Here is a 53,100-nt window from a genome sequence, read left to right on the forward strand (position 1 = left end):
TTGTAATGTAAAACAAGTCATCGACAAAGATAAAAAGGATTTTCTTTTGTAGAAGTCAAAGTAGAAGTCATAGAGTTGTAAATAACACTAGCTAGAGGAGGCATTGGTATCGGAAACATCGATCAGTCAAAAAGGGACTGCGATAATGGAGGGCAAATTTTAAGCCAAGCCAAACGTTAGCAACAACTAAAATTTGTATTTAAAAGAAGGAAAAAGTGTTTTTTGATTGATTTTACTACCTTAGACATCCTGAAATGATATTTTAGGGGGAAAACATTTAGAAATAGAAAAAACTCGTTTGAAACGACATATTTTGGCCTCGGATATCGTGAATGAGGGAACATCCTTGACTTCGATTTGGCCCCCATTAGCGCGCTCCCAGTCTCTCCTCGATGACCCCTCTAGTGTTATTTCTAATCTCTATCTTAGAAGTCAAGTCCGTTTAGAGCATCGGTTTTACTCATAACAATGTGACGTGCTGAGATCAAATGTTTGCCCAAATTTCGCATGTTTCAAAAACACTAGTTCATATTCATTCAAATTAGCGAATATAAATGTTGTTATTTGTTCAGACAGCACATCGTATTTCGACAGCACATCGTTTAGAAGTTCAAATGTAAACAATTAGTTTGTTTACATACGGACGTGACTTCCACCCTAAACATTTTGAGAACATGCATCTAATAGGCTACTTATTTTAATTTTATAGGTTTCATATTAAATTTAGGGTTGCTATTGTTTATTTTTTGTCTTATGACTACATGTAAAATTAATGACTTTTGCCGGTAACATATAATTTAATTAATAAATTGTTATAAAAAGTAAAAAGAAAACGTAAAATGATATATCGTGCATGACAAGCCTAATACTGCAAGTGTGACTAAATCGCTGATAACATGGGAGACTAAAGTAAAGATAAACGAAAATGAAATATGCCATTCAGAAATGCATTTTAAAACTAAAACGAGTGAATCTTGCACGGTTAAGTTATCATTTGGTAACTTTTAATGATGAAAATGATAAGTTATCTCAGTGTACCATCTTAATTGATTTGACTCAATTAAGCGTTCAGGATTTAAGAAAGAGCACTAAAAGCAAGCAGCTGTAAAACCCGCCATCAAGATGGGAACGAACGAAACGGATGATTTTAAATACAAAATTTATGCAAAATAAATTAGCCGACTGCGGGCTTTAAACCACATTTGCTTTATGTTTGCGGATTTTTGCGCCAAAATAATGTTGTAAGTTGTAAGTCATTAGATATAATTTAGATTTGTTTTGCTTGTTATGTAAATTACTGAAGAGTCTTGCAGAAGAAAAGTGCATAAAGTATAATAAACACAATAGTTTCGTTGTTCCCAAATATACATCTCTGAAAAGTAGAATTGCATTGCAAGTTGCAAGAAAAATTGTACCATGTAACAGGGACGCTGGCATTATTATGGAACACCATTCGTAATTTGATATTAGAAACTGAAAGAAAACACTTTTAAAAAATACAGCCTTTTTTATGGTAACTTTATGGAAATTTAAAAATGTTGGTGGAATTTTTGTTCAATTTATGGAAATTTAAGCCTTGAAACTGGAAGCACTGATCATAACATCATTTGAGATTATGATTTATGAGTTTGACCCTCAGTAGTTTGACCGAATTTAGTTGAATATTGTGCTGGGATTCCAGTAGCAATTCATTTCAATCAAGACAATCAAGATGTCCTTTTGTCTTTTTTTTTCGTTATGTATAAGTTCGTGACGATTCACGTACAACATATCATTAGATATAAAACAATGGAGTAGCCGAAGAAAATAGCGATCAAAGATAAAACGAATATCCACATGTGTATGTGGCCACGTGTGTAATGGACCCTGTGGAAGCCGTTCAAAAATGCAGTTTTTTGATGTGGTAAATATATGTGATGTGGCGTGAATATATGTTGATAATTTACAACTTTAAACGACTAATCTTAACAAATAAGTGTACCTATATTTACCTAACCCAAAATATTTGCATTGAATCATTGAAGTTTATATGTAGCTCGGTTTTTTGGGCATTGTTATACTATTAAAAGGGGTAAAGTGTTATATAGGGCGGTAATTGCGCAGGTATTTTGGGTTTCCACCTACAAAGTAAAGTGATTTAGAGTATAAAAGTGGTCTAGGACTAAGTAGATGCGCATCTGGGTTCACTGACAGCATTTTTGAAAAAGTCCTGAAATACATACATGTATGTGTGATGTGTAGCAATTAAAATGTTGAACTTGAACATATAAACAGTAAAGTTTGGAACTCTCTTCCGGATCAACTAGGTTGAAAAAGATGTCACTTGACTTTGCCGTATTTTGATCTGTTTGTGCACAAAATCTAGTTCATATTCATATTGAAGCATATAACAACCAATCTGTAGATATGCAGACATGTTGCCATCATATTTGAGAAAATAGCAGTTCAAAGTTTAAAAAGTTAAATATAGCCTTTGTTCGAACTGTGATTTTTGGAATCTAATCATGTTAATGAATATTCCAAAGCAAACAAATGTATATTCACCACTCTTAGTTGAAATCTATAATGTTTGCAAAATTTGCTTGTTCATACTTTACAAACTGAGGTCCAAATAGTACTTTATTCAGCTTATTCATGTTTTTATATCACTTACCAGTTACCACTATATATACTGTAAGGATCACCAACCTGACTGTGGCAAATATTAATTATAACGAACTTTTCACTTTGCTACAACCTGAAGACATGGGTTGCCCTCAGGTGCTATGATAATAAATCTGTTGCTCTGTTAGAGCTAAGAGCTTGATAGAATGATTAAAACAACAACAAAATACTCTCTTTGGTATTTATTTCATGCTTGGGTATACATAGTGAACTTGTGTAGTATGAATCAAAGCAGAACAAGTGTTGAAAAGTGTATAAAATTTTAGCTATTTTCAATTTTTGCATTCGAGTATCTAGAAGTGTTTGAATTATGTCAAATATCCCACGCAATTTACATCATTTTGCATAACTCATACTCTACTGTATTACTCTCTACTCTCCATGAGCGTATACATATTTATGGTATTTAAATTTTTGCCATGGAGTATCTAGGGTATAAGTGTTTGAATGCTCGTGTACCATCCCATGCACTTCTCATAGTGCAAGGTCTGCACCAATATCACTAAAAGTTCATGCATATGCAGTAAAATTAGGACTTGTCGCCTTGTGTACCTGGGGTGTATGAAAGCTAGATAGCTCTATGCACTGGATTGTGATGATGCTTAAAAAGCAATAAAATTTCAGCTTTGGAACCACCAATTATTAAAGAGGATCCTCCATTTAGAAATATTGATTGATACATACGGTAATTAAAGTGATACCAATTTTTAAAGGTATTTTAAAAACCACTATCCGGCTTTCATACAACTGGCCCCTGGTAGCTACAGTTGAGGCTAGCATTAATAGGCAGCAGATTGAGTTCTGGCTGACCCAGTGATACTTTGGTCAACACCAAGTGCCCATTTATCTCCCTTTCAAGCAAATTCTGTGGCCTAAACCTTTTTAATATGAAAATCATAGTTGGCTTGTGAAGTTCAGTTTATGGCTCTTTCCCTCTCTTTCTCTCTTATGAACCATTAAGCACTTAGTTACTAATAGTCTCTTGACCTTTACTGTACATGATATTAATTTTCCTTTGCATAGAGCTGACTCCTTTGTAACTTTCTTTCAGAACCAGAATATATTTCTCATGAAACTGCGAGAAAGCCTTACGTGAACTACAGTTGACGCGACTGTCTTATGAAGAATGAGGATGAAGGGTTATCGTAGATAGTTTCAAGCTGATTGAAAAATTTGGATTTCTCTATCGAGGTTTGGGTGAAAGTGAGGTAACAGATTCCTGCTTCTCTTAACTTGTATATAGTTCACATGGCAGTTTTCAAGCAATCGTGTGTGATCGCAAAGATCATGCTTACTGTACGTTATCATTTTTACGCTATCTTTATATCTTTACTGTCGTTATATTTCTTTGGAATCTTTTCTCGCTCTTTAATGTAATATGTGATCTTGGAAAGTTAATGTATGTCCTTGATTTGAATCTCATGGTATTTTATCCTGTAGGCTTTGTAATACATATCCAATATGCAGTCTTGTCATGTGATATGTAGTTCGGTCCATGTAGTGCTGTGTACCGTGTTTTTTTGTACTGTATTGTCGATATTTTCTTCTATATTAATTCTAGAGTATAGTGCGCCTTTTTGCTCTAACATTGCTTATTTCAAATGAATTAAAAAACGTGGCTTTTAACAGCTCATGGTTATCTTCAGTTTTACAGAAAATCATAAAAAATGCATTTCTGGAACCTCATGTTTTCTCCGTTATATGTGATTGAAGAATTAAAGCAACAACAGTGCTTTCAATATCTGGAAAAAACATAAGTACATGATTATCGACTAGAAAGGACGAAAACAAACTATTCCAATCGGTATATGTTAAATTACATTAGACGCTGGATTTTTGACTGCATACATGTGCTAACGCTGGTCTAAATAAAGGATATTTATTCTCAGCACTAGGTACCAAATATTTTCACACTCTTGCTTGAGATTCCGTCTGCCGACTCCAAGACTTTACTTTCAATTCTACTGTAGTTATCAGCCATGTTGATGAGTGCTTTTTGATCTGAAAAAATTCTACCAAACTCTGCCTTTGCCTGCAATGAATAATCAAAAACAAGATTATAACAATTTAAAAACTTAAGATGGCCTGCCTTCAACTATAGCACTGTGGATTGATGCATCTCCATCACTCCCACGCATAGCTTTGCACTTCAAATATCTTGTGGTTTGTGAGTTGTTAAAAATCCCTACTGTTACCATCAAATTTTAATATGAATTTTGTACTCGTTCGTTTGGGTCCGCTATCTTCTTGTAGTCCTCACGACGATACCTACAGTATGCAGGGTGTTACAGAACGCACTGTTTGACTCCTTACCAGCCAACGGTGTACTCCATCGGTCATTTTACGCCGTTTTTCTCGTTTCTCTTTTGCCGACTTTCGTTGATATTCTTTTCTTAGCGCCGTCCCGTCGTCGAGTCTTAAAAAAAAATGTTCCCGACCAGTCGTGGTACTTTTCTCCCCTCGTCATAGTCGTCCTCAATGAATCTGAATCTTTTTCTGGATCATGTTATCTTAACGACTTTTTCCCGCCGTCTTCCTCCCCCCTTGGTCACAAAAATATTTAATTTGGAGTAAAGTTGTTGTATAAGCTTCAAAAATATCGAGAATTATTTTATATGCTTCGTGGTTCTTGAAAGAACCATTTTAATAATTTTTTATTCTACATACATTTCATACTCCCGTTTATTTTCACCAGCCCTTTATCGCCACATGAACTCGTGCAGATATCGTGGCAACATGTCGCGTCTTTCATTCTTTTAACTTCATCTTGCTCCTTGTTCCAGTATGACTCGTTGTTTTGAGTGTGAACACCCATGAAGCCATCTCACTAAACAAAATCTATTATTTAGCTCATGGACACTACTGTATGAACCTCTGCTATCTTTCATCAGCGCCTTCTCAGATTTTAGAAGTGCCTTTTGTAAGCGGTTTGCTGAAATTGTACCAGTACACTGGAAACCATATTTCTTCATTTCAGCTACCATAGCAAAGTTGGTGAAAAAGTTGTCTGCAAAAATCTTAAATGGTTTTAAAATAACAGCATATGACTTTTGATTAAAATTTCTGTAATTCTTTTAAAATTTCTCTAAAAACTTTTCTAAAAAAATTCGCTAAAAACTATGAAATAGACATTTAAATACAAGTCATACATAATTGTAAAAAATGTATGACAAAACTTTTAAAAAAAATGTACAATTACTGAAATATTATGTGAATGCGAAGATCTCTGTATCTGTTCATTCACAAAGAAAGCAAATGTCATATGTAATCTGTGCTGCATTTTTCGTGAACCCAGACATCACAAACTGTATATTTTACCCAATAAGTTTCAGATACGACATTTTGGTATATTGAAGGCTTTTGCTGCCTGTCTTAGGCGTATTTCGTTTTTGGCAACACTTTCTATTGCTCCTTTCATACATATTCTCTTCCCCCCAGGATGCTTGTTTGGTTTTTCTGATATAATTTCTTACCATTTCTGAGGCAAATGATGTAGCTACATTTAGCTTTATATGCAATATCCTAAAATTTATTGGCAATACATCAGATGACTTTAATTTAAATAATATTAATATACATGTATACATAATATTGTATACAACAATTTACCATTAAAAATCAGGGTAAAATAGATGAAGGCAAGAATTATGAGGAGAGGTGTAGCAAGAAATTAACATTGCCCAAGACAGAAAATGAGCTGTCTCACTTTCCCCATTTGTATGCTTGCAGAATAAGCATTGTTCAGACTGGAAAGTTTGGCAACTGCACACCGGAGATATTTTCGTCAAGATGGTCTTGCACAAAAATTCGAGGCCAAATTTAGAATTGTTTATTTTAATTTCACTCAAAGGAGTTTTTAAAGTTTCATAGTTTTCAGACCCTTTCATAACAGCAAACGTATGATTGCCACTTGCAGACATTACATCTTTTCTGCTTTGAAGTAATGAAAAGGAAAGCAATATGAAACTTGAGTTCCTTGTCATTTTGGTTCCTTCTCCTGAAATCTAATTTCAATTTTTTCTTTGCTCCAGTCTACCTCATTACGTATTGTGACAAACTCTCGAATCCTGGTTTTTAGCATATCTGTAAATGAAATTTGAGAACAATCTGCCTTACCAGTGGTTGGGATCACATTACTAATATCATTAAGTTGGCTTCTCCTTTACTTGACCAAGTATGACTTTAAGAGACCATCAGTGATCATAGTTAACTCATGGTGAAAAGAATCTCCTACACAAAATTTGTCAAGAAGGAATAGAACTTGCTCAATTTCTTCATTGTCCTCATTGGATAAACTATCAAATTTCTTGCAGTCATCAACCTGAAGAGTATGTGTTTTTCCTGTCTTCTGTTTAATGGCTTTTAGCTCCATTAACTCCAGACTAAAAGACTTCATAAACCACAGTGCAATTTTGGGAGACATCTTTGCATTCTTTATTTGTCTTACACAGATTATTAATCTCCTCATCTTTCTCTTTCATAGTAATTAACATTTCACTATAGTGATTTTCTTTTTCGTCCTTGAGGTTATTGTATTCTTTTTTCCGATCCAGTATATCGAGTATGTCGGGGAGAAATTTTTTTATATACCCTGGCAACTCGAATGTGTGAGAATTTAAAACGTGTGAGAATTTAAAACGTGTGAGAATTTAAAACGTGTGAGAATTCAAAACGTGTGAGAATTTAAAGCGTGTGATCACTATTATTGCTTTTATCACTGCTCTTTTCATCACTATCTAAGTAGTCAGATTCACAACTTTTAATCTAATCTGGTTCACTTATACCCTCAAATAGTTCATCGAAAATATCAATATCTTTATGTTCAGCAGTTTCATCGTTATCTTCTTCGGTTTCACTCAATTCAGGTCCAGGGATGTAAACATCTATTCTAATGCATTCTGATGTATTCTAAGGCTGTTTTTATAAATGCGAGTACACACCTATCGTTTATCGTAAACTTGAACTTTGTTTCACTGTTCGTGTGTAAGGTTTTAAAACTAGAAGAGAATGTACAAGTATCAGACTATCAGTCCTCATTCACTTCTATAACCCCATCGCTCTCATCACTTTCACACTCATAGCATTTCATGAGCGGATCAGCCATCTGAATTGTGATGGACTTAATGAACACCAGTTTCATCACCTTCTCAGGGGACAAGCGGTTGCGCAGTTTCGAGTGGATAAATCCGAATGTGGAGAAGTTCCGCTCTGATGCCGCAGACGAGGCTGCCATGGAGAATATACCTACTGCAAGATTTTGCAGCAATGGCTAGTCCGTGCCATCTGCCATCCACCACTGCAACACGGATTGAGACTCTCCAATCATCTTAAAGCGAAATCCTTTCTTCTCTCTCTCTTCCAAGGCATCGATGCGGAAGGCAGTATATTCTTGCGCAAGTTTCCCCTTTTTCTCGTCAGATGTGGCACCGTCTGGTGTGGGAAATTGGAAAATAAACACTTCTATCTCTTTGCGGAGTTTTCTGGTCACGCTATCTCCCAGGTAGCGAGGATCCAAGAGGTGCGCCACGCCATGTGCATCTCCGTACATGAAGTCGAAGCGTTGCCGCACCAACTTTACAAGATAGTTTTTCTTCTTTGTGCTAATACCAACGAGCTCACTCGTCTTACTCTCCAAGTCAAGAAACGCTTTATAAACGTCAGAGCAAGGTACCGCATCGCTCTGGAACACCTTTATCAAGGTATCAATTCCAGTGACGCCGTTATTCCACCAGTCGGGGCGGTCACGAACTGCCTTGTCCCTCATAATTTTTTTAAAAGGCCTGCACTTTCGCAAGAGGGTTTCCACCGACAGAGTTTTGTGATGATGCCGTACTGACGTTTTGCAATGTTTCCAAACAGCGTTGTTTGGACTTCGAATGCAGTGGACGTCCGGTTAATAAAACGCATCGCTCCAGATAGGATGGACTGGTTTTCCCTTTCTGCGTTTACCAGTTTGACCAACTTCCTCAGGCTCACTTGCTTTTGGCTCTTCTTCCATGCTTTCATTTTCTTTTCCCGCTGAACAAGTCGCTTATAGCTATACACTGTCTGTATTGCTAATGGCAACACAGCTGAAAGTTGTAGGGAGAAAAGTCCGAGTAGTCATTGCTGCGAGTGAAGCGAGCAGCCCTATATTCTTGACGTGCATCTCGATTTCAGCGATTTTGGTTTGTCAGGATGATTTTTTGAGCACACGTACCATAGAACAGCGGTTTCATCTTATGCAAATGCGTGATACTTCATATTCGCACTTACGTAACTTATGTGCGATCTCAACTCGGGAGAGAATTCTCTTCAGCATACCCGCGATAAAATATTGTATACGTTTATCATAATATAAACAAGTTTTGACACGCAATATTGCCATTACTATCCTGAAGACTACCCAAGAAATGGTTGGGGGAAGATAAAGGTACTACGTATTCACTTGCAGCATTTCACTTACAATTTGTAATTCTAGTTACTCAAGTAGTATTACAACAATTTTGTTTTAGTTCTCTACAAGATAAGTTAATTTAAATTATTGTAAAGGTGTTCCTGTTACTCCAGTTTAGTTTGTTGGTTCCACTATTTTACCCCGAATCTGAACATTGGGAGCATCAAAAGCCTTTTTTCGCCAGATATATTTAGTTTTGGTCTTTCCCTGTGTGCTGCTGGACAATCTTCTGATGAGTGGTACATCATCACTATCATTACTTGTTTCACTATTCTTCTCTGATAAATTATCATCGTCACTTTCAGAGTCGTCGTAGTCTAAATCATCCCTATTACCAGGCACATAAACCTCATCACTATCTGACTCATCGCTTGCTCCATCTAAGTCGACATCACTATCATCACCATTAATTGAATCTAGCACTTGCTCAAACGTTTTATAGTCTTTCTTTCTATTGCAATCCATGAAAAAATAAATCAGAGAAAAAAGGAAATAATGACTATTAGTAACAATGTATTTCCCTTAAAATTATACAACAAAATCTGCCAAGCAATAATGATACAAAACACCCAAGCCCAGTTGATGTTTAGTTTTAAATCTGATATGATATATAGACATATAACACAAATACATCATTATACATTATCACCTTTTGAAAATCTGACCCTGAATAAAAACAACAAACTACTACAGATACCCAGTGGATCATATATGTCCCATCGATTTTACAATTTATTACACATATTCGCAAAAACGTTACAAAAATGCATTTTAAATGTTAAGTAATAACCCATCTTTCTGTTCCAGTCAAAAAAATACATGTAACTCATGTAACTTAAAATACATGTTTGTCTCAAAATTTCAGTGACGTAATTCTACGTAATTCTATACACTTAAAAAGCGTAACTCTACACCATGCTAGCGTTTCTGTAACACTTTCTGGGTGTAAAAACAAACAAACCTAGGTTAACCTAAAAATGGCATACATTTACCCACTGCTCAGGTTATATTACACTGAACGGTTGCGTTAGTATACACCTATTTAGTGTAAGATATGCTTACACTCGATAAGTGTATATCTACACTTTGGTTTTTGTATTAATACACCAAAAAAACGTGAATGTACCGTGATCTGGTGTAAGTAAAAACAAGGTTATTAAACACCCAGAGCGTTGTAAATTTACCGTCTACGGTGTATATTTACCCGATATAGTTTTCAAAATTGCACTTGAAGAGCGTAAACTTACATCTAAATTGTGTACAAAATTCAATGCCGTATTAATTAAGACAACGTGTTTTCGTCAAATGTTCCTAAGCAGGCATGCACATGCAGTTTTTTCGTTTAAATGTTTCCAGGCAGGCACAGTATCATGGGTCAGACAATTCATTTATTTACTGAATTTCTTTAATATGTTTAATAATTTCCTTAACATATGTATACTATTGTTCAGCATCGGATAGGTCGTACTTCATTCTTTCAAAGTGTTTTGATTCTCTATTTACAATGATGGTATAAAGATGTAGAGGATGATGATCTAGCATCCCAGAAAATAATAAGGGCACAAATTCGTCCAAAACGTCAACCTCATAGCAATGAATGTGCCTGCTAAAAGCAACTGTACTTACTTTCTTGCAAGAAAACATAACATCCATGTTTGGCATAAAAAAAACATGAATAAAAAGAAACACATAGTTTTCAGTCCAGTTTTACAATAATAATATATTTTACCATATATAAGAACAAACTTACAGTGTCACAGTTAAATTCTGATCCAAATTGTTGCCCAACTGGCACAGTGAGGTGCATTCTTTCTCTTCCAGATCTTTCACATAAAAAACTTTACCTAGGCAGAATATTAATAAATACATGAAGTGGAAATAAAGGATACTTATAACAACATTTAACGTCCTCCAAAAGCTTAAAATAATGATTAGCTTCAAAGCGCATGCAACCAGTTGCGCTTATATATATATATATATATATATAATATATATATTTATATATATATATATATATATATATATATATATATATATATATATATATGTCGAGAAAATTGCTAATAAAGTTAGCGAAGAATGTCACTGATATTTTCTTATGAATAGATACAATATACCTGGCCAAAGTCAACATAAAACAATGTAGGAATGAAAGAGTCACTTTCCTGGTCTTTCACTGACCAGTTGAGCTAATGGTGCATCATCACTGTCATCAGAATCTCTGTTACCAACAAGCCAAGCTAAACGATAGTCGTCTTCATCATCATCATCAGATGATGAAGCATCGAAGTCAAGTGGGTCCACTTCATTAAACTTTCCACTAGCATAGGATAATTCCCTCTGGTTTGCTGCAATCTTGGCTTGTTTTCTTTTCCTCCTTTCTTTTTCTTTTATCTCTGCATTTCTCACTGAGTGTGACATCCTCTTATTGTCTTTTGCTAAACACCCCTCAAAAGTAAACTTGCCACCTGGAATGTTAGCTGCTTTCATGACATCGATCCTGTCTTGAGGCAGAACCAGAATTGAAATACAGGACAGCAGACATTACAGCAATCTCCACAACATTGCGGTGCTTTGGAGCACGGTTCAAGATAAGGCTGTTGAGGCTTTCATTCACGTTCTGCGAATACCCAGGAAGACAGTGTAACAACAAGGAATACTCACTGAGGAGTTGGAACTCGGGCAGAAGGACCAAAGGCAGGTATCCAAATGGTGATCTTTCCTTTGGAGGGTACCATCTCTTCTGTATGAGCACCAGCTATCTGGCGGACAGTATTTTTTTCTCTTATAATCTGAAAGCTCACAACTATATTAAAGGACTGCCAGTATAGCCTTTTGCATAACCGTTATTTGTTTTTTCTGTTCCTTTGGAGTTAATTTCCCAGGCTTGATCCCCTGATGGCATTTCCATAGTAAGTTTGGAGTTTATCTAATCTTTTGTCTGCAAGTCGGTGTTTGCTGCCTTTGACCGATTTCCCATCCTTCAGCTTAGGTTGTTTCTTTCTAAGTTCCCATAAGTGTGTTCCCATTCTTTTTTGTACTTGGCCAATACAATCCAATTTTGAAACTTTCGCTCAATTTGCCTTTCCGCTTTCATGTTTTTTTTCCACACCTCATAATTCTTGGACTCACGCAGTTTCCTGTACTCTGCTGTTTACTTGGCTCGTCAAGAACAGCATTCTTCATTACATTTAACAAAGACTTTACAGTTTTGTTTGTACTGCTTTCTGCCAATTGAAGGATATTCTTTTCGACGACTTCAAAATGTTCAACCATTTTCTAGACAATTCTTGGGTCTTTTACAATTCTCCCAAATTCTGTCCTTACCTACATAAAAAATAAATCATTATTATACTGCAGGACACTTTTTATGCCGAGTAAAATTTCTGACATCAATTAGATTGGAGATAAAAGGATAACCGTTTTACAGATGCTTTCCAAATGTGACTCAATGGGTAACTAAGTAAACTATACAGGGTTATATATCTATAATACAGTGCTATAATTAACATGGGCAGTAAGTTAAGCAAAATATCATCGAGCATTATAGACTGGGTGAAATCATTAATGGAAAATATTGGACAGTTCTTGTCTGGGCTTTTTAACGACAAGGCTGGAGACATCACTACTTGATGGGTAAAACAACCACAATACAATTTTTTATACTAACCTCTGACACAGGTTAAATCGCAGGATACTCCTGTAGCACATCTGTAACAACTCCGCTAATTATCTGCTGGCGCCTGTATGGTGGGTAGGTCAGCTGCATCAACTCTTTGATAACGCTTGCATTCCTTTTTCATTTCGCCATCTCTGCTTTCATACACTGTTAATTTTATGTTGTTGATTTAGCACCAAAAAAGGTGCTAAACAAAAAGGTACAAAATAACACGATTTTGAGTGTCATTTTGACACCACCCTTTGAGGAGTCAAATCAGCACTTCGGTAGGTGCTAAAATAGCACCACTTTTGGCGTCATAATAACACGAATACAAAGAAATAAGTGCTAAAATAGCATTACATTTAGGGTCAAATTGGGTGAATTTTGTAGTTGTTTTAACACTTTTATTTGGTGCTAGAAAGCTCTTTGGGCGCTAGTTTTGCTTATAAAGCACCCTTATTCTAAAATTATACAGGTTTTCTTCTTAATTCTGCATCACAAATCAGTATCACATCATAAATATTTATTTCGTTTTAGCTTATTTACACCTATTTCTCTCATTTAAATACAAATGTTAATATCGTTCATTATTCTCTGTACTGAAATTCGCTTCTTCGCCTCCTGCATTTTCTTCAGCAAGATGACCTCAAACAGAGCGTACACATTCGAGACGCTAGCTGGATACTCCATGTTGAAAACGTAAAAGCTACCGAACAGGAGCGCCAATGCCATGGTTATCCGGTCGCGGTTTCCAACTGATAAATCTAGCCATCTTTCATCTAGAACAAAGTCATCTAGAACATGACTTTTTGCAGCATTGAAACATAGCTTATAGCCAATGTGCTGTAACATATTAAAAATACATATATATTTTAGAAAATACTTACAGTACAAACTTTGAAAAATAACACATCTGCTGCCTTCTCCTTTAACATATCTTGCAACATCAAAGCTGCCAGTGTGCTTTTTATTTCTGCCAAATGAAATAAAAATACTGATAAACTCTCTGCCCTTTAACAACACTAATACAGTGAACAATCACTTGCAAACCATACAAGTCAAGATTACTAAAGAATGTTTTTCAGTGCAAGTTGAGAATAAGCTAAAGGAAGATTTGAGGAAATGGAAATTACCAACTACATGTAAACCAGGAATTTAGGGTTAATTGACCAACATACATACCCGATTCTTTATCTGGGTCATCCACCAGTGCCCTCTCCATTCATTCTCTCCTTAAGGGTTTTTATACTTCTCTTGGTGGAACACTTTGAAGCATATTCTCAATTACTTTTCCTTCCAACAACTTTAAGTGGCTTGTCATTTTCCGCAGTAATTTTTGGTCGGACAAAACCCTTCCAAACTCTGCCTTTAAAAGAGTGATCAATAATTAATAAACATGATAATGTTTAAAGATCAAGTATCTTCACACAGAAGAATGAAAGTAACTTCAATCTTTCATTGCAACTTGTCAACATGAAATGACTGCCAAGTTTAGCATTGTGAGCACAAAACAGTGTAGCCAGCTAACTAAAAAAAATGATTTACTAAGTTAACAACATTACCTCAGAAATTAACTGAAGAGCAGGGTATTCTTCCAGAATTTCTTCAACCCTCTTTGCCCGGTTCAACAATTGCTGGCGCCGGTGGGCAAATGTTATTCCCATTAATTCGTTTATCATGTGAGGGTTTTTCTTCGTTTTTGTCATTTCTTTAATTAGAACTCTCCTGTGCTCTTCGCATGTCTCAAGGGTTTCCCCTCCAGGTAATTGCGATACCTCACTGACCTTTAGTAAAGTAAAAAACAAATTCTGAATAAACAAGACATCTTGAGATTCAAATCAAACAATACACAGGTTGAGACTGTCAATTCATCTTCAGACAGAATGACCTTACGTTACAACGAACATCAACCTGATGTTGCCCACATTCACAACATTTTCGGTTGCTAAAGAACCCCTCTGTCTCAATTCGGCCGTTTAACATCTCTTCTCGACTATTCTCTCAGCTACTGTACTCCTTAAATCTCCGCTTATGGTGTTGAGACGTTACAGGGCTCTCCCGATCCGTTACAGGGATCTCCTGAGCCTATAATTGGTTCAACTGTTGTGGAGATATCTTTTCTCAAATGCAGAAAATGCAAAGTTTTGGAAAATTGGCTTTAAAGTTTTGGTGTATAAAAACAGTTGGGTACAACATGTAAATATGCCAGACATTTGTACCTTCTTTTAATTCAAGTTTCTGGTACTTGTCACTGACTAAAATATAGCTATCTAATATCCTCCTGCCTCATAGGTCACTCCTTCTACCTCTCGTAATGCCTCCTCCCTCTGCACTTATACTCCATATAATACCCACCCTGGAATATCCGTGTCCAATGACAGGTAAATTTAAAAACTTGGGCAAAAAATACTTGGGGCATAAAAATTCTACAACTGTATAGAAAATATCATAATCTTTCTTTTGTGTTGATTTCGTAAAATTTCATCGCGTTTTAGGCGAGTTATCGCAACATTTCAACAAACAAATGTCTCACTCAATCTCAAAAATGCATTGTGGAAAGTATGAAGCAATGCCTTATCTTTGTAGCGTTGTATCTTCGTTTCTTTTCAGCCAAAAGTGACGGTTCGCCCACCATTTTGTTTATCAAATTCTGCTCTATTTGTGTACTAAATATCATACGCTACCAGTACATATTTTGCCTTATGTGGGCATTTGCGCAAAGACTCGATCGTGCAATTTATCAACTTATGTTATGAATTACGAACATTCAATTTAACACAAATATCATTTGGAAGGTTTATTCCATAAATTGACCTAAGAGGTTCAGGTTAGGAAGAAACGACGCTGTGTTGATTATTTATTGATAGATCTCTTACACGAATATATATTATGTCGATAGCAAGTCGATACCTGGTATTCTGCATACAGTACATAAATGATACTATACAAAACGGACATTTTGTGCAGTAATCAAATCATTTTGGCGGTATACAGTATCGATTATAAGTATATTGTTTTGTATCGATTTACGCGTCGAAGTATCCACATCATAGACTTAATATGCACCGCGGTTTATTTACATTATTTACAACGAAACTATTTTGGCTATTCTTGTGAAATGACGGATAAATTGTTGCCATCATATAAATGTAGTAAATGTAGTCACAGTTGTTTGACGAAGAAAAGAGACTAAACTGAGAAAATCACACCCGGTTTACATGAGCAACTTAAATTATAATTTATTAGTGACAGTATCCGCGACTAACGTAGCTTGAGTACTTTGAGTAATTTCCCTTTGATTAATATTTAACCTAGTTCGTTATATTTTTACTGGCATAAGTCAAAATGTTTATGTTGGGAAAACGTCTGGTTGCTTAGGTATTACAGGGCATGAAAACTTTGCACTATCCTTGGATAGTGCAAAGTCCTTGGCCTGCCTTCTATGTGCATAGGTTAGCTCCATCAAATTCATTATCAAAGCCATTTTTCTATTTGTTTACTTTTTCATCTCTTTCTTCATCAGGGAGATGTGTTCTTTGCAGGTTTCCTCTGTCTCACCTTCTGCTATCTCTGGTAATTTTCCACTGCCCATTTTCATTTTCTTCAGCTTGACTTTGTCGGGGCAGCTGGTTGCGGTGTGCTTCGTTTTATGCCACTAGGTTTTGCTTTCCTCTTGTTTTTTAGATGATTTTTATTGCTTGTTTCCATGAACCCTACAAATATAATATAAAAAAGAAACTTTACAAAATGTTAATCTGGACCAGTTTTAGATCTATTTATACTTTCTATATATATATAGTAAATTGCTATATATTCATTGTATTGACAAATTCAGTAGTGCACAATATATTAAAACTTACATCACATGCATTCAGTACACCACTTGCTCTTTTGCTGCACAGTCCACGCACATAAAGAATAAAGTCCCTACTTACCTAAACTACAACACACTGATATCACACGATAAACACACGACAGACAGGGTCTGATTGAAACAAATTTATAGTAAAAATTGCAACTAAATGTATCCACATCAGTTCATCAGATCTAATATATTTAGATCAGATCTAATATATTCAGAGACCCAGGCCACAATATAAATACGTTTGAATTGTGTTTTGTGTATTTTAAAAACATGTATGGCGAAGAAGGCGAACTGTTTTTATAAATAAAGTTTTTTTAAAATATTATTGAATGTTTCCGTGGGTTTCGCCAATTAGAAGCTTAGAAAGTTGTCCTATACTGAAATTATCAAGATCTGATATGTGAATCAGTGCAGCCATATGCATCAAATACTGATAAGTGAGCACGAATCTTCTGCATTATAAAATAACATTTATTTATTTATAAGATCATACGGCAGCCCAAAAAAGGCGTGTTGATGACAATAAATAAACCGAGTAAATACTGTACACGCAAGTGTTGCAACACGATTTTTTAGCTGCTAATGCTCACTGATAGATATACAGTAACAATAGTCCTTATGCATTAGGACATCAAATGCTTCACAAATACCAGAATTTCCTGCAAGAATTATCATAACATGCATATATTGCAATTATCTCAGGGAATTCTGCTCTTAGTGGTCACACAGAAATAATTGACATCGTAATTACAAGCCCATATCCACTGAGCGAAAGGCAAAGTATTTAAATATGAGCTGTGGCAACTAATTGTTTTAGTATAAATTTGGTATCGAAATTTGGTATACAAATGTTTCTCACAAATATGATTACGTACTTCATAAAAGTTCTAATAGAGAGGTTCTCATAATTATAAGAAATATTGGGGTGCAGTATAGTTCTTTTTCCCTCTAATTTTTAGGCTCTTTTTGGTGATCCTTGTACCATTTTTTTAATAAATTTTCTAGTGTTTTCCATGCAGCAAATGATTTTTATCGTCAAGTTCGAAAGCACATATAATAATAGCTGCTTTGGGAATGGTATCCACCCATGGTGTTGGCCCATCTTTACCATTCACAATGTGTGGTTCCCAAGCAGTACTATAACTCCCCTTCCAGAAATGCAAACAAAATTGATCATTTCCAACCTGTATTACTTTTCCAATGACTGGTCTTTTTTATAGTTGCATATATTTACTGCCACGAACACAATCAGGTTTCAAAGCAGCCAAGTAGTTGTCATCCATATTTATACCCCGGGATGTTGGAGCTTGATATTTAATTTATTTTTACCAAAGGCAGCGTTTGGTAGTAGCTATTTTAACTGTGTATAGCCAGCCAACAACGTCGACGAAAAAATTCGAAATCCAAACTCATTCGTTTCACTTATCATGATACTACAATTTATAGTGATAATCATCCAGTCCATATTTTAAAATAAAGAAGTTGATGAAAGTTGGCTGATAAATCTTTAAAAAAACAAACAAATATGCTCTCGCTCGGTCATAAAATATAGGATTCCGAACCGTCGTCAGATGTCGTAAAATTACAAACGACTTTAAAACGTCGAGATGCTTTACGTTTCGCTATAATACGGTTGAAGAAAGGCGTGACTTTCATACCATGACTTATAAGATGTGTTCAATTTTAAAGATGAATTTTTTTCTAAATATACTTTGATTTTTCGCTTAATCAATTTCACTTTTTCCGAGGACAATTCGCTCAATATCTTCGTGTTGAAAATTTCGCTATATTTAGCTATTAACCAATTTTTTCGATTGGCACCTTTTTTTCCTTAAATTGGTTGTATATCGAAGTTCCTAAACTATATTGTTTAGCTAATTCTGTCAATGTAAGTGATTTTAGCGCAACGCAGAGCGTTGAAAGAAGCAATGTTGCAGCAGTAATTAGACAACAGTAACGATAAAAACGACTTGATATTATCAAAACATCTTTATAAATGTTACTGTTATTGTTGTTGTAAATGTTTTGTGTTATTCTATTTTGAACATGGGTATCAAAATTTCACCATGTTTTCAGTGGATAACTATTATGTTTTATGTGTTTTTCTTTTTTTTGATATTTTTCGATGCGTGATAATATTTCTATATCCATTTATTGTTTTGTTATTTAAATTAAACGTCAGGCTTCCTATTTGTTATGTCTTATGTGTCTTTCAATCCTCTTTTATCTTAAATTTTTGTTCTTTGCCTGTGTGCCGTCCATCTACTTGATCAGTTTATTTTTCTTTCCTTCGCACTGCCATGTGACTATATTTAGTTGAGGAGTAATTTCTGTTCCATAAAAAGCTTCACCAAAAATATATTTGGACAAATGGTGGACTTGTGTGAACCAATCGGGAAATCCTAATTATTCCGTTATTGTGTGGTACGTCTCGAGTCGCAACTTGTTCCAGAAAAAACTGCCATACTGCGAGAACTAGGAACAAACAAGTACATTGAATGTGTTCTCATGATGGATAATCTTTACAAGAACATTTGGACGAACTTCACCGAAACACACATACACCAGCATAATGCATGCATGGTGCGTAAATTATTAATAGAGTATAATATATAAACTGCAAACCTTCATATTAACAAGAGATGATAATTTTAAAGCAGATTTAGTTTGTAAAATCCATTTATTCGATATTTATTTGTAAATGAACTTTTGTTATTTTAAAGGATGAATTACATTTTAGTTTTGCTATATCGTATTTTATCGTATTTCATCGTTAAGACGTCATCATTGTTAAGACGGTCAATGCTGTATAATGACTTCTGAAATTTATGTTATGAATTCCAAGAGTATGTGGTTACCATTGCGTCTTTGCGCATAAATTTGCCTGTAGATGTAAAAAAAGAGCTGAACGAAGACTACTCGAGTTTGTCCTTAATTTGACTGTAACAGTGAAGTACATTTAGGATGGCTCCCCACATGAAGTTTCCTTAATGTTAAATGCACATTTTCAACAGTGATATATATTTAGCGTCTTAATGTTTGGCTAGAAGACTAAATCTTCCCTTTTACCTGTCAAAAGACACTTCAAAATCGTTGATTTTTTACCATCGGTTTAACTGCCTAAGTGTGTCTAAAGCAACCATTTACATTCCAGTTCGATCAATTTTACGAGTCTGTCAATTTTCTGTATATTTAATTTTCAAGATAATAATTCAAGATTAGAAATATATTTTCAAAGTTTTAAAATGGCAGTTTTACCGACAGGAACCAAAATTTTAATTTAGTTAATTGCACTTTTGCAACGTTTGGTAGTTACTGGTTTAAACTCGTCTTAAACGGCGTGTATGTCATCATAGTCAAGTCTTTGAAACCTTTTTTAATGACAACTGACATGACTTCAATTAAGTTTAATAACAAAAATTTCAAAATTAGCCTTAAAATTACACAAACTAGGTGCTATGATATATCATGATATTATTTCATTTATTTATGATATGTTTGTATTCTATACATATTACTTCAGATATTGTTCACACAACAACAGCAGTGTGGAACGACCTTGCTTCAGACATTCTTAGAAGTTCTTCCCAAGAATATCTTTCAAAATTGAAACTTTCAACTGAATTCAGCTTTCCTTGCTCACCCCATCGTCCCAGGACTACAATATTGTTTTCAATAACCACGGCAGTATATCCAATTCTCTTACATCTCATTGATGGCAGCATGTGACTTTGTTCCATCTTGACATTGTAAATGATGACTGTATCTAATGGCTTACCATGTTTATCAGCACCACCATGCAAGAACAATGATGCTGTCTCCCCATCTTACGGTTGCCATATCCCTCACTTCATATGGCAGTGGTGACAACTGTTTCAGTTCATTCTTCTTTATGTTATACAGTACAACACTGCTGAGGTTGTTAAGGTATAGTATAGTTGTACCTCCACCAACTATCAACAAATTATCATCAACTTTTTCCATTCTGTGGCTTTGTCTCTGTTCTGGCATTCTTGACAAGGTCTTCACAGTATAGGGAGGAACGAGCTGGACTGATTTTATCAGGTCAGTTGTACCATTTTCTTTTACACCCCCTGTAACTATCAATTGATCATTATATACAACACGCTGCTGTGGTCAGCCAACTTATCAGGTAGTTTAACTGGGGAGTTGCTCCAGTGATTTGAGAGATCAGGGTTTGGGTCAATGTTCATTCTAATCATATCATCAACAATGCCATTCACACGATGGGCATAGCGGCCCCCAGTGATAGTCATATGATTGTTATAAACAAATGAGGTTGCTCTCCAACATTTCCTTGGCATTGATTGTAATGGCAACCATGTTCTTTGATGCCAGTTAAACATCTCAACAGAGTTAGTTCCTGTCCCTCCAGCAACAATTATATTTTTCTTATCACCACTTGGTCTATTTATTACTTTTCTTGTGTTTTTCATTATCTTTCCCTCCATTGTGATAAGAACGTCCTTCATTTCATTAAAGGCTTCGACCAAAGCAATTCTCAATCCCTTGACTTCATTGTTAACCACTTCCCGTTTTACTTCCATCTCCGCTTTTAGATCTGCGATATTTCTTTCAACATTCCTGGATTTCTCTCTAAATCTACGTTTTTAGTTTCAACTGTTATGTTATTCTTCTCTATTTTCGCTATTCTTTCCTCCACACCTGCCAAAGTTTTCGTTATTTCCTCGCACGAATGACACTTCAACTTTCGGAATTTACAGACTTCACTTTCGTGGTGAATTTGATCACGCTTGTTTACAATTAAACCACAGCCTTGGTTTGTACAAACGGCTGGTGTATATCCGCACGTTTCCTCGTGGCGGTCAAGATGCTGCAGTTGTACAACTTCTAGACAACCTCTGTCGATGTAAACGCAACGAATTTTCAATTCATTTATAAGATTCTTTACCATTCGTGGTGGTTCGGCCAAAGTCTCTACAGTCAGTTCATCAGCGCAAGTTGGACATGTTTTGAAATTTTCGAGATGTTTCGTAATACAAGAACGGCAAAAACAATGTTGGTTTATCAGACAAACGACCGGTTCTTTTAAGTCGTTGAAGCAAATCTGACAGAGGAAGTTTTGATTGACTTTGTTCTCGAACCTTTCTTCGTCGTAGCCTTGTATAAATGAAGCCATATTTCACGTCGTTTTTGTGTCGTAATAATAAAGCAATTTCTGTGCTTATATTTATCGCTCTGGAGTATATACCTCGTTCTATAGACTCAATATCGATGCAGTGTTCGTTCTTGGTGAAACCTGTGGCTTTATTTACTTGCAAAATCTTCACAAAAATGGTCGGTTTATGAGGGCAAATCGTACATATGACAAAATCGCTTCCGCAAACCGAAAAATTTTTCGGAAACAAAGACAGTCGTGAAGGTGAACAGAAATCACCTGTTTGCCTGCTGCATTACGTTGCAGTGTTAAACTTTTCAAAACAGCACAAATAATTATAATAACCATACAAGCACTAAACGTCGAATGTGGTTTTTCGATTATTAATTTATTTTATTCAAAGATTTTAGCGACTATATAAGCTGCAAAGTGATATCTGTTTTATCAAAACTCTTTTTAAAGTTTAAGCGATGATGTAAAGCCATAAACGGTCGGTTAGCTCCTTGTAAAACGACATACCAAGCACCTAGCACGTTTCTAACCCGCTAGCAGGTTTTGGAACGACGTGCTCGCATGTGTGATTTGTGGTAATGAACGGAAATTGTGTGACGCGAATTCGTGGTGAGATCGGTGATGATGATGAAGTCCAAATATGCATGAGCATGCTGTTTATCCGTATGTAGTGGGCTGTTGGTTTGCTATTGGGAGCTAATCCCTGAATCGATTGTTTCCTACTCTCTGAATTGATTGGTTCCATAAAACATCCCCAATGTGTGGTGATTTTGTAAGAAAGGGTGGTATTCAATCCAACGTGTATTACCGTTAGTGAAATTATAAAGCGCGGCATGGGAGCATGCCGGGGAAAATGATCATCATTGCCACATTGCCAATCATCTCATCTTCAAAAGGCACCCTCCAACACCCCTGCAATGAGGGCATAGCCATCTCCACAGAATCTGAATACCTGCAGCCACATATAAAATAAAAATATTCAGTAAAAACCGTGTTTTTACGTGGACTCCGTGTTTTTACGTGGTCTCCGTGTTTTTACCACTCCGTGTTTTAAAGTTTTGGACACAATTATAAAATCGTAAAATACATGCCAGCTTCTTCATTTTATCTTTTACTAGTTTTTTACCCACGGGTCATAACCATTGGTAGATATTTTCTCCGCCGGACTTCCGCGATTCTGGGACCGGTTGTTTGAAAAATAGATAAAGTTATCTCCTGGATAGTGTTTTTGAAATGTAGAAAAATTCTGAACCTTTTAGCATGACCAACTGATTGAACTTTACAAATTTATAGTGAAAATAGTTTCGGTGGTAACGAAGGTAACTCTGGGATGTTCTGATGAATCGAAACAGAGCGACACCTATAATCGATATAATTATAACCCTTAGGAAGTTCTTCGAGCGTGAATAAGGTGAGTGCTCCTCCGCAGTAAGAACGCATATCAGTAATATTTATAGATCAGTGGCTAGTGAAATGTTGCATCCTGTGCGCCATTTCGACAAGACTATTTTAATTTAATTACTTGCATGTTTGCATAACACCAAAGAGATTGGGGACGAGACAGGAAAACAGTTACAATTTTGCTGTGGTTTTTCCAATTTGATAACTGATAAAAAATTGATTCACCATCTGTAGCCTTTCTACTTCTGTCACATGAATCCTGTGCCCCGCAGTATACTTTTGTTTGGATTTCAGCCACTATTGAGGCGAGCCGATCCACAAATTCAGCCAACGAGCGAACAGTCCCGTTGTTCATCATTAATTAAGTTCAATTCTAAGGTTTTTAATGCTTTCTGCACTGTCAGATTCAGTGGCGTAGCCAGCCTGACGATATTTTCCCGCTATGTAAACTTCAAGTTATTATAACTATTCGTGCCTTTAGAAATCTATTGTTTTCACAGTCACTGAACACCAAAATATTAGCATAGCGGGACAAATTGACAGGCTGGCTACGCTACTGGTCAGATTGAACTCTTGACTGCGTTTGCTTCGCCACTGAATATAGAACCCTCATGCAGCATAACCTCGCCGGTTTATAGATCGATTGTCATAAACAGAATTCTCAGTGATAGTAGCCCTGTCTACGCTAGCATTCACGCTTGCCATGTCACCGCAAGAACACTTACATTTAATCAGCCGAGTACGAATTTCTTTCGCATTCTTTCCATCAACTACCTTCCGCCTCAAAAAGTATATTTTCATTTGCTGGCGATGACCACTTTCCTTGTCGGATAAGACCATCCCTTACGAATTCTTTCAAGCTGTCATAATCCCCAATGCACTCATAACATTGCACATAGAATAGACATGTTATGCCATAACGTTATTGGTGTCATTAATGTTATTAATGTTATTGGTGTTATTGGTGTTATAGGCGTTATAGGTGTCATTGGTGTTATAGGCGTCATTGGTGTTATTGGTGCCATTAGTGTTACTGGTGTTATTGGTGTCATTGGTGTCACAGGCGTTATGGGTGTTATGGGTGTTATGGGTGTCATAGTCGTTGTTGGTGTTATGAGCGTTATAGGCGTTATTAGTGTCATTGGAGTTATAGGCGTTATTGGTGTCATTAGTGTTATGGGCGGGTTGTTCAAAAGCCGGCTAACGCTATCCCAGGGCTAAAATGGCCTAACCCAGGGATAAATTTTATCCCTAGGTTAATTTGCGTTGTTCAAAAGTGGGCTAGCGCTAACCCAGGGACAAACGATGGGCTAAATTTAACCCAACTCAAACAGTGGGTTAACTTTAGCCCAACACTTTTAAAATAAAAAAAAACAAAAATAAACAACATGGATGGCCTTCCGTTCAATTTATTCCGTGTTGTTTATCCACGTCAAGAACGAACATATCGTCCACGCAATCTAAACGTGATTGGCTTTAATGACAGCCAGTTAAGAGCAAGATATAGGTTCGGCCGAAATGCCATAAACTACATAACAAATCTGCTTTACGATGACCTTGTCAGGGATACACAACGCGGCCATGCTCTTTCTCCGGATTCACAAGTACTCATCGCACTGAGGTTTTACGCAACAGGCAGCTTCTTACAAGTTGTTGGAGATACGTTTGGTGTTGATAAGGGTACAGTGTCCCGTGTCGTAAGAGATGTGTCCTTGGCACTTAACAGGAGACAGCAAGAGTTTATTAAATGGCCAACAAACGTAGAAATCGCAGACATCAAAAATAATTTTTTTGCACTAGCTGGCTTTCCGTGCGTAATTGGGTGTATCGATTGTACCCACATCCGAATTCAGGCTCCGTACGTGCACGAGAACAATTATGTAAACAGGAAGCGGTATCACTCGATCAATGTACAAGGAATTTGCGATCATGAAGGTAACATTATATTCATATTTTCCTGTACACACTGATGGAAATGCTGTTAACTTCAGATTTTGTTCATGACCAATTTTGGGGATGTGGTACTTTACTGAGGTCTCCCCACCCTAATACAGATTTTGTTTTGTAAATTGCATTACTAGCATGGATATGTATTTGAACTGTTCTCTTGGCTTAGTGTTTCTACAGGGAGTGGTTATGGGTTGGTGGATTTTCTAAATATTTTAAAAACGTTTTAGGAAAATTCATCAATATTGTGGCACGATGGCCAGGAAGTACACACGATAGCCATATACTGCATACATCAAACATATGCACTCACCTGGAGAACCACCACCATGATCTAGATGATGGTGTTCTGCTTGGTGACAGTGGTTACCCTTTAAAGGCATTTTTAATGACCCCATACAGCACCCCAAACACACCAAATGAGAGGGCATTCAACCGAGCACACAAGAAAACAAGGGTGACGATTGAAAGAACATTTGGAATGCTAAAACGGAGATTCCATCTACTGCATGGGGAGGTGAGAATGCAACCGGAAAAGGTGTGCCAGCTCATTGGTGCATGTGCAATATTACACAATATTGCACTTGCATTCAATGAGCCCAGGTTAGATATTGAGGATGAGGACGACCAACCAGAGGTGGAGGAATATGTTGGACCCCAAAATGGTCATCTAATCAGGGAACATATAACTAACACCTTTTTTTAACTTTTTATAAAGTAGAATTAACTGAGCCTATAATGCAAGAATTGTTACCAAAATAAGCAAGTTTGTAAAATAATAATATAATTCAATTATCACAAAAATGTATAATTATTAATTACTAATTCATTAAATTATTTGTATATACAGTACAATAGAAAATTGTTCATTGAAATTTACACTACAGGGTGAGCAAAAAAAACCTGACACCTTTGAAATTCAAATTAGCTGCAATGTATCTGCAATCGGCTGTAATATATTACAGAAGTTGCCTAAGATATCTCATGGGTATACGAAACATATCAAATAAGTGAACCCATTTATTAACCTTGAACATAAAGTTTGTTCCCTTTGGTAGTTAAATTTATTTTAAGCTCTGTAATAAAAAAGAGTGTTGAATTATAGTTCAATTGGTTTAAACACTTTAAACAATGGGAATTGTCAAATTCCAGCCATAAGTTTGCAGCTAATTTGAATTTCAAAAGTGTCATTTTTTTTTTACTCACCCTGTATGGTATCCAAAATGTTGTGTGCTTATAATACATGCACTGAAGATCAGATTATAATAAGTTCAAACATTAAAACAAAATAAATTGACAATAAATATTTTGAATAAAGAACTACATATTGGGAAGTGATTTCTATGATTCCTATATTTTTCATTGTTTAATAAAGTTGATAATTTATAATATATGGCCAGTTACTGCTGGGCAAAGTGAAAACCATTGACATATTATATGTGAATGTGGCAGGCTGGTAGCTGATGCATTAAAACTAATATTCAAACAAATATCTGAAGTAGAAAAGAAAAGAAATAGGGGGAACTGTGACTGAGCCTGAGGGATTATTGTGCAAAATTTAACCTTTCATGTTCTGGATTTGGATTTGAAGTTTTTGCTTTTTCAAAGCCAATACCTCTTTTTGCAGAGTAAGTACCTCTACTTGCAACTGCAATACATCTTGGTTTGTTGTCCTCTTTCGGTTATCACTCTTTTTCGGGCCAGGTAGGGCTGGCAACATACGAGATGGTACCGGCAACGAGGGAGGGATGTTCATATTTGTCGGCTCTTCATCCTTTTCATCTTCAGCCAACAATACCGAAGGAGGTATCGGGGAAGGATCTTCGATCAGTTCGATGTCATTGATGCTAGAGTGTGACGATGGCGATGCGAAAGCGGAATTGCTCAGAGCGGTCACCGTTTCATATGCATTATCTGCAGCTAAAAACAAAAATATATATAAATGTAAACGACTGCATGGAGATGTAAAATACTGAATGTCATTTTACTCTTGTACAGCTCAAAATACTTATCTTTGTCCTTGTTGCTCATCAACTTTTGTATGTCAACGGTAGTCAACAAAATGAACAAACGAAAGACGATTTAATCAACAAAATAAACATTTTCATTGCAATATAAGACTCTTATATATTTTACAGTAAACGTTTTGACTTTTGATTTAAAAATATTTATATAAACGACTGGGAACTAATAACGTCGTGCCCAAACCTGCCCGAAACACATTACGCAATTTATTTCATATTATTTCATACCTGTCTCAAACCCATCTAGTCCCGTGAACAGAGGCGTGTTTTCAAACAATTTGATTACTCTCTCTTCTACCGGAGATGCTTCTTTTGGCGGAGGGCCACCACCTGTACCCTGTTGTTGTTTCTTTATGAGGGCAAAAGATTTTTTAGCGCCGCTCGTCAGCTTTTTCCACTTCTCTTTTACCTCGTTTACCGTCCTATTTGCCACTCCCGCCGCATTTATATCGCGTGTGATCGCGTCCCAAACCGCATTTTTGCGTTTATTTGTAATTGCATTGGTTAATTTGGACTGTATAACTTCTAGGTTATCCTCTACTTTGTTCAACAATATATTTACTTCAGAAAGTGTAAAGTTTAACTTTCTTTTTTTTCTTTGTTTGTCCTGTAAAACGTCAGCCATTTTGAAAAAAAATTTTCGCGCGCTTTTTTAACCCAGGGCTAAGTCTGTTAACCCTGGGTTAACTAACCCTTGCGCTGTCCTTGCTTTGAACAACGCAGTTTTAACCCTAGGTTAGTTAACCTAGGGTTAAGCATTTTAACCCAGAGTTAGCACTAACCCAGGGTTAAATTTCGCCCGCTTTTGAACAACCGGCCCATGGACGTTACTGGTGTCATTGGTGTTAAGCCGGTTTTCACCTAGCGATATTTTTCGCGCGAATCGACATTTTACTTTTGTTCCAAAGCTCTCAACTGCACCTTTCTGGAACAAATTGCTCAAATACTAAGTAATAAAGTCGCTTCGCGCGAATAATATGGCTAGTGGAAAACCGGCTTTATAGGCGTTATAGGCGTTATAGGTGTTATTGGTGTTATAGGCGTTATAGGTATTATTGGTGTTATTGGTGTCATTTGTGTTATTGGTGTTATGGGTGTTGTTGTCGGTAAATATGACTGCGAACAGTGTTGATGAAAGCTTAAAAGCGATCAACCTACATATGTTTACGGTGATTGACCGGTCAACCCAGTGCCAATTGTTTCTGGACGCTTTTCTTTTGTCGTTGATCGATCGAAGTTCGTCGTTCATGCACCCTACCTCCACCACTATTTCAGAGCAAGCTAACACAACCATGTAGCTATCACTGGCAGAGAGCTTTGAACCACCAAAATGTCCTGGCAAAGATGATCAGCAGACCATTTTGAAGTCTGTAGGCCATTATAACAAGTAGCATGACTACAGAGATATGTGGAAAAGAATCGCCAGTCAAGAATTGCCAGTCAGTCGGGACAGTTCAGCTATCCCGTTTCCCAAGTTCATGTGTTATATAGTTTGAGCCGAAAAGGTATAAACGAGTGCATGTAATCATGAATAGCATTGTGAATGTTTCAAATTGTAAAATATGATTATAGAATTGTAAATAGTTTTACATTATGAATAAATTTCAACAAGTTTTCTTTTGAAATGTGAATTTATTCATAATAATAGTTCTGCCAGACCATCAGTACTTCTTTAACGCCGAAGAACTACGCTAGTATTTCGATTGCGACCCTTTTCTGTTCGCGAAAATTCCCCCGAAGAGGGTTAGCGTTTACAGGAATTAAGAAGTAAACCTGCCCCGAAAAACAACATCTTGTAAACACAAGAGATGAGTTAATATTATATTAAAAAGATAACATTTTTCGGCGATCGTTTCTCGCCATATTCAGTGGCGTAGCCAGCCTGACGAGCCGGAAATCTATTGTTTTCACAGTCAGTGAACACCAAAATATTGGCATAGCGGGACAAATCGTCAGGCTGGCTATACGCTACTGACCATATTGTTATCCCCATGTTGAATTTTGGTTTTGATTTTGTTACCGCTGCCCCCTATTCCGTTGTCTCGGTGTAGTTTTAACTTTGTTTGGCTCCATGCAACCTTTATATATAGTCATTAGTTATACATTAGTCAATGGTTCAGTTCCATGTATAAGTTCAGAGCTCGTCCTGAGGAAATTATGTGCAAACAATAAATATGGCGAATTTGTAAAAAATACACCTTCAGAAAAGATTATGTAATAATTTCTGAAGTTTTGCACTTGCATTTTTATTTTCCACACCTCTCCGGAAAAACATTTTACTATAAATTGATCAGATTTCGGTAAATGTTTGTGCATATTTTAATTCATAACACAACAATCTAATCGCGGGTTCTTCAGCATAATTAGGTTCATTACTTCATTCTCGAAAAAACATTCCCATTACCACGCGCTCTTTTTGTTAACATTGCAGAACGCTGACTCAGGATCTCGCTTGCTCACCAAAACTTGTGCGCGTAAAAGTATTAATTATCTACGTCAACAAAGGACCGCTCACTTGTCGAAATTTTTCGAGAGGTTCACATTTCGCGAAGTTCGTTCGTTGCAAATTGTTTTGAAAAGCGTTGTTATATTGTTGTTCAATATTCTATATTGAAATTATCGAGAAAATATGTAAGTATGTTTTAGGCTTCATTGTTTAGTGCACAAATAAGTGTGTTTTGCGTATTATTATGTGGCTTAATTTAAAAAATATAAAAAGAGAATCGTGTTCCTACAGTTCTGCTCGTATTTTGGGAAAAGGAGAATTTAGTTCGCTATCGAAAGCGACGAAGTAAATTGGTTTTGAGATTTGATTTATGAAATAGAAATCAAAACTATACTAAAAATACGGCGGCTTAGCGCAACGAACGTAAGTGCTCGCGCAAAAAAAACGCACGCGTAAATCCAAACGCACGCTCCACGACAATTCACGGCTTTGCAATGAGAATTTTTGTGTAACATCTTCACATTTAGGTGAATGAATGGCCTAGAGTTGATTTTTGTTTGTTTTTGTGGCCTCACACAAAAAACAGGTGTGTAGAATTACACACCAAGGTGTGTTTGACTACACACCAAGGTGTGCTCAATTGCACGCCATGGTGCAGTGGCGTAACAGCACAACTAGGGGCCCGTGGTAAAAATTTAAAAGGGGCCCCCTTACATAACCATACTAACATCTAAAACATTATTCTAAAACCTAAAATAATGAGTTTAAATATTAATTACTGTAATTATAATATCAGTTGTTAAAAAGAACGCATCAGTCGCGACATTAAAACGTTTCTTTAATTAAATAGAAATTACAGAAATAGAATTTCCAAATTAGCAGTTTTAGGTTGTCGCTATGTAACCAAAATGCAAAAAATTTGTTCAACAGTTTCTTAACGTAACAGTTAATTTATAAATAGGAAAAGGAACCTGAGCCCTGAAGACGAAAAGTGCATGTAATTAAACTACAAACTTTCCAATCCTTGCTTTTTTGTCTGCAAACGTGTCAATAAGCTTTTCAATGTCTAACAACCACGCTTCATTGTTCTCAATTGAAAGAATTGCCAGTGAGTCCAGGCGATCTTGTGCAATGCTTGAGCGAAGGTAATTCTTTATAAGTTTCAACTTTGAAAATGAGCGCTCTGCACTCGCAACTGTCACCGGAAGAGTGATGAATATGACAACCGCTAATAATAGCTTTGAGTAAGTACTGAGCCCCACATCTTTCAACAGGCATAGCACTTCTGAAACAGTCGACATGCCCTTCAGTACATCCCCGTAACACCAGCGAAAAGACTCGATTTCATTCACAAGATCAGATATGTAATCTGCCACTTCAACCCCATCTGTAAATATGTCTCCCTTGTATTCATTAACAAACAATTCGGCAGACTTGCGAACTTCTGTAATGTCAAGAGTTGCAAGGCTTCCAGGGAGTACAAATTTGAAGGTATCAGCAAGAAATTTCTGCTCCTGAAGCGTTCTTCTAATTGATTGGTAGCGGTGTCAATCACTTGGTAGAACATCTCTACAGTAAATCTTTCTTCAGGATCCTGTGGTCTACTCCTTAAGCCAGGGGGCCCGCGGGTTCGCACACCCTGAGCCCATAGTAGTTATGCCACTGCCATGGTGTGTAATTTCTGCACACCTTTCTACGCGCTTTTAGAAAGCACACCTTGGTGTGTAAGGAAACACACCTTTGTGTGTACGCAAACACACATTCGTGTGTTCGAAAACACACCTTTGTGTGTTAGCGAAAACACCTCCTTTTGCACACCTTTTCTTTTACTCATTAAGGTGTGTAAAGTAACACACCTTTTCACTGAAAACACACCTTTGTGTGTTTGACAGCACACCTTGACCCATCCAAGAAACACATCTTTTGATGTGTTATAAAACACACCTTTAAATTATTAACAATATGCTTGATTGGCCTTATTTATTACCTATAGTATTTTAGTGCGTCGATAAAAGCGTCAGCCTTACGAGGAATTACACAAGTCACAGGAAATTTGCTTTCTAAATGTTGTAAATATTAGATAGTTGATTTGACTTAAGTGTTCCAGAATGGTTTATGATTTTTAATACTATAGACTTGACTACTTATCCTGAAAGATAGCTATATATACATATTTAAATAAAACTTTCCCATTTTAAAGAAACTATAGGAAATGTGCCCAGACCCCAATTTTTCAAATTTTAACAGAAGGTTATAATTCATGTAATTATACCTGCCTATACCTGACAATACATCCTAAATTCTTTTACCAAAAATAAATCTTAACTCATAAATTGGGTATCATTTAGCATGTTCTATTAATTAACAGATGCTTGTGCACATCTTAAATTGGAAAATTCTAAATACCAGATCCTCTTATGCATTTATTTTATATTTTCAGGTGACCTTTGTTGATTATGAAGATCATGAATTAAGGCGATGATGTTATTGCAACAGTTGAGCAGGCACCATACACTCCAACAAACACGAACAAAGGTGACCAACAAGACAAGAAAACACCACCAAGTGTCAAGTCGAGACGACATCAAGTCAATAAACTGTTTATAGAGTAAGACATTATTTTAAACTAAACTGCATGCTTCAAGATATTTATATAATTCATTACTGTGACTTCATGTTAATTCTTAATAGTATTGGAACTTAAAATATATTTATAAATTAATATTGTGTTTGTGTGTTTTCTAGCCCTGTTTATATGTTACTTTTAGGAAAGGTGTGCAACTTTTTACTTAAACAATTTGTGTGTTCTCCAGCACAGCTTTAGCTGTGTAATGAAACACACCATGGTGTGTATGAAAACACACCTTCTTTGAAAACACACCTTAGAGCGTGTTAAAATTTGGACAAGCCAAAAACACATCTTTTGGTGTGTTTTTTGACACACCTTTTAGTGTGTTCTACACACCTTTTGTGTGCACAAAAACACACCTTGCAATGTGTTAACACACCTTTGAAGATGCTTTTTGCACACCTTATGGTGTGTTAAACACACCTTTAGGTGTGTTTCAAAACCCACCTTTAGGTGTGTTAAAATTTGGACAAAAAAGGTGTGTAAATTTAACACACCTTTTTTTAGTGCCTCACTCTCTTAACGATTAAGACTGCGCTTTGATTTTCAGTTTAACGTTTTAACATTACTCATGCAGTTTTTCTTTCCCGTCTGTCCAGGAATATTAATTTAAATGATTCTCGGATCTCCTATAAGGTGTGAATTAGATTTTTTTGTGGAATTTTCTGTGATTTAAAGAATTAATTGGAAATGGGAAATCAAAACAGTACTTTAATAAGCTTGTAAATGTTCTAATTTGCACAGGTGGAATCAGTATTTTGGTTTGAAGAAGAAACGTCGGAGAGATCTCTGAGGTATGATTTTTATTTACTTGGCGTATAGCTATAATATAAGGATGTTTTATTATATCAACACGTGTTTGTCTTCGTTTTCGGGGAAATAATATTCATGTTTGATGAGAAAAAATAATGATGATGATAAGATATATTAAATAACAAGTAATATTTTATTAAAGTATAAAAAATAATAAAAAGGTATTGCTTGCATCACGACAAACCATACAAGCGTTTCTTACCCATTTCGCTACACTAATCTGTCAACGCAAATAGTTTCATTTAGTTTTAATTTGTTCTAGTGTCAGTAAGAAAAAAAATATAGCAAACTTTCTGATGCCTCTGAGAAGTGGCCTTCCGCAGAAATCGAAGTTTATGCTTTATGATGCCGGTTCAATGTTTTTTCTTTTGAGCTACACGACTAGCTCATAGGAGTGGTAATGTCGGCATCGATCGCAAAGGCATAGATTTGAATTCTAACAGTGCAACGATAGACGACAACGTTTTTCTGAAATATTCCTTGCTTAAATTTGGGATGCCTGAGTAAAACCTAACATATTACGTAATATAAAATGTATATAAACGTAATTGATTTACCTTCTAGATATATAAACTTTTTTTATTTGGTGAGGTTACAGACTTTTACCATTTCAAGTCCCCTACATCAATACACAATATTATTTTTAGTGCTGGTTTATTTGATCATGCAAACGCGTCTCAAATCTCGGAGTATTCTGAGGTAAAGAATATTTATTATCAATTGAAAAATAAGTTCGCTTTTTTATCATGCACGTATTGATTTTTTAAACAGTTGGGCAATTTTAGGTTGTATTCTAAATTGTAAAATCCGTGAATGAATATCCTAGCTTGTAGTATTGTTATGAGATCTTAATATGACACATGTTATTATTTGTGACCTTCCACGGGAAAACGTACGTTAACGATATTTCGTTGAAACGGCAAAACGAACGGATAACGAACGGGTAGTGAACGATCTGTAATAACGTTTCAACGAACCCAGAAAACGTTTTGACGAATTCAGCTAAAAATGTGAACGTTTAAAGTCGAGAATACGAACGGATAAATAAACGTTCAATCAGAAGCCGTTTGAACGATTTATGTTTATGAACGGTTTTAACGAATTAGTCTGAACGCCTGTTGCGCGTATGATTGACGCAAGATATTATTGACTAATTAAAAGAATAGGAAATATTTTCAAACACGTAACATGTGTTGGCGCAAATATGCGCGTGTACATAAATAGCTATACCTTCATTTCAATGCTTAACTAAGATTATTTATAGCTATACTACCTAAATCACAATATTATATACTTTATATACATATATACATTTGCATTTGCATCAAAATTCGGGTTAATCGTTAGAAAGCCTTCAGTTATTAGTACAAATTATCATCCTTATGTCAAATTAATCAATGCATCATCTGCAACTATACCCATTAAGATATTCAGCGCGTGTTCATTTGCAACAACGTTACAGATTTTGTAAATCTCTCCACAGACAAACTATATGTATGAGTGGTTAAAGACATATAAACACATACAGCATGCATCCGTTTTATTAACACGGCTCTAAACCGAGAGTAAACGAAGATTGCCATAAATGGCCTGGCTTCGATAATAATATCATAGGCAATGTCATCGGTCATGCACCGTCTCAGTTTGGTTGAGTTTGAGCTACTGGATACATATTTTATGTTAAACTAAACACAAGAGATTCCACTGTACACTTTTGCTTATACTCTTTGACGCGCAAACGATTAAATTAATTAGCGCAAGGATCAAGTTGTTTACAGATGATAACCAGACATTAATACAGAATATCACATAGGCAAAGTTCGTTTGTATGCGAACCAGCGTAGTAACGTGTGCTTGCATGCTGTCAAAACTTATTTGGTATAAATACTACATTAAATATCCAAACCATTTATACACGTGAAAATCCACATTTCAATTTCAGCAATGCATTGCGCGGTACTAAAATATTTAAAATATAAGCTTGGATATTTACCTAGTGCACACCGAATATGTCCCGTGCAGCAACACCAGTAGCCTCTACCTGCAGTCAAGCTTGTCGCGGAATGTCGCCTATACACAGTAATGTCAGTAACGACTATAAGGGCATCATTATACGTTAAGAATATTTTAAAGTTTGATAATAATCTATTTTATTGACTGCGTGCACCATCGCCATATTTTCTTCGCAAAGCTAAAGCTGCAATGTTGCTATTTCTGCCGCCATATTTTTTCATATAAGTGATATGTTTTGTGACCATACGATCACATATGCATGTGTTATGACTTATGAGCCAGTATATCGCTAATTAATACTTGTGATATTAAATTAGCTAACTAAATTCTTGGTGGTCAATATATTCATCAGGAAATATTTTATTTCCCCCCATATATTCGACCATCTACATAGTTAACTGTGTAAAAATACCTAAGCTACCTGCATGAGCCTAACAATAGTGACCTAAAGAAATAGAACGCGTAAATTAATGGGATAATTTTCGAAATCTTCATTTCAAACGATCGCCGGCAATCCGCAATCCCGAAGGTCCGAATATCCGCCCTGCAAAGCAACTTAATACTCAACCCCGGCAGCAAGAAAAGAGTGCACAGTATTTTCACTAAAGCATATAGCAATAGCAGACGGCCCATATAGAAACCGGGTTTTTAAATCACAAAGAGTGCAAATAATTTTCTGCAAAGCATATAGCAATGCTGCCGCCCATATAGAAACGACGATGCCAAATGCATGCACAGGGGAGTTTATACTCACCATTTTAAGAAACATCGATCCTCAACATCTTCGAGACATCTACTTGTGACACAATTTGTGCCTCCTGCTTACAGTAAAATTAACTAATCAAGATTTCCCCGGACAGATTATTAAAATAAGACATGCATGAAAGCATCATGATCAATCCATTTTGTCTGGCGAAATCTTTAGTTATATCATATAATTATATATATTTCGAGGTAGCATCTACCCACATATTTTTTGAAAAATGTCAGCAAAGTTTGTAAACAATTGTTGTTTTAATGTGAGTAAATGCATCCTATTAAATTGTAACCACCAAGCTTAACAACTACTCTAACCTCAGCCAAGCCATTTTGAAGGTCTGGCAACCTTTCATGTCATGTTTATTCGGAATGATTGGATGATCGTGGCCAAACTCGATTCCCCCGGCCAAGACAAGTAATCTAAAGGGTTATATTGCAGTGTGCATTTATATCCGACTCCATTTTACTCGCGTTAGCATATATACATAAAATGCAATTGAGAACGCCTTGTTATATACAATTGCATGATCATCTATATGAAATCTTACTTCGAATGCGTGTCATATTTCGATATATGCATGGATCAATAGAGAGCTACAGTTTAGCCAAGCAAACACACTCAAGGAAAAAAAACTTTAAATCGAGCCAACCGTAATACGAATTCTGTTGATGATTTCATCGATAAGCCGGATTTCAATGCTGGGAGGAAATAATTGCAAGCGCGCCTAATAAAGTATGCCCAGTCATGAATAGCCTTATATTATAGCTAATGTTTCGTATAGTGTTCATACTTCATACCTTTATATGCACGTGTTAAAACGCCTTGACTTCCCGATAGATGTTAATATCCAGCAAATATTTGATTTAGTCTTCGCGAAATTACTGTTCAAGATCTTTACCCGCGCGCTCATATACGCATAAACAGTTCATAGGCGCCATTTCAAATTTGTTCATTTTGCCGCTCTAGCTGGCAGGCTTCAGCCTTCAAGGTGCAATGACCATGCATGATTGCAATTTAATATCCGGGATGTACTTTCCTAATAAAAGAGCCCAAATCAGAATTAGTGAATATTTTCCTGTTCCCAAGCAGCTGATATGTTGTCCAAGCAAGATAAATTCTAATGTTCGTTTTCTGATGAAATATAGCGAAATATATATAAGCGAAATGTCCGAGAGGTCAAACTTAAATGTTTGTACGCGTTAACTTGGCAACTTGCCCTTGGGTTTGCACGCACTTGGTTAAAACATAGCGCTAAACTCAATCTCACAAAACACGGAATTTGTAGACGGCGTCTTTGATGGTTTATGCTAGTTTAATATCAAAAAACTTAAATGGTATAATATAGATTACAATTTCTGGTTTGTTTATATTTGTCACACGGGCCACGGCTCTAATTATGTTGACCAGATGATATTTTGTGCATTAACAAAGCCTATATGCTAAATTTCCCTGAGCAATATTATGATGTTCATTGTGCGACACTGGTGTTTTTTTATTATAATAAACAATGTCAAACAATGAACATCATTCATAAAGGTTCATTACTTTCATAAAGTCTCTATCATTTGTACGATTTGAGCTTTTTCCGCGTTCCACGTTTCCGATTCGAGGAGCTAATCAAGAGAAATCAAATTACAACCAAAATATACATGTGAAGTGAATTGTGCTGAAATGTCCATATATATCAATATATATAAAGCAATTTTTTGTGAATTAAGAATCTAAATAAATATTTACAATGCATATATGAGTTATATTTATGCCAGATCAAGTCTCTTTTTATAAAACTTATTTGCCCGGCATTTATTGTTTATGGCTGTCTTCACCGCTTTCCAAACAAGTTCCTCGTCGTATTTACTCTTCATGATAAAGCGCATGAATAACAATACTGTAAAAGAAAAACAAGATTTTTATCGATATGAGAACGTGTAATTCAAATTATTAACAGTAGGTATAGTATCGATATATAGAGTCCTGCCGTTGCTGGATTTTGAATGGTTCGCAAGAGGGTTTTAATATTTGTCATTTGAGTATACATTAGTCATTTACATTTAATTCGACAACACACCTTTCAATGAATTCAATTTAACTGGATCGAGTGGTGGTTTACCATGCGTCCCATCAGTGTTGGATTCACTTAGCTCACGGTCGGAGAAAAAAAAAGGTAGCAATTTCAATGCACACTTTCGTGGCTCTGGGATCTTTTCTAACGCCTCGCTAATTTTTTTGATATTCTTGCTCGGTGTGACAAATTTTCGTATAATATCATCAGACAATACTTGACTTGTGCTTGGTGCATCTGACTTTGGTGAAAGTTGCGAACTGTTTGTGGCTTTATCTTGATCGCCCTCGACCGGATGAACATCGGCGTCATCGATCAAGCGCTTCAAAACATCTATGTCTATCGTTGATAGCTGAAATTGCTCATGATCGCCTGATGAATTCACGGTCGATGACGTGTCTTCGAGAAACGATGTCGAGGAATTATTAAATGGGCTACTGAATTCCTATATAAATATATAGATATTTGTGTGAGGTCTAAATATCTCGTTCAAATTTCATTGCGGTAGGCCATCATTGCAATGTAGCATACCAGTTTAATAGTTATCTAGATTTACTTCATTGTTTACCCAACTATATAAGAGTTTTAATTATTGCATACTAAATATAAAGTATACAGTAAAAGATATTTGGCACGAGTTCTCGAGTAAAATCTTGCCGCGTATACTACGCGCGATATTTGGTACGGCACGGATAAAACTGGCACCCATACCATTTTATCCGTGCTTGGACTATACCTATAGTGTATAGTCCATGCAAGAACTTGTAAACGTGGCACGGCCGGAACTTTTATCCGTGCCATATCGCGCGTAGTGTAAACGGGGCTTTAATTTCCTGCCGAACACTGATCATGATGCAACTAACCTTTTCAGTTGAATGAGCAGAAGGTTCCAAAAGCTCAGGCCTCTCAAAACGCTGATTTGTCCCGGGCAGAAAACTTTGCAACGAAATGCGCATTTCTTCTATTGTCTAAAACAAAGTTAAGATTAAGATTTGATCCATATCGTCTAATTGAGCTATATATATTGCTCTGAGTTATAAAAAATGGCACTTACATTCTCCGAAGATTTGGCGAGTTTTTCCAATGACTCCAGACGTTTATCTATCCTCAGAAAATTTTCTTTTAAAATGCATTTTATTTCCTCAATCTCAATCATCTGAAAAGATAGAAATGATTGATAATGATTTTGGTAACATTAATCGTCTATATAATACTTTCATTTTATGTCTGCTATGTCTTTTATCCTAATCTGCATAAAATTTTGTTAAATTAATACACGCTTGTTTAATACGCATGCATTCATGTAAATTATATTCGAATGCATGCATGAGACTTGAATATGAAAGAACAATCTATACGTTTGTGGATAAACAGAATTTTGGTAATGTTCTGTTTTGGGCATGCGTGCATTAATATACTTAACATATAATGCATATACCTTTGTCTGGTCAACAGCAACGACTGCCGCATTGTTATGAAACTCGTCAACATGCGTTGTTAAAGCCTCAGATTCCTTTGCCAGTTTTTTTGTAATTTTGCCCTCCTTTCCTCACGCGTTACTTCCCATCCTCTTTCTCTCTTTCTTTGTTCAGCCACAAACTGTTCGTAGTGATCATTATTTTCACCACCATGACTATGAACATCTATCGCATCAACAACTGACACAAAAATAGAAAAAGGGCATATGATATCACATATAAATACAACTCTTGAAATTTATTGAATGAGATCAAGCAAGTATCATATCCCGCCTTCATTACTAATGCCGATATTTCCTATTTGGATAATTTCTGCGTTATACCAACGTGCGCCATATTTGACCTTTACCGAATCTCCTGGTTTTAACAGCGCACATGCCTTCGCGTCCTTTCCACATATCGGTCGTACATCCTTTCTTTTAACAACATAATCAGTATCTCTCCACTTGCAGTTTGTTTTCCAAATTATCGTTATATCTTCGCTTTGCGCCATCGTCATAAGAATGCAATGATACGGTATAATACAATATATTATATTATGTAACAAGTCAAATCGTTTTATCTTCACTGAACAGCGACTATATATATATATGATGTGTGAAGAAAGGAAACAAGCAATGACATTCATTTGTCATTGCATGTAATAAAAACTGTCACAATATATTGTGGAGAATATGTACAAATTTAAGTGCAAGTCTGATGTTCTATTACACTTTGCAGATATATTTTGTCGACTGAAACCCAGGTGCAATAGAATTTATAGTACTGGTGATTAAAAATGTGTGGGCATATATGAATTGTATTAATTGCTAGCATAAAATTCAACGAACATTCGATTAGTTATGAATCGATCAATCATTTAAATTGTGAAAAAGGGAAACAATTACATTTATTTGTCATTACATGTAATATAAACTATCACAATATAGTGTGCAGAAAATGTACAAATTTAACTGCAAGTCTGATGTTCTATTACAAGTTGCAGATATGCTTCGTCAACTGTGTGCGCATATATGAATTATATTAATTGCTAGCATAAAATTCAACTAACATATTCGATTGTCATGCATCGATCAATCATTTAAGTTGTGAAAAAGGGAAACAATTAAGGTTATTTGTCATTGCATGTACTATAAACTGTCACAATATATTGTGCAGAAAATGTACAAATTTAACTGCAAGTCTGATGTTCTATTACAAGTTGCAGATATGCTTCGTCAACTGAAACCCAGGTGCAACAGAATTTATGGTACTAATGATTAAAAATGTGTGCGCATATATGAATTATATTAATTGCTAGCATAAAATTCAACTAACATTCGATTAGTTGTGAATCGATCAATCATTTAAATGTGAAAAAGGGAAACAATGACATTTATTTGTCATTGCATGTACTATAAACTGTCACAATATATTGTGCAGAAAATGTACAAATTTAACTGCAAGTCTGATGTTCTATTACAAGTTGCAGATATGCTTCGTCAACTGAAACCCAGGTGCAACAGAATTTATGGTACTAATGTTTAAAAATGTGTGCGCATATATGAATTATATTAATTGCTAGCATAAAATTCAACTAACATATTCGATTAGTCATGCATCGATCAATCATTTAAGTTGTGAAAAAGGGAAACAATTAAGGTTATTTGTCATTGCATGTAATAAAAATTAAAACTGTCACAATATATTGTGCAGAAAATGTAGGTCTATACTAAAACTACAAGTTTGATGTTCCGTTTATAGGTCTTCTTCATCTAAAATTTTCCTATGTGTAGCGCAATTGCGCGAGAAATTGTCAATTGTCATAGTGGTTCACTACGCAAGTTACTCCAATTTACATCTTGATCAAAGTTACATCAGTCTTGATCAAAGTTACATCTTGATCAAAGGTCATCCTCTCCATGGGAGGCTCTTAGTTTATAAGTCAATTTTTTTATCACTAGTTTCAAATAGCTATGAGCGAGGGACAAGAAACTGAAAACCAGGAGAGTTTAGAAGAAAGCGTACAATCATTTCTCGAAGTTGGCTGCGGTTGCACCGGTGGTCAAACTGGAAATCCTTGTTCCAAATCTTTTTCAAAAGAAACATTGCTTTCCAACCTTAATAATTGCTTGGAATTGAGTAGAGAAGAACTTGACTTAGTAATTTTGGCAAACATACAAGCCTCGACACACGAGTATACTGAAAAAGTTGGTGAAAAACGAATTAGAAGCCCCGATGCTGTTTTACGTATAAATCGATACCGATATGCAAGAAAATGTTCCTGCGGTTCTATGGCATAAGCGATACTCGTTTTCGTTCACTCAAAGAACACTATGATACCTTCGGCATTTACCCTAGAACCCATGGAAACAAGAAGAGATTGCCAAGTAACACAATATCCTATTCGACTATATCAGATATAAAGACATTTATTTCGAATTATGCCGAGGAAAATGGGGTATTGTTGCCCGGTAGAATACCTGGCTACAAAAATGACGACATCAAACTGCTACCATCCTGTGAAAGCAAAATTAGCGTATGGAGATGTTATAAGGAAAGCTGCGAAATTACAGGGAAGGCTTCGGTATCTTATTCGAAATTTGCCGACCTTTGGAAAGAGACCCTGCCTGACATCATTGTGGCCAAACCCATGACAGATTTGTGCGCAGTTTGTCAAGAGAACACTACAAAGCTCAGAGATCAATTAATTTATCTGAAGAGGAAAAATCAGCTTGTGTCAAACTGCACCAAGAACATCTGGATAGAGCTAAAGCAGAGCGAGAATGTTATCGAAAATCCTGCAACGAAGCAGAAGAAAGTTTGACGTCGTTTGATCAAAACTTTGACTTTACCGAGTCTCGATATCCATGCTCTCTTAGAACGAAAATGCACTATTCGTTTGACTATGCTCAGCAAGTCCACATACCGAGTAATCCGATGCAACCTGGCCCCATCTATTTCAAGACACCTAGAAAATGCGGGATTTTCGGTGTAACATGTGAAGCTGTTCCCCGCCAAATAAATTTTTTAATATACGAGGCTGTGTCAGTTGGAAAAGGAGCCAATCCAACCATTAGCTACCTACATTATTTCTTGGAGCATCACGGCTTTGGAGAGACTGATGTACATTTTCACGCGGACAATTGTGGTGGGCAAAATAAAAAATTTCTTTTTGTGGTACTTTGCCTGGAGAGTTATAAACAAGCTCCACAGCACAATTATCTATTCGTTTCTCCTTGCTGGTCACACAAAGTTCAGTCCCGATCGTGGTTTCGGCTTGTTGAAAAAAGCATTTAGAAATTCTTATGTGTCCTCAATATACGAGTTTGGTTCACTGGTTGATCTGTCAAGCTCAATTGGACTAAATAAAGCCCAGCTTGTGGGAAGCCACGATGGCAAAGTTATCGTCCCGGTTTATGACTGGTCGACATTTTTGGGTAAGTACTTCAAAAAGATCCCAAACATTACAACGTATCACCATTTCCGTTTTGCTTTTGACCAACCGGGAATTGTTGCTTACAAGAGTTTGTGAATTCAGTTGAGAAGAAATTCAATTTATTAAAAGATGCTACCCAATTGCCACCTTTCAACATGCCAGCAACGATCGAGCCAGATGGCTTAGATCTGGGGAGACAAAGATACCTTTTTAAGGAAATAAGACAATTTTGTAAGCAGGGCACTGAAGATCTTGTTGCTCCGGCTCCCGTTTTAGACTAGATGCACGTACATATTTAAATTGCTATGATATTCATGCAGTGGCGTAACGAACGGAAGATGGGGTCTTGAGGTATACTTGGTACTGCGGGGTCCCTTAATTCCCTGTCTGTCATAAATCACGTTTTGCTTAACTATGATGTTTCGTTATCTATCCTTGCCCCCAATAAATGGGGATCCCTTAGTTCTCGTCGTAACCCTACCGAACGCGCGTTAGGTCACTGTATTTATGTCTTCAAATATTAGCTAGGGTATTCAATTGTTGTATAATTTGTAGCTATGTCAGACTGCATTAAAGACAACGAATTTCAAGCTGAAATGTCCGTCCTAGGATGCCGGTCCTCAATTTTGAATAGATTTTAATCAGTACGGAGGCCCAATTATAGTTTATCAGATGTAAATAAATTAGCTGAATACACATGGTTCAAAAGTACGATATATTAATATGTAACACGCAAAATCCCTCAATTCATTTAAAATCTGTTTTTGTCTGTTTACATACATTTAGAGACTTCCGACAATTATGCAACTTAATTAGCACCTTGCTAAGGCATATTATGGCTCGTAATGCTGTAATATATATGGCTTGCGACGTTGTTTGTGCGCGCGGTGAAATTTGGCTTATGGAAGCTACAGAAGTATAGTAAAGCAGAAATTCTAACCATTTAGTGCATTACCGAAATTCAAAAAACGATAAATTTTTGAAAGAAAGCTTACGACGTGAAATTTGCCGCTAATGAAATAATTGCATGCACTGAATATTAATCCTTCATGTCTGCATGACGCTAAGCATAAACAATAACACGAAGCGCACAAAATAGCATTCGATTGGGCTAAAATGATATAACCCCACTATTTCCTTTACAAGCCTTCTACTAAGGAACTGGATACGTTTCTGGGAGTATTTCTGTGTAGCACATTCTGCGCTTTTTCTGCAAAGTTGTAACATTGCAAATGTTTAATCTAATATGTTGAACCAAATCCAATGCGATTGAACGAAATTCCGGCAAACGTTTCAACGAACGGTAAGTCAAACGGTTGAACGCTTTTGGACCAATTTTCAAACGTTTTTTGCCAAGCGTTCGAACGGGCAATTTCGAACGATGAACGATCTCAAAAATCGTTTCAACGAACGCTTGAAGCGTTTGAACGGCAAACGAACGGATAACGAACGATATTTTTGAACGAACGAAATAGCGTTAACGTACGTTTTCCCGTGGAAGGTCACATTTCAAAGGCGCGACTTTGCTGTTTAAGTTTGAGAAGTCAGTTTCAACCCTCTACTTAATTCGGAGATCACAATGGTTTTAAGATACCTCAAGAAACGTTCAGACTTTGAAACTGATAAAGTCACTTCTCCTGTATCTCGTACTGCTATCATAACATTGCTCGTTCGGCTAAATTTGACACCATGCGCTGATGCAGTGTTTGTTTGAAATTTACTATTTCAGTTTTTACGCTTCTTTGACATGGAGTATTCTTGGGATTGGTAAGATTTTATTTATCTACGATTTCAGTCTTTAAAGTGGTAGTTGGAGGGTTTAAGATGCGTTTTGGGGCTAGGCAGGGGACCCGGAAGATTGCTAAGTTGCATCGGGGGGGGGGGGGCAAGTATTCATATATATTCGACCTAATCTTGTACTTGCGAAGTTTGCACCAGACTTCATCAAATGTTCGGATCAGTAACCTACTTCAGTATTGTAAAAAAAACTAGGACAGCAATCTCTAAATGCGATATTTTTATTTTTTATTTTCCACTAAATATTCTTCATTTTCTTTAATTCACAGTGGAAGCCAACATTCTTTCGGTGAACTCTTCCAAATCTCACATTCGTCTCAAGAAATGGTACGTGATGAGCAGCTTACATTCCAAAACTTTTTTGAAGATAAACTTTATCTCAAAAATAATAATAAAAGATCGGCAAACTTCAATACTTTTGACTTCAAATGTTTTGGATTCAACAAGCAAAAAATCCATGCAAATTAAACGCTCGATCGCTGTGTAAATAGGTCGCACAGATCTAGCAACGACACATCAACAATTGTTGTTTAAATTGTGAGCAGTAAGTTATCCGTTAAGCTTACTCACTATAAAACATTGGAAAATACCCTTCCCTGCGAATGATTTTGTGAGGCGAATCCCCGTAGCTTGTATAGTTCTATACGTATTTTCTCGCTCATTTTTGCTTCGATTCCACTCAACTTTGCACGAAATATGCTTTATAGTATATAAAAGCCAATTTTGGTTTCAAAATTAGTAAATGCTACGAAAAAAGTATATAAAAGAATCGTTCTTTCTCGCAAGCAAAATTGTTACGAGATAATTATAACAATAGCAATGGCATGCGCTGAACACGTGAACAGTCCATTTTTAAGTAGTGACGAAGAGACGATAATAAGTTGGGAAAAGTACGGACCATGAGGAGATTTTGTTTTGGAGGCTAGGAAGAAGATATGTGATTCAAGTATTGACGAATTGAGTATTTTAGACGCATATTTATGATAATAAAACAGAGCATAACATTACGTGTGACAGTATAATTTAATATCATTACATTGGTGACCCCCGACGAGAACGTATTGTTTACAAAATACAAAGCACAGCCGTCAAAAGGAACGATGCAAAGGGACGCTATAGTTGACATTCCAGAAGTCGGAAACGTCGAAGAAACGGTCGAATCACTTCGAACGCAGATGGCAGCCATGCAAGCTGCCATTGAAGGACAATCATCATCGTCATTTTTTCGCCCAAAATCCTTCAGTGGGTTTTCGTATGAGGATATTACCGACTTTATCGAAAGATTTGAACGATACAGCAAGTTTTATAATTGGACAAACGCCAAGAAACTGTCTGCATTAATGCTATTGTTTGAAGGCCCAGCGTTGGCATGGCTACATACGGTACCAGACGAGACAAGGAACAATTATGCTAGTCTAATAACGGCCCTTCGACAGCGATTTGCTTCACCAAACGAAGAGTTCCTTCAGAGACAACAATTAAATGACCGAAAGCAAGGTAAGAGCGAAAGCCTTAACAGTTACACAGAGGACATTATTCGTAGATGCAGCCGACTTGGACTTAATGACACCAACAGAATGAACTGTTTCATATCAGGACTAAACGACGAGTTAAAATCGCATGTCATTTTGAACCGCCCAACAACATTTGAGGAAGCCGAATCCTTGGCGCGCCTGAAAGATACTGTCAGCAGAAGTACAAAATGTGGCAAAGCAGAGTTACCTGCTCCAAATAATGTAATAAATCAGATACATGATCTCCTAAATGAGAAAAAAGCTTCAGAGAAACAAGTAGAAACAATTTCTAATGATAACCTCAGAGAACGACAACGCCTAGCAGAGCTCGAGGGCCAAGTGCAACTTTTAATGTCCACTATTGACCGACCACGAGCATCCACAGTAGCACCTATTTCAACCAATTATCCCCCTGTTCAGACTCCCTCTACCCAGGATATCGACGCCATGAAAAGGGATATCATAGCAGCAGTTCGAGACGAAATCAGGAAAGACACACCACAAAATGCCCCAACAGACCGACAGGATTTCAGCGTAGGAAACAGATATCCCCGGCGAGACAGCAGAGGACGAAACCTTCGAACAACGGACGGGCAGCCAATCTGCAATACCTGCCAAAGGGTTGGGCATGTTGCAAGGTATTGCAAGAAAGCAGGTACGTCCCGTTTATCAATCCGCCCCCAAAGTCGCTATGTCCCTCCTCCCCAGCCCCCTTATCATAACTATCAGTATCCCTTAGCACCACCACCACACCCTGAGAATAATGCTGGGTATTTAAACTCCCAAGGGCCTTCCATATGGGGACACAGGGGGGCCCGCAAGTAACTGGATATTCCCCACCAAATCGATATCACAACAGCTCTTATCCAGACACGTTTTGGCAAACGAGTGGACATTTCAATGAACAATATTCACCACATGTCCAACCCAGCCAACAAAGTCAGTTCATACAAACACAACCACCCCTTCTACCCTCTACATTACCTAGAGATATTAATGTTTCCCCTAAATTCCCAGTGCAAAATGTACGTGATAGATCGGAAATTCCATCCATTTCCCCATCAACTAATGTCCTGGATCAGTCAACCCAATTCAGTAATGTTTTGATTAATGGTACTGTATCACTTACCCCTATACAAGTTCTTGTGGACACTGGTGCTGCTGTGACAGTAATCAGTACAGAATTTTACTATAAAGTTTTAAGTACATCAACACCCCTAGAAAATAGTGAAGTGCTCCGATCGGTCAAAACGGCAAACGGTGCTCACATACCAATTGAAGGCGTTGTGACCTTTGATCTCACTTTGGGGCATACAAAATACAGCTGCAGCGCCTATGTAGTGTCCGGTCTTAGCTATTCTACCGTTCTCGGTCGCGACTTTCTGCAACAAAACCGTGCTATCATCAATATGGGTGCCCATACCGTTGAATTTTTGGGTGACAATGTGCTCATGTTTGCGGATGAAAATTGCCCACCCAGCTCCTTGCCCGTTAAATGTGGTCAAACCCAAGTAATTGATGCACATTGCGAAGCTGTCATTCCAGCAACTGTTGGTCAGATAACAAATAATGTTATTGGTTTAATTGAGCCAGGAGAGAGACTCCTCAACAGATACCATCTAGCTGGTGCAGCATCCCTGGTATGCCCAGACATACAAGGAAATATCCCTTTCCGGTTACTAAATCCAACTGATGAGCCTGTCACAATCTTCCGTGGTGCCACATTAGGACAGTTCACACAAAAAGATTTCGAGACCACACCTCTTACTGATCCGCCCACCCCTACGTCATGTACAGGATTACCCACGACAACTCAGAGAAGCACCTCACTACCTATTATCAACCCCTTGGCAAGCACAATCCACCAATCTGATTTCGCTGATCTGCAAGACCCACCTAGAACACCAACCCCACCAAGCCCAACTCCCGCTTCAGTCACGCCCTCTGATTTTCCCAACCTGACCAACTCCGTGTTGTCTAACCCTGAGAAACAAGCCCTCTCAGAACTGCTTATCGAATACTCCGACTTCCTGTCTCATTCAACCAAAAGCTTGGGTCGAACAAACCTGGTCCAACATAGAATTGATGTCGGGCCTAGTTCCCCAATTCGCCAACCTCCATACAGGGCCCCCCACACCAAACGACGAGAGATTGAAAACCATGTTCAAGAAATGCTGCATGCAAACTTGATTCAACCTTCCAATAGTCCGTGGAGTGCTCCAGTTGTCCTGGTCAAGAAAAAAGATGGCTCATCCCGTTTCTGTGTAGACTATCGTAGGCTCAACTCGGTTACACGTAAGGACAGCTATCCAATTCCACGAGTAGATGATGCTTTAGATGCTCTCTCTGGAGCCAAATACTTCAGTACACTCGACCTTCGTAGCGGTTATCATCAAGTCGAAATGGACAAATCATCTCAACAGTACACAGCCTTCGCCACGGCATCGGGTTTGTACGAGTTCTGTGTGCTACCTTTCGGTCTGTGCAACGCGCCTTCCACCTTTCAACGCTTAATGCACCAAGTACTCCAAGGATTGGACGGGAACATCTGCCTAATATATCTGGATGATATTATCGTATTTTCTTGCACATTCGACGAACACCTTTCCCGCCTAAGATTAGTTCTCGATCGTCTACGAGCGGCTAACCTTACTTTGAATCCGAGTAAGTGTTTCTTTGGCCAACAATCTGTGTCTTTCCTTGGTCACCTTATCTCCCAACATGGGATCCAACCTAACCCCGAGAAAACACATTGGTACGTGACTTCCCTCGTCCTCGAAGTGTAAAGGACATTCGTGCTTTTATTGGCCTTGCAAGTTACTACCGCCGGTTCGTGAAAGACTTTTCATCAATTGCCGCTCCCCTCACTCGGTTGACCAGAAAGAATACCGCATTTAAGTGGGATGAGTCATGTGAAAGAGCCTTTAATTGCCTGAAGAACGCCCTGGTTACACCACCGATTTTGGCGTATCCAAATCTCTCCCAACCCTTTCATCTACATGTTGATGCCAGTGCAACCGGACTCGGCTATATTCTCGGTCAGAACATCGAAGGGCGAGACGTTGTCATCGCGTACGGCGGTCGGCAACTCAATAAGGCTGAATGTAACTATAGCACTACGGAACGGGAAGCACTCGCGGTTGTTGAAGCTATTAAGAAGTATCAAGTTTACCTTTATGGGCAAAAATTCTATGTCCATACAGACCATCATGCATTACAGTGGTTGATGAGCATCAAAGACCCCACCGGCAAACTGGCACGATGGCCCTCCAGCTTCAACAGTATGACTTTGCAATCATCCATCGCCCAGGCACATCGAATGGTAATGCCGATGCAATCTCTCGCTTACCATACTCAAATATCCACATCACAGCCATCGACACCCCAGGAGTCCAAGTTGACACCATTCGTCATCTGCAACGCCGAGATCCAGACCTCAAAACCTGATAACCTATCTCGAATCTAAGGAACTGCCACATGATCAACGCGTAGCTAGAACTTTGCTCCTCCACGTTGATGATTACTACCTTAACGACGACCGTATCCTCTGTCATCTTTGGTCCCCTGGCAAGCGAAAGGCTGGTAATCTCTTCAGCCAACTAGTAGTTCCGGCTTCTCTGCGTCACGAAATCCTTACTAATGCTCACGACGACACTACTAGTGGACACCTAGGAATTCAAAAAACCTATGAGAAGTTACGGCGAAAATACTATTGGTTTGGAATGTTCAAAGATATCGAACATTGGTGCAATCTTGTATTGACTGTTCTATGAAGAAGTCGCCCCGTTATCGCCGTCAAGCCCCATTTCTTCCCATCCCCGTCGAAGGAGCATTCCATCGCGTAGCTGTGGATGTCCTCGGTCCGTTTCCCGTGACGAATTCTGGCTCGCGTTACATTGTCGTCTTTTCGGACTATTACACGCGTTGGCCTGAGGCATTCGCCGTACCCTCTTGTGAAGCTCACCGTATCGCTTCCCTTCTCATTAACGAGATCATGACGCGACACAGTGCACCCCGGACCATCCTTTCTGATCGAGGTAGTAACTTCCTGTCAGCCCTTGTCAAGGAAACGTGCAAACTGATGAACACAGCTAAATTGAACACAACCGCTTACCATCCTCAAACTGACGGGTTAGTAGAGAGATTCAATGGGACCCTGGCACAAACCCTTTCTATGTATGTTAGCACCAACCAAAAGGATTGGGATGAACATCTTCCACAAGTCTTGTTTGCCTACCGAGTATCTCCGAATGCTACCACTGGAGAGTCACCGTTTTACTTACTCTATGGTCGTGAACCTCGTCTCCCAATGGACGTTAGTCTACTTCCACCTACCAATCTTAGCCCGTCCGTAGCTAAGCATCGCGCCCGTATTGTGACAACCCTTGAGGAAGTCAAACAGCTTATCCAATCTAACACCCAGCTGGCTCAACTTAAAATGAAAGCCAGGTATGACCAGTCAGCGCGTCAACCTCCGTACACAATCGGTCAAAGAGTGTGGGTTTTTACACCAAAAAACCGTAAAGGGTTGTCAAAGAAACTGCTCCACAATTACCACGGACCGTACCGGATCGTGGAAAAATTATCCCCTGTTCACTTTAAGCTGCGAACCTTGGAAAACAAACTAGTTCACGCTCCAGTTCATGCAAACCGATTAAAACCATATTTCGATCCGAAAGATCGGCCGATCGAAGCCCCGCAAGAAGATCCAGATATGGATAGTGAACCATATCTTCATGATCATGACATACCAGTGGACAGTTTCCCCTCCTGTGTATCTCATGTCTCTACAAACTGCCCACCACTTAGTCATTCTAATGACGCACCAGCGACCGGAGTAACCACATCCGCCCAAGAAAATGTAAACCACATCTATGATGCCGAGCAAATTGTTGGTCATCGCGTCCGCCATGGAAAACCTGAATATCGTATCAAATGGCGCGGATATGGAAAACGGCACAATACGTGGGAACCACCAGACCACATTTTGGATCAACGTCTTTGGACAGATTTCTATGCCCGCAGGGGCGCCGGAATATCGATAATAACGGGGGCAGATATTCATATATTCGTGTTCGCAGATCGTAAAAACAATCGATTTCAAAAGGAGTTAATAATGCAGAACACGAATATATGAATATCTGCCCCCGTTATTATCGATATTCCGGCGCCCCTGTATGCCCGACATCCCGAACACCGTCCAACAGCAAACGTTAACAATTAATCTTTAATAAATAAGTATTTTTATATTGGTTCAAGTTAGTTTTTCCTCTGAACAAGCCAGGGGGCTTGTTTTTTGCAGAGGGGGGTAATGTTACGAGATAATTATAACAATAGCAATGGCATGCGCTGAACACGTGAACAGTCCATTTTTAAGTAGTGACGAAGAGACGATAATAAGTTGGGAAAAGTACTGACCATGAGGAGATTTTGTTTTGGAGGCTAGGAAGAAGATATGTGATTCAAGTATTGACGAATTGAGTATTTTAGACGCATATTTATGATAATAAAACAGAGCATAACATTACGTGTGACAGTATAATTTAATATCATAACAAAATGAACTCCTCGCGGCGGCCATTTCCCTTGCAAGTGAAAGGTTACCACATTTCCCATGATGCTTTGCTATAATGCAAATTGCCTATTTTGACAGCTTGTTTTCAATTAGAAAGGAAAGCAAAAATCCAATTAAGTAATACTAGGTGAATATTTAGTTTTGCCAACTCATTCATAAGAACGTGGTGGTCAATACGATCGAATCAGCAAAGAAAAATCGGGCACGGGCATTTCCACCATCAAGGGCCTCATAAACGGGTTATAGCAAAAAAGTAATGCATCTGTGGTAGAGTGACTTTTACAGGAAAACTGACGGCGGTCTATTTTTCCTGCAAGTTGTACTAAAAGTCTTTTACAGAAAAACCCCTCCATAATTTTTGCCAAATTACGACATGTTAATGATATTGCACGTAAGCCATCTTCAATTGATAGTGTGGTGGATTCACCTTTGGTATAGGCGTTATGAGCGAACATTTTAATAATTCAGTAATGTCCTTCCCTGCATGATCGACTGATTATTATTATATATTCTTTATAACCAGTGAAAGTTCGGCGGCAAGTTCTTTTAGCACTCTATTTGGGATCTCATCAGGGCCAATAGATTTTTTAACTTGTAAGGACGAAAGCGATCGATAAACCTCTGCTTCAGAGACAAGGAATTCATTTAGCACGGGCTGAGTTGAGCAAGAAGAGTATCTTGTCTATCTCATCAAATTTAGAATATATTTTATTTATAACACTTTTTTGTAGTTAAATATCTAAAATTTATGTTGGCTAAATAAAATCATATCACTTATAGTATTTTGAATATGATACTTACGATGATAGATCTAGATTGACTTTCCCCATATCTTATAAAAATTCTCATTGAAATCTACATATGGTAATGCGTAATTGAGTCGATAACACCACATTCTATACACACATTCATATTCCATTATCGTCTATAAGTTATCTATTTTCAAAACATATTGTATCTTTCTTACACCACTATCTACTATCTTTTTATCACAAAAGCCACAAACCTTATATACCCATCTTTTTTAATGTGTTATGAATATATGCATCACGATTACTCATTCTATATACTATTAGTGGAGATTATATTTTTATGTGGCGTCACACCACAGTTGTGTCGGTCTACATATACAAGTAAAGCTCTAGTTCATGGTTCCATGGTATATAACAATGTCTGTTTCTTTATGACTTCATGTCGGTCCTCATAGATTTCACGTCTCGGTATGTTCATCTCTCTTGAAAGTAATATCCTTCCTGCCAGAATTTTTAGCCACAACACATTTTTGATATAACTTCATTGTCTTCTCTTTGATTCTGCGCTCGTCCACCTCAACAATTCCTTGTTCTCGAACCCATTTTTGTATTTCATCTATTGCCGCATCGTCCTTAAAATCGTTCCCGAAGGAAAGTTTCAAGTCTCTTGGGGTAATAATATAGGTTTATGCG

At 37.1% G+C, this 53,100-nt stretch overlaps 4 protein-coding genes across 4 annotated transcripts; 1 reads left to right on the top strand and 3 right to left on the bottom strand.

Moving 5' to 3' along the window:
• Positions 1-21,202: 21,202 nt before the first annotated feature.
• On the bottom strand, positions 21,203-21,787 carry LOC114545034 (E3 ubiquitin-protein ligase NRDP1-like). Its single transcript, XM_028563448.1, has one exon. It carries the CDS (start codon positions 21,785-21,787, stop codon positions 21,203-21,205), a length of 585 nt encoding a protein of 194 aa, XP_028419249.1.
• A 1,805-nt stretch (positions 21,788-23,592) lies between these two features.
• LOC114515693 (putative nuclease HARBI1) lies at positions 23,593-26,119 on the top strand. Its single transcript, XM_028534991.1, has 2 exons — positions 23,593-25,114; positions 25,357-26,119. Exons 1-2 carry the CDS (start codon positions 24,568-24,570, stop codon positions 25,830-25,832), a joined length of 1,023 nt encoding a protein of 340 aa, XP_028390792.1. The 5' UTR covers positions 23,593-24,567; the 3' UTR covers positions 25,833-26,119.
• A 565-nt stretch (positions 26,120-26,684) lies between these two features.
• LOC114545050 (fibrinogen silencer-binding protein-like) lies at positions 26,685-27,775 on the bottom strand. Its single transcript, XM_028563449.1, has 2 exons — positions 27,379-27,775; positions 26,685-27,046 (listed from the first exon to the last, which is right to left on the bottom strand). Exons 1-2 carry the CDS (start codon positions 27,773-27,775, stop codon positions 26,685-26,687), a joined length of 759 nt encoding a protein of 252 aa, XP_028419250.1.
• Positions 27,776-37,542: 9,767 nt separating this feature from the next.
• On the bottom strand, positions 37,543-39,844 carry LOC114545064. Its single transcript, XM_028563454.1, has 6 exons — positions 39,701-39,844; positions 39,312-39,416; positions 38,928-39,029; positions 38,737-38,841; positions 37,880-38,318; positions 37,543-37,699 (listed from the first exon to the last, which is right to left on the bottom strand). The coding sequence occupies exons 1-6, from the start codon at positions 39,842-39,844 to the stop codon at positions 37,569-37,571; spliced, it is 1,026 nt and encodes a 341-aa protein (XP_028419255.1). The 3' UTR covers positions 37,543-37,568.
• Positions 39,845-53,100: the final 13,256 nt, after the last annotated feature.

This window comes from Dendronephthya gigantea, unplaced genomic scaffold, assembly GCF_004324835.1.
Source record: "Dendronephthya gigantea isolate DGI-Jeju-01 unplaced genomic scaffold, DenGig_1.0 000004F, whole genome shotgun sequence".
In the NCBI taxonomy this organism is placed as follows: domain Eukaryota; kingdom Metazoa; phylum Cnidaria; class Anthozoa; order Malacalcyonacea; family Nephtheidae; genus Dendronephthya; species Dendronephthya gigantea.

Bases quoted from the DNA above. Each gene is read 5' to 3' on its own strand.
- LOC114515693 (XM_028534991.1), top strand. From the start codon at position 24,568: ATGGATGGCCTTCCGTTCAATTTATTCCGTGTTGTTTATCCACGTCAA. The intron at 25,115-25,356 runs GTAACATTATAT...AAAACGTTTTAG, and splicing joins AGGAATTTGCGATCATGAAG to GAAAATTCATCAATATTGTG.
- LOC114545034 (XM_028563448.1), bottom strand. From the start codon at position 21,787: ATGGCTTCATTTATACAAGGCTACGACGAAGAAAGGTTCGAGAACAAA.
- LOC114545064 (XM_028563454.1), bottom strand. From the start codon at position 39,844: ATGGCGCAAAGCGAAGATATAACGATAATTTGGAAAACAAACTGCAAG. The intron at 39,417-39,700 runs GTAAAGGTCAAA...GCGTGAGGAAAG, and splicing joins TGTTAAAACCAGGAGATTCG to GAGGGCAAAATTACAAAAAA. The intron at 37,700-37,879 runs GTGTGTTGTCGA...TTTCTTTTACAG, and splicing joins TAAATTGAATTCATTGAAAG to TATTGTTATTCATGCGCTTT.
- LOC114545050 (XM_028563449.1), bottom strand. From the start codon at position 27,775: ATGGCTGACGTTTTACAGGACAAACAAAGAAAAAAAAGAAAGTTAAAC. The intron at 27,047-27,378 runs GTATGAAATAAT...TTTTGTTTTTAG, and splicing joins ACTAGATGGGTTTGAGACAG to CTGCAGATAATGCATATGAA.